The sequence below is a fragment of the Carya illinoinensis genome, chromosome 7, assembly GCF_018687715.1.
Source record: "Carya illinoinensis cultivar Pawnee chromosome 7, C.illinoinensisPawnee_v1, whole genome shotgun sequence".
NCBI classification, from domain to species: Eukaryota; Viridiplantae; Streptophyta; class Magnoliopsida; order Fagales; family Juglandaceae; genus Carya; species Carya illinoinensis.
Genome location: NC_056758.1, coordinates 44,040,076 through 44,101,023, shown reverse-complemented (window position 1 = coordinate 44,101,023; position 60,948 = coordinate 44,040,076). Strand labels below are relative to the sequence as shown.

General features: G+C 35.6%; 3 protein-coding genes and 1 long non-coding RNA gene across 6 annotated transcripts; 1 reads left to right on the top strand and 3 right to left on the bottom strand.

Moving 5' to 3' along the window:
* Positions 1-9,037: 9,037 nt before the first annotated feature.
* Positions 9,038-29,568, top strand: LOC122316995 (5'-nucleotidase domain-containing protein DDB_G0275467). Its single transcript, XM_043133870.1, has 14 exons — positions 9,038-9,296; positions 9,384-9,417; positions 9,759-9,962; positions 10,054-10,190; positions 10,279-10,428; positions 10,681-10,782; positions 11,890-12,054; positions 12,320-12,430; positions 15,112-15,209; positions 15,874-15,997; positions 16,195-16,284; positions 26,450-26,494; positions 28,088-28,408; positions 29,221-29,568. Exons 1-14 carry the CDS (start codon positions 9,246-9,248, stop codon positions 29,248-29,250), a joined length of 1,662 nt encoding a protein of 553 aa, XP_042989804.1. The 5' UTR covers positions 9,038-9,245; the 3' UTR covers positions 29,251-29,568.
* A 142-nt stretch (positions 29,569-29,710) lies between these two features.
* Positions 29,711-30,419, bottom strand: LOC122316997. Its single transcript, XR_006244348.1, has 3 exons — positions 30,163-30,419; positions 29,965-30,097; positions 29,711-29,870 (listed from the first exon to the last, which is right to left on the bottom strand). It is a non-coding gene; the product is annotated as an uncharacterized LOC122316997 (long non-coding RNA).
* A 2,310-nt stretch (positions 30,420-32,729) lies between these two features.
* On the bottom strand, positions 32,730-40,405 carry LOC122316996 (5'-deoxynucleotidase HDDC2). Of its 3 annotated transcripts, none has more exons than XM_043133872.1 (8): positions 40,082-40,402; positions 35,738-35,862; positions 35,568-35,605; positions 34,678-34,788; positions 34,449-34,528; positions 33,887-33,923; positions 33,352-33,393; positions 32,730-32,941 (listed from the first exon to the last, which is right to left on the bottom strand). In XM_043133872.1, the coding sequence occupies exons 1-8, from the start codon at positions 40,352-40,354 to the stop codon at positions 32,871-32,873; spliced, it is 777 nt and encodes a 258-aa protein (XP_042989806.1). In that variant the 5' UTR covers positions 40,355-40,402; the 3' UTR covers positions 32,730-32,870. The 3 variants fall into 3 exon arrangements, with proteins under 3 accessions (XP_042989806.1, XP_042989808.1, XP_042989807.1); XM_043133873.1 differs by having other exon boundaries at positions 32,859-33,022; positions 40,082-40,403; XM_043133874.1 differs by lacking the exon at positions 35,738-35,862 and having other exon boundaries at positions 40,082-40,405.
* An 18,230-nt stretch (positions 40,406-58,635) lies between these two features.
* Positions 58,636-60,542, bottom strand: LOC122316920 (UDP-glucuronate 4-epimerase 1). The gene has a single exon (XM_043133768.1). The coding sequence runs from the start codon at positions 60,289-60,291 to the stop codon at positions 58,996-58,998; it is 1,296 nt and encodes a 431-aa protein (XP_042989702.1). The 5' UTR covers positions 60,292-60,542; the 3' UTR covers positions 58,636-58,995.
* Positions 60,543-60,948: the final 406 nt, after the last annotated feature.

Sequence of the window (60,948 nt, the reverse complement as noted above, 5' to 3'; positions counted from 1 at the left end):
GATGCTTATAACCATTTGTCAAAACTCAACAATAAAGTATGTCAGTGGAAATATTGCTTACAATAGTTTTTGTTATGTCTTGGATAATTGTTGTGTTAATGCCAAAAATAGCTTAACAATTCGAAATGGGAGAAGGATCCATTCTCAGCTTCATTGAGATTGTTCTGGGTCTAAATTTGTGTTGTGTGGAGCCCCCGGTGGATGAATAGTAAATAAATACAAGAAAAAATAAATAGAGGGAGTCACATAAATTTATGTGGTTTAGCACTGGACCTACGTCCATATGGGTTCAAGGAGAGAATGATCCATTATAATAAATTTGTTTTATAGTCTCTCATGGTCTCTCATCCTCACTGTATAATAGATCTCAAAGGTCTGTATTTTGATGGAGATCCCATTGTTGGAACCTCTGTCGTGAGGTTGCAAAAGCCTTTCTGGAGAAGTCTGGTCAAAATTCTCTAAAGTCGTAGGTGTCCCTATCTTTTATCTACTGCCCCTTACTTTATGTCCCTTCGCCCCTTCTTTATATCACATTACCATTTTTGCCTCCTGACACCCTGCATTCTCTCATCCCTTTGTCCCCTCCTTTCCTCTCTCTTTCTTCTTTCCTGATGAGTTCCTCCCCCATTGAGCTAGGCCTAGGAAATATCATGGGCCTGTTATATTTTATCCTTTCAAGTTGTCCGCGATTCTTAAGGGCAATTTACTTCAAAAAGAAGATCTTGAGAATCTTTAAAGATAAAATATGCAATCGAACTAGTTCACCCAAGTACATAGAAAAATAAATTCTGGAGTCAGTCCCTGGTTATCTATTCCTCTTCCATTAAGTAGTAAAGATTTCTAAACGTGTGGTGTGCATGTGAGTAGCATGTTGGATGCATGACAAAGATATCGCACAGACAACACCAATTATTTTGGACATGACTCACAGCTTCGCACACACAATCACCTGCAACCAAATATGAATGAGGCTTGGGGGTTCAAGAAAATGTCTTTGATGCCTAAGTCAGTAAAGATAATAGAGATCTCTCTAGAAATTCATTATGATGGATCTCATAATCATACCTGGATAAAATAAATAGAGTTTTATTATGTTTCTTGTTGTTACGCGATAACTATCTCACCCATTATTTGAAATTCAAGACTCCAGATATTGGAGCTTAGCTTATCTTGATTAAGCTGATGGCCATTTTCTCTAAGTTCTCAGGTAGTTGTTCCTTTGATGCTAGCTAGTATATGCTTCAATTTGACTAGGCTCTAGATTAACTAGGTTATCGAGCTATGCTACGACCCAAGCCCATGATACGACCCAACAGGTTCTCGAAAGAAAATTAGACCCCTTGTAGTTACCTCGCGAAATCTCATCACGCACAGGATGATGAGACTTGTAATAAGTTCCATCGGTGTTAGCTATTACATTCTTAGGGTGGACTAGGCCTTTGACTAACTAAGTTATGTGGCGGTGCTACGGCCCAAGCCCATAATATGACCTATTAGGTTCTCGAAAGAGGATTAAACTCCTTCCAAATAGAGGTGTAACCGGTCCGGTCTGGTTAGATTTTGGACAAAATTTATGACCGAACAGGTATGCACCGGTTTTATTTTTTTTTAAACCGATTACGCACCAGTTACCCTCCTAAACTGATACTCCGGTTTTACCAATTCTTAGTTCAATTTTAATGTACTATATTATATATTATATAATATAGAGTAATGCTACATACAGCTGTGGAATGTGCAAACGCTGCGCAATAACTTTAAAAAAGAGTGGGGTCCACGATTAAAAAGTTAGTTTTTTTTTCATGTGGGTCCCGTATTAAATCACGTTTTCAAAAAAAAATTGCGCGGCGCTTACACAACCACGACTGCAAATATCATTTCTCTATAATATAATATATTGTAGTATATAATACTATAGTGATAATATATTGTAGTATATTATAATATATATTATAATTGTATTATAGACTATAATTATATATTATAATATATAATATAGTGATATATTATAATATATAGTGATATAATATTAATATAACTATTAGTACAATAAATAAAATGATATAAAATTTTAAAATTTAATTTTATATTAATTAGTAATTTATCATATAACACAAAACTATTTTATATATAATTATATATTATATATAAAAATTATATACAATAGAAAAAATTAAAAAATTAAAAAATATATAAAACGGTCCAGTCCAATTTTAAAAAAAGAAAAATCGGAATGGAACCGATTTTGATAGGTTTTAAGAAAAATAAAACCGATACTTGACCGATCCTACTGGATGGGTCTGGTCCGGTTTACCGGTTCATCAATTTTTTTTACACCCTTATTTCCAAATCCCATCCTAATAGAAGACCTAGAATCGATGGGTTCAACAACTACGAGCTTCGAATATAACAAATTGCAACGAATTATACCTCGATCGAGAGGGATTGGTCACGCGATTCTTGTTGAAATAAAAGATAGATATTGACTGTGACGTCCCCAAATCCCACGTATGGACACGTGGAAATCGAGACGTCGGGATGATGACAACACGGGTCACTACCCTATCGCCAAGTGCCAAGTGTGTGTACATGCAACAAGTGTACAAATAAAAACACGTAGCGGATAACAAAAAGTCTTATAACTAAGTACTAGAATTTTTTCTTTGTTTAATACGAACCCGATTAAAACATACATAATAAAATATTACAAATCTCAAATATCGTTTCAAACCAAACTACAAGACATAAACTCCAAATCAAAACTCCAGCAGAGCTGCCTCCTCGACCTCTGCATCAAAATCTACGGTACCAAAATGGTGCCACAGGTAAGTAAAGATCCAAACGTCATAAGATAAAGACATATTAAGCTCAAACAATATGCATGAAATAATGTCAAATGCACATGTCCCATAAAACCTCAGTTTCCACGCACGCCAAAATCTCATTTTGGCCCAAAAGATATCTGTTAAACAAATCATTGCCAATATCTCAGATAATGGTCCAAATCAAGAACACCACCATTTTTCCAGAAAATGGATCACAAAGCCTCAAACATAACCTCGACATTTTCTCAGAAAATGGCTCGTATCCAATATCTCAAATCCGTTCCAATTTATTGCATGCATCATGATCTCCCCTAGGGATCATCCGCACGCTCTGGCTCCTGTGCCACACCGCAGATAACGACCACGCATGTGACACCCAAATGAGCGATGCCCAGTTCTCGCGCCCAACGCGTACCTAGACCAGGCCATCCTCTAGTACCCCCCACCCTAGGGACCACGAAGTCGACACGACAGCGTTACTGTATCATGCGATCCGGTCGTCGCCCAGCGACAACCCAGGGGATGTCACTCAGTATTATCCACTCCCAAGTGACCAAAGGAGCTCCACCGGGATAATACCCCATCCCGACTTGGGGTCGTGATACACACGCACCCGAAAATCCATTTACACAAATAAAACCAGATTTTCTCAATTTAAAACATGCACATGAATGCACCATGCAATGCACACCTCAAGACACAAATCATCCAACCAATCACAATATCAACAAAACCAAACAACTCTGTCCTCAATCCATCCGACCCCCGACTCCTAGGACTCAGTCCGGAATTAACCAACCAGTCAAATAAATACTTGTAAGAGCAATAATATATTTAAATCTAAAGTAGAGTTTGGAAAATACTTACAACGCTATAAGGTAATTTTTGAAGAATCACGACGTTGCAAACGGCGGAGGAAAAGCAACGTAACAGTGAAAAATACACTGTAGCCGTGGGTTGTAAAATACCCACTTTCGAACGGGGACAAACCAAGACTTAAAATTGATAGGGAATGGTCTAGAGATATTTATGAAACTAATGGAAATAAGTTTTGCCGTGGGTGGCGATGGAAATGGAGGTGGAAGCGGAAAAAAGGCAAATCGGAGTTGAGCTCGTGGGAGCTGCTCCGGCAACGGATCGGGGCTAGAAAAGGATGGGTTAGGACGCCAATAGGTAGGTGATGAAGTGGTGAAAAGATGGTGGCCGAAGGTGGAGCGACTGCGGCTGAAATGGCCAAAAACCGTGCGGTTTAGATGAGTTCTCAGCTGCAAACGACGGCTCGGATGGAGGTGAGATTTGGTGGGGAGGTACGCCGGCCGGAGGGGGAAGTTTTTGGGTGGGTGGTGTCGGCCACGTTGCCGGCGAGCGGCGGTGCTGGGCGGCACAAGCTGGACGGCGTTAGTGAGGAGAGAGAGAGATGACATAGCACATGGGGGAGAAGCGGAAAAAGAAGAAGAAAGAAAAGAAAGAAAGAAGAAAATCAAAGAAAAGAGAAATAAAAATAAAAAAAAAAAAAAAAAAAAGGGAAAAAGAAAAAGAGAAAAGAAAAGATGGAGAAAAAAAATGATGTCTAATTTTCACCTCCGGAGTCCAAAATCTAATCCGACGAAAACAAATATAAAAACTATAAAACGACTAAAATAAATTAAATACCACATCAAACTAAAATAAATTCAATTAAAATACAATAATTTAAAATAAAAGAATTAATATATTAATTAAATTAAAATACTCATTCAGTGAAAATACACGTAAAAAGGAGATATCACATCGACGGAGATCAGGATGGAACCGAATGGTAGAAAATCAAAGAAACCCGTGGCTAACTGACTTGGTCTTTCTTCTTCTACCAATTCTTTTGGTTTTCAATGTCTCCTTATTTTCTCTTAATTTCCTTTATAGTTTTGAGTGGCTAAGCTTTGGGAGTGATTGCTCTCACACTTCCATATATGTATCAATGTATATCACAGTTGTGCACATGACTTTAAGGTACTATCCTCTAGGGGTGGGCAATTTAGATCTAAACATATATTTTTTATCACTTTTAGATCTAAAAATAATTTTTTAAAATAATAAAATATAGTTAATATTTAAAGTGAAAATAAAGCGGGGCGGATTGGGTATCCGCCCCGCACCCCGCCCCGGGGATGCGGGGGCGGGTGGCGGGGAGGAAAATCCCACCCCCGCATGGTGCGGGGCGGGGTGTGGGGAGGGGGCTACCCCGCACTGTATGGTGCGGGTAGCACCCCTACTAGTATCCTCTAGTTCCGCCTATCTTTTTTTAAAGAAAAATGATGGATGCAAAATACTTGGCGCATGGATTGTTCACGAAAAGCAAATAGATCCACATGTGAAAAATGATGTGGTGCATTTCGGTTTCACTCTTCCAGCCTTTCGTTCTCCCTCTTTCATCTCCCACCTCCATTTTATTCCATCTTCCATTTTCGGACTCACTCTTCCATTTTAGGCAAATTCCCTCCTCCATTCTCTCTGTCAATCCAACCAGTTGTAGTGCATTAATTTGTTTGGTCAAGTCCTCCAAAGCCCATAAAGAAAGGGGAAAATATGAAATGATTCTCTACCTAGCTTTATGGTTTTTAACAGATATCATCAACCAAATGGCCATAAGCAAGCTAAGTGCTAAATGGCATGATAGACATGAATAAGAAGAAGAGAGAAAATTCATCAAAGGTTTGGTGTGCAAATATATAATAGCAGAGCCAAAAGGAGGTTTCTTGGGCTGTGGAATGGCTCCTAATCTCTTTCCCTGTAGAACTCTGTCATCTTCTTCTAGAGAAGATCAAGAGTAACACTTTGACCTTTTGGAGCCGTAGTCATCTCCTACGATGATATGATTTCTTCTCAGTTCTCGCTGAGAACAAGCAAAAACTAATTAAAACAATAAAGAACAAAGGAAATGGAGAACAAAACGTGGGGCAAGACACAAGAAGGAAAAAAAAAAAAAAAAAAAAAAAAAAAGACCTTATTTTCAAACTCTCTTGGGGGCTTTGACGGTGGGGTGGGTGATGGAGGATTGCAGCGCAACCCAACCGAGGAAAGGGTTGCGGAGGAACAACAAACGTGAATGGGTCTCAGAAATGGGTTGTGAAAATCTATATTTTGGAGGTGAAGGAAAGATGAATGTGAACGAGAGGGACGAACTTCGCCAAGATTAGTCTTTTTCTTTTTATTTTTTTATTTTTATTTCTTTACTTATAGTTGACGTGACAATCACATCTCGTTCGTGCGCATCCCTACACCAAGTCTCCTTCCTGTAGAAGAATTGTTTTTTAAATCACTCATTTCTTTTTTTATTTTTTGTCTTATAAAAGAGTAGGTCGATAATTAAAAAATTAAAATTTTTATATAAATTTTATATTTATTTATTGTTAAATACATGATGCTTACTTTCTCTTCTAAAATTGAGATACCTGCAGTTACTCAACGGAAGGATGCATAGATATAATATAGATGACTCGCACGTAGGTAGTTATTTAAAAATGTTTTTTTTTTTTTTAATTTTTAGAGAAATAGGCATATAAAATAATTTATTGTCGTTACTTAGATCACCTTTCTCCGATTGCTTTCATTATTTTATTTGTATTTTTTATTTTTTAAATAGTAATATTAAGTACAAATTTCCAATAGTTAAGTTTAATATAAATTCTTTATAAAAGACAGATTTTACTTTTTTATAAAGATTTATATAAAAATTTATCTATTTAAAGGTTGTACAAAATTTCTCTTTTTAATAACTTTAATTTTTGATTATGCATGAATCTGTTTTACTTACCATGAAAATACTAATGTGGCAAATACCCATTGAATGAGTTCGTACTGTTTAGCATAAGAAGCCAATAAGATCTCACATCGTTTGAACATGAGTTATTTTAATATTTTATAATAATCAAATGGCATTAATTGAAATCTTAATTTTAAAAAATTAAAAATTTATAAATAATAATGAAATATTTAAGTTTAATTAAAAAAAAATTGATAAAAGAATGCCCATTCATTATTGAAAAATGCTTTCAATGATGGGATCCCAGTTATGAATATATTTCACAAAAACTTAAATCAAAATCTTAACTATGAATTAAAATCAGGAAAATTCTAAACATCCCCGGGGTGCGTCCCCGTTGCCTACGTGGCTTGATAATGTAAACGACGCCGTTTACATTTTAGAATCCCATCGGTCAAACTAAAGCTTTCCCTTCCTGTGGTCTGTGTTTTCTCTCATCTCTCTCTTCTCTCTCGTCCCTCTCACCCATCTCTTCTCTCAACCCTCTCATCTCACACGAACCACGCAGAAGGAGCTACTCTGTGGAAACCGTGGCCTCAACGTTGAGCAGGAGCACAATGCAGAGGAAATCAACACAGATGCAAGGGGCAGTTTTATTTTTGGGCATGGGATTTTATTCTGCACTTTTTTTTTCGTTTTTACCTGGGTGCCAAACGGCGTGGGGTGCTGCCCTCTCTCTGGGTCGGTTTCATTTTATTATTTTTCTCTGTTTTTCCATTTTTGGGACGGCACGGAAGCACTCTCTCATTTTTATTTTTTTTGCTGTGTGGGTTTCCAAGGATTGATTCATTCGGCACTTTTATTTTGTTGCTTATTATTTTTTTACTTGGTGGGTTGACTCGGCGTGAGGCTCTCTATCTCTCTCTCTCTCTCTCTCTCTCTCTCTCTCTCTTTCTGTGGGTTTTTATTTATTTTTTTGTTTCTTTTCAGTTTTCTTGTTCATTCTTAGTGGGGTATCAGATATTGGTTCTTGCGGTTATTTTTATTTTTCTAGCTTTACGTTTTCATTTTCCAAACGTTACAGTGAATTGCGATTTGGCACTTTAGTTGGAAGTTTTCGTTTCAGTACTAAGCAATAGAAAATACCCAAAAAAAAAAAAGGTAAAACAAAGAAAGAAACGAGAAAATATGTAACAACAACCCAGATCAAATGTTTAAAGAAAAACTCAGTTAAAACCATTGTCTTACCCACAAATGCAGATGAAAGAACAAGCTAAAAGCCAGTTAAAGCTCCTCGGCAACGTCTCTATTTCCGATTTTAATTTTTTGCACAATTTTCCTCACTACTCTTCAAAATCAACAGTTCTCTTACTCACGGGAGAAGATTAAAGCACAGAAAAACCAACCTCAAGCTCGTCGGCTATGGGAGGCTCTGTTTTCGGCTCTGCGAGGTCAAAATCACGTCAAACACTACTCCCGTATTTTTTTTTCTTAGCAAGTAGAACCTTTATAGATAAACTATAGGAAACAAGATACAAGTTTGATGGGGTGGGAGTCCCCTACAATCTTCCCAAAGCCAACACACAATACAACACAAAAAGAAAAAACAAAGGGAGTGATCGGAACCAAATAAATGGCTCCCACCCAATTCCCACAAGGGGAATACCGCTTGACGACGGTTTTAAAATAGTCTGATAAACAGACTATAAAACTGCAGCTGGAAGCCGCAGTGAAGGGGGTTGTGCTGCAACGTGTTGGTCTGGACTGACTGGAAGAAACTATCACATCCACTTTTACTTGATCTTTAGTTAGGAAAAGCTGAAACATAGTGGAGCATCCGAAAACTGTGTTGAAACTCCGGCGAGCTGGCGGAATCAGCGATGGCGGCGCGTGCAGGCCACTCGCCACAATTGGAGAGACAAGACATGAAGGATCTGAAAGATCAGATGCCGCAGACCCCGAAACTGCCGCGCGTGAAGGCGGAAAGCTCCCCGAGGCACGGCAGCTCGTGAAAACCACGCGCTGCTTAAGCCGCGCGTGTGACAAACGCGGCACTTGGATGGGCAGATACCTTCCGCCAGAAAGACGATCGGCACTAGGAGAAGTTAAAAAGGGGGCGCGTGTCCGCCCTAGGCCGACGGAAAGCAGTAGATCGGCAGAGTTGAACGGAGCAACCGGAAAAAAGCTAAAAAAGTCAGAAAAAAACAAAAAAAAAAATGGAAAAGAAGGTCTTGACCAGCGAGGAGGGGAGGTGGGTGGTAGAGCCGAAGCACCAAACCCCCTCTCCCTGGTGAACAAAAAAATTTTCTGGATTGTGCGGACGCTAGAGAGAAAGAGAGGGAGACAGTCGGTAAGTAGCTTCCCTCCCCATGACCAAAAAGTTCACTACTCCCGCGTTTAACTATGCTTCTTTCTGGCTTTTTTTTTTTTTTAATAATTTTTTATTACCGGCTGACGTGGCAACTGCAGTCATGGGACGCGGCGAGGTTACTTCCCGGAGTATGTAGCAGTTCTATTAAAATCAAACACACCAAGCACTATTCAGTATCGTCTCCGACTTTCGCACACAAGTCGTTCATTCGCTGAGCTTTCAGTAGTCAAGAGCCCCCGCAAGAAAGGCCCTAACGTGAATGAATTGCGCGACTTTAAACGGCTGAACCAACCTCATTTTTACTCCCATGGCCTCCTCCTTTCGCAGGCTTGTCTCCATCTGTTCTTCCTCCATTAAAGTACATCTCTCGCTCTCGCTCTGGCCTCATCTCTCATGTGATTTTGTGTGGCAGTCTTACAATTACCTTCCTTTTTCTTTGTCGCAGAGGACCGCATGCTCGGCTTCTGGAGTTGGAGAAGGTTCTCTCTTTCTCTGTCTCTCTCCGACCACATATAAATATAAGCATATCGTAAATTTTGGAAAAAAAAAAGAGGAACAAGTTTTAAATGGCATAGATTCGTTTGTCTATGTTACAAATGGATAGGTGATCGCTCTTCATTTGCTATTCGACTTGGGGTTTTAACGCGAACGATTAACAAGTTCACGCGCTTGTTTCGCTTCGTTCAAGTCTCATTGCTTCAATGAGATTCCTACAACACCACGATATGACTTTAACTTGAAAAAGTTTCATTTCACTGTAGACACGCTTTTTATTTCTTCAATTAAGCCTGACTGGAGTTGTATAATAAAAAAAATTAAGGGCTTGGAGGAAGCAAGCTTCGAGGTTATAGTGCGATTGCTTCGTCCCGGCAAATTGAATTGAAGTCGAATGATGAAGCTCAGTCGAATACCGCGGTAGTTGATGATGAAATTGCGAAGATCCAGCACGCCTTTGATGCTGCGAGACAGGGCTTTCACAAGATTCCTGAGGCGCTGAAGGAAACGCCTAAGATGAATCCGAAGGGTCTGTTATGCTTACCTTTGTTTCAGCTGAATTTGATTAGATCCAGGATCAATATGGTATTGATCGCTACTGTTGTTTATTTTGGAACTAGGCATTTATGTAAATAAGAACTTAAGGTTGGACAACATACAAGTTTATGGCTTCGACTATGATTACACTTTAGCACATTACTCTGCCGATTTGCAGAGTTTGATTTATGATCTTGCAAAGGAGCATATGGTTAACGAGGTTAGCTTTACTCTGTCAAGATGATGCAATTAGGGCATGCTGTATATGCGACTGTTATTTTATTGCTTGTGTATTTTGATCCTTTCAGCTTAGGTATCCTGACATATGCATGGACTTTGAATATGATCCGACTTTTCCTATTAGAGGCCTATACTATGATAGGCTAAAAGGGTGTCTTTTGAAGTTGGATTTCTTTGGGTCTATTGAGCCAGATGGGTGCTACTTTGGTCGTAACAAGGTATTTCTCATTTAATAATGATGAGACTCTTTTTTCATCTTTTTATAGTGACAAATGCACTTCACATCTCCGTCTGACCTATTCATCTCTACTTCATTGGGTCATAACTCCTACACTTGACATATTGTTCGAGCCTTTTTCCTGGCTCTATTTGACTAGATTGTTATTGCTGAGTTTGGTCAGTTAAAAGGCTTAGATATATTGAATAGATAAACGTTTCTTACATATCTTTGTTTCAATATGAATATACAGCTCAGCAGGAAGGAAATAAAAGAGATATACGGGACGCGGCACATTGGCCGTGATCAAGCCCGTGGGCTTGTGGGTTTGATGGATTTCTTCTGCTTTAGTGAGGTTAGTTTCATACATTACATTATTTGGCTAGAGCCAGATGAGATGTGGTAGTTTCTGGCACATGTTGGGCTGGGAGACAGAAACGATAACTGTAGACAATGAGCTTGTAACAGATTCATTCTATTCATGTTCGTATTTTTCTTTCCTGCTGTGGACATGTATGAAACATGCCAGTAAACATTGTACATCATATGTGTAGGTTTTGAGGAAGAAATTGTGCTTGCATGTGCGCATAGAGAGAGAGAGAGAGAGAGAGAGAGAGAGAGAGAGAGAGAGAGAGAGAGAGAGAGAGAGAGAGAGAGAGAGAGATTACATCGATTGTCTAGATATATTTCGTCTGTGTTTGTGTCTTATCCATTTTTGCGTTCGTGCTACATAGGTTATGCATATAACTCTATTCATGGGTTTCATTAGGAATTGGGAGGCAGTCCTTCATATTGATTGATTAGTGAAGCAAACTCTCAGAACTGAAGCATTTTGATTTGTTTAGTGCCCAGAGAGAGAGAGAGAAAGAGATTAAATCTCTTGTTTAATTTTCTTTCCGGCTGTGTTTGTGTCGTATCAATTTTTGTGTTCGTGCTACATAGGTTATTCATTAACTCTTTTCAAAAGATACATTAGGAATTGGGAGACAGCCTTTCCTATTGAGATATTGATTAGCGAAGTGAACTCTCAGAACCTGAAATATTTTGATTTGTTTAGTGCCCAAATTGATATACCATGATTGTAGAAAAAATTGTTTCTTTCATTCATTTCTTCTTCATCCTATATATCGTTCATGTCCGTGTCAAAGACCGAAACTGGAATGGATTTCAGCCTTTTCCATACATCCTATATATTTAAGATTTGTGACTTTTTGTAGCAAACAGACACTTCAGTGGAAATTAATGGTATACCCACAGATTTAGATTCTGTGAAACTTTCAGTGAACTGTATGATAATTAATTAATCAGGCCTTGATGTAAGTGGAGTAATTTTTCTCTTTCTTCTTTGTGGTTTATGCAGAGGAGTTATATTGGACATGTGTCCTGCTTACATATTGAATTACAGGGTATCTTTTGTTCTCTTTAACCCCCTAAATGTCTTGTTTTCACTGTGGCTTTGTAGGCCTGCCTTATTGCAGATATCGTGCAACATTTTGTTGATGCAAAGCTGGAATTTGATGCTTGCTACATCTATGAAGACGTAAATCATGCAATTCAGCATGTCCACCATAGTGGCTTGGTTCACAGGGGAATTCTTGCTGATCCTTCTAGATACCTAGTTAAAAATGTAGGTCTAAACATTTTTACTTTTTAAATTTCATGTTTTCTGATTTATGTTCCATGCTTAATTCATGATGATATTAGTGGTTTCATGATATAAGTTAAAACCTATCCATCTGATATTTGTGATTTCATGATACAAGTAAAAGGCTAGCCGTGTACCTGGTCTTAATCACATTTAATTTTTTGTCTTCCTTTTCATTTTACTCATAAAAAAGGATTTTTTGTCTTTCTGTTGAGATTTTGTACTTGTATTTATGTGGATAATTTAGGGGGAACTGCTGCGGTTTCTCAGGATGCTAAAGAACAAGGGAAAGAAACTTTTCTTGCTGACAAATTCTCCATTTTATTTCGTGGATGGAGGAATGAATTTTATGTTGGAGGTAATTCTTTCACAAGAATATAACATTATAACGCTTTTTGCATTAGAAAATTGAGGATTTTATGCTTGTTCAAGTGGGTTTACTGGAGATGAAGAGCTTATTAAACTTTATAAATTTTCTACATTTTGCTGGTGAAAAAAAAAAAATTTAATATCAACTTGGTCTTTAGTTTCAGCATTCAAACAGGCATATACATAGTTATTTGCATTCTCATATAATGTTTCTGTTCTGAATTCAGTTATGAAGTTTTTTTCCTTCTTGTCTTTCAATAGATCATGTGTAAACTACTCAAAGAATGCTTTTTTTTGTATAAGTAAAAGTATATTAATATCAATAGGCGTAACCAAGTACACTAGGTGTATACAAGAGAGAACACCTAGCCCATAATAGAGAGCCCCAAGCCCAATTGGGACAAACACGCCTCCCCAAAGCAAAGCAAGTCAATGTAACTACTCCAACCCTTTGTTTCCCACACAATTAATAATCAACCCGAATGATCCTACTAGGATTGAGAAAGCCTTTATGCCTTCCCTCGAGTCCTCCCTCGTCTTGTACTACCTCCCTTTGCGTCGTAGTTGATTGCCCAAGTAAGACACTTCAACTCCCTATTCTTCTTAAATCTTGATTTTGTTTCAAGCGAGTGACTTGCCTCAATTGTAGTGAGTAGTGCTGTGAATTGGTCATCAAATCCTCCACATGTAATCCCCACACACTGCTATATCTCATTAACTTTTTGCAAAACCCAATCTGATGATGATCCAGCTATATCGTTTAACAGAGGAAGAGATAACAAGGGGACAACATCTTCCCCAAACACAGTTCCCAACTGAACACCAAACCCTAAACAATCATCCTCGCAAGGCACCAACGACAAATCCATATTCCTCCCCCCCCCCCAAAAAAAAAAAAAAAAAAAAAACCATCTCCTGCATTCATATCCCATACCTCCTCAACAACTTCATTGGTTCTCTCCAAATGTGGGGTCATGGTCACCATTGGAGGTTTTGGGTTGGCAGCAAGTCTCGGCAATACATCAAGTTCCTTCACCTCTGGCGACCCTTTATGTGCAACTTTGACGGACCCTACATCTCTTTCAGACCTTGGCGTTACACCATTTTCCTTCAACTCTGATGTGGAAGCGATAGTTTCTTCGGGAACACTGACCAAGGGTGTAACACCGACTATCTGCCTTTCTTGTGTCACCTGTGGCGAAGGGCATTCCATTACAGACGTCTCTATGTCGATACCTGACATAGAACCCACTTCAAATGACCCGGTTTTCCTTTTGACCCGCCACACTCTCCTGGATCTGGTTATAGGGACAAGACCAAATCCAATTTTCCATTTTCCTTTATCTATTTTTAAAGGATTCAGGCCTATCTTGGGCTTGTTTCTTACAACCCTGTTGCCTCCAGCTGAAAGTAAGTCTATTTTCGTAGACAAGAAAGCAATCACTGCCTTCAACTTGACAAGCTGGGTTTCCATCTCCTTTAATGTATTGTGCATCTATTTTTCAGCCATACTGCCATACTCCTCTTTTTCAGAGAAGTTGTAATCCTTCTGCTAGTTTTGAGCTTACGTGATGTGCAGACCACTTTCACATTTCCCCTCACTCTGAGTCACCGAAGCATGACCCGTCTTCAGAGCTACTGCATTTGATCGCCTAGCCACCATGGTAGTGCTTGGGTCTTTTTGTTTCAACTCTAAGTTGATGTTCTCATGATCTGGTGTCCTCTTCTGGCTTTCCTGCCTTGACCCATCAACATGAATGGAAAAAAACATATCAGTGGCTCTGTGTACTTCAACAGTAAACTTCTCCCAACCTAGACCTTCATACCCTTCATGAACGACTACAATGCTCCTCCGGTCTCCTCCACCATATTCGGTGACAGTTAGATACCTACCATGCACATTGGAGCATTGTTAAGCCACGAAGGCTTTGTTTCCTTTGCGCAAATGTTTTGTGATGGAGCTACGGGGCCCAACTGCAACTCGATGATGGAGCCCAACAAATCGACGATTTTTGGCCTGATTTCTGTCAACATAGAGAGAATAGAGCCTTCTCTCCTCCGTCGCTAGAGAAGACCTTAGCACCGAAGTACTCCCAGAAGATCCACCAGCCACTGTCAACTCTTTTTGTGTTGACAACACAGTCAATGAAGCCGTCGGTGTTAGGGCTGCGCCACCTCTCACAGAGGGCTCTCTCTCTCTCTCTCTCTCTCTCTCTCTCTCTCTCTCTCTCTCTCTCTCTCTCACAGATACAAAACGGGGAAGAAGGAAATGGAAAGAAAGAAGAAAAAGAAGAAAGCGGAAGGGAACAGAAGAAAATGTTAGTGAGAAGCGCTGGAAATGAAGAGACAATGGGGGGACATGCAAGGGATTTGAAAGTCCTCACCTAGCTTATGACATACTCAGAGAATGCTAAAGTAGTTATATCATTTATTAGTTGAATAAAGTTGGGTAAATGAGCTAAAAGTACAAATTTTACAGATGGCATTAAATTTACCTTATCCACTGACAAATATGAGTTCAAAGGAAGGTGATTGATATTGTTTGAGAGGACAGGAAGTTAAAGCATAATCTGTGTGTTGTGCATGTGTTGGCTGTTTGCTTTTTTGGATGGGTAAACAACGTGTTGCCTATTTCTTTAAGTATAATTAGTGTTATTTTTATTTAATTAGGATTCTACGGGTTACAGAGACTCCTGGAGGGAGATTTTTGATGTTGTGATTGCTAAGGCCAACAAGCCAGAGTTCTACACCTCTGAGCATCCATTCCGGTTTGTATCTTCAATCTGCGAAACCATTTTTTAGTCTGTTTATGGATTCTTGCGCATAAGTTATAAAATCTGTGCTTGTCGTAATTGTTTTTGCTTCTTTTTCTTCTTCTACCATTTCCTTTTTTAAACTTAAAATTAATGCCTTGACATAAAATCAACATGATTAATGAGGGCATTTGGATATCCCTTTCATTTTGAATGTGTGGAGATTGAACAGTCACAATGAACCTTTATTGTTGAGGTTTCTGCTTCGCTGTTGTTCTGAAGAGAGCATGGATTACAAAAAAAAGAATAAAAAAGTGCCTTTTCCATTAAAAAAAAAAACTGGAGTTTTGTACCTGACAAGTGTGAGGAGTTGATGTGTCGTTTCTGCTAGAGTTTGAATTCATTTACTTTATGTTCTCAGCTATGGTTTTTGTTTCCAGACTCGACATTGACATAGATATAAACAAACTGACTGGTTTTTCTTTTTCTTCTTTTTTATGATTTCTTAGGTTATCTGAACCATTTTCTTTTCCCATGTCTGCCATTAGTTACTTTCCTCTCACGTTCTCTCTGACTTGACTACTTGAGTGTTATTTTCAGCTTTCTAAGAAGGCACTGATTACCATTCTAATATTTTGTCTGGTGCCCATGCACTTTGTCCTTTGGATTTTCAATGTAGTTGTTATGACACAGAGAAGGACACTTTAGCTTTCACCAAGGTGGATTCTTTTCTCCCAAATAAAATATACTACCATGGATGCCTCAAATCTTTTCTCCAAATAACCAAGTGGAACGGCCCAGAGGTAAATGAACTATCATGATCTATATTTCATGCCAATACACCTTTTTTTTTTTTTTTTCGAAATTCTCATTGCTTGTTCAAAAAAATAAGTTGAAGAGCTCTAATTACTTATCTATGATCTAGAAATTATTATGCATTTATGTGGAACTGATTTGTCACTAAATCCCCAACCTTTGCTTTTTTTGTTCCCTTTGTTAGGTAATCTATTTTGGAGATCATCTATTTAGTGACTTGAGAGGACCCTCAAAGGCTGGTTGGCGCACTGCTGCCATCATCCATGAACTTGAAGTATGTATTTTTGCTAGGTTTTCCAACTTGTTTCTGAATTGCTTGTGGCAGGCTTTTCCATAAGTTCAATTTTATGTATAATCAAGGACATCAACATAATTTAGAAAACATACAGACTTGATCTCTTAACATGGAAGTGTTAGGGGTTTGTTGAAATTGACTGGAATCTACAGGGTAGTGGTGTACTTTGGCCTTTATTTTAATCACGTTCTAAATATTCCATGCCTTTTTTGTTTCATGCCTGTTTGTTCCATCCAACACTTCATTAGCAATTAAGACCAAATCCAGAATTTGTCTGCCTTTGACAAATGCATTTTGCAGTGTCGTGATTAACTTTTCCATCACCGTACTCAATCGGTTTGCTAGAACCTTGGATAGAATCTTGTAAACCTCATTCACGAGGCTGATGGAATGATAGTCTCAAATATCCACTGATCTTGCCTTTTTGAGAATAAGTGCTAAAAAGATAGCATTCAGACTTTTTGCAAAACTAGCATTACAATGGAATTCTTGAAATACCTACATAAGGTTACCCTTTAACACTTCCTAACAAGTTTGGAAAATGTCCATTGTGAAACCATTAGGGCCTGGGGTCTTGTCACTAGCCATACCTCGAATGACTTTGCGTACTTCTTCTTCGAAGGGCCTCTCAAGCCACCCTAAACACTATGGATCTAGTACATAAAAAGTCAAACCACCTATTGTCGATCTCCACGGCTAGTAGATGTTCATAATATTGTGCAATGCAGTTCTTGAGGATTGACTAATTTGAAGATACTGCTCCATCTATCATCAACATATCAATAGCATTATTCCTCTGGTGCGAATTAGCCACCCTATGGAAGATCTTTGCACACTTATCTCCCTCCTTGAGTTATAGTACCCTTGATTTCTGTCTCCAAGAGATCTCTTCCATTGATATGATTCTTTCAAGTTTTGTAACTATCTGATTTTTGCTAGTTGTTTCAGATTCAGAAAGAGTTCTAGCCTCCTCCTCACCCTCCAAACCTTGTATCTCCTCTAGAAGGGAACGTCGCTGTAGAACTGCATTGCCAAAGACTTGTTCATTCCATTGCTTCAAATCTTGTTTAAGCGCTTTTAGCTTTTTTGCCATTATGAAGCTTGGAGAATCTTGGAAATCATAAGAAGACCACCATTGTCGTACCCTGTCTACAAAACCGTCAGATTTAAGCCACATATTTTCGAATTTAAAATATCTTATGCCTCCTTGGATGCCTACATGGTCTAAAAGGATGGCAACATATCTGAGCATCCCTAGGTAGTCTTCTTTGAGTTCCTATTCTGGAGTTAGCAAAAATCTATCAACAAGTGTTAGACGAAGTGTACGAACCTCACGTTAACGGAAATTACGAAATATCCATAAGTGCTTACTCTGAAATGAAGTCAGAAAAATCCTTCATAGTGGGTGTGATGTGAGACATACCTAATCTCTCACTTGGGAAACGAGAGACATTGAAGTCACCTATGCAACTTGGTAACTCCCACCAACTAAGAAGTCCCGCCAGTTCTTCCCCCAAAGATCTTCTTTCCACATCAATATTAGGGTCGTAGACTCCTGAGAAAGCCCATTGGAAACCTTGGATGGACGACTCAAATCTTGAGAACCGGGGTTACTTTGCAAACTAAATATGAAAAAAGCCTATGATCATGTAAATTGGAAGTTCTTATTGTCAGTTTTTGGTCTGAATACCTCTTTCCTTTTGTTTCCTTCATTTATATAAAGAGTTATAGAGGGCGCTCAATGTTCAGCATGATTCCAGTGCCTAATTGCTGCTGGTGTTACTGTACACAAACATATTTACACGTTAAGTCTATTTACATCTAACCTATTTATCTGCTATACTATCTAGGTATAGAAAGTTACTAAAAATAACTTTGCAACAAAAAAGTATCTCTGTAACATCCCCCCTCAAATTGATGCTGGTGGATCAAGAAGCATCAATTTGTCAACCAAGAATTGATGCCAGTGTCGAGAAAGAGTTTTAGTGAATATGTCGGCAGTTTGACTTTCAATGGATATGTGAAGGAAAGTAATCATATGTTTGTCAAAAGTTTCACGAATGGAATGACAATCGACTTCAATATGTTTCGTACGCTCATGGAAGACAGGATTAGCGGTGATCTGAATAGCACAAGTATTATCAGCATGAAGAGGAGTGGGATGCAGCTGAAGAAAACCAAGTTCCCCCAATAACCCACGAAGCCATGTAATCTCAGAGCATGCGGAAGACATAGCACGATACTCAGGCTTGATAGAGGACTTGGAAACTCTGTCTTGCTTCTTACTCTTCCAAGAAATGAGTGCATTGCCTAAAAACATGCACCAACCAGTAACAAAGCGACGAGTATCTGCACATCCGGCCCATCAGCATCACTATACCCCACCAACTGTAAGGAGGATTCTTTGAGAAAGAACAACCCGCGTGTAGTGGTGCCTTTCAGATATTGGATAATGTGGCGGATAGCAGCTAAATGAAAATGTTGAGAAGCCTGCATAAATTGATTGACTGGCTGCACGGCAAATGAAATTTCAGGACGAGTAATTGTCAAATAGTTCAAACTCCCAACAAGCTGCCGATAAAAGGATGGATCTGATAGAAGCTCCCCTTCTTCCTGACGAAGCTTAAGATTTATCTTCAATGGAGTAAAAACAGAGTTACCCGATTGGAGACCACCTAATGAAATAACATCCTGCGTGTATTTGTGTTGGTGTAACAACGTACCAGTTGGAGTAAGTTGCACCTCAAGTCCAAGAAAGTACTGCAAGGGACCGAGATCTTTCATGTCAAAATAGGCCTTGAGATACTGTTGTAATTGCTTAATTAACTCAGTATCGGAGCCAGTAATCACAATGTCATCAATATATACGAGAAGCAATACGATTCCTGCAAAGTCTTGCGAAGAAAAAAAGAGGAATCAAACTGACTCTGAGTAAAATAAAAAGCAAGCAGGTTAGAGCAAAATTTGTCAAACCATGGACACGGAGCCTGTTTCAATCTATACAAGGATTGGTGTAGCCGACAAACCTCTGAGGAAAGTGTAGCAAACATGCCAGGAGCTGGGGACATATAGATTTCTTCCTTTAAATCCTTATGTAGAAAAACATTCTTTACATCCATCTGCCGGAGAGACCACCCTTGCGACGCAGCCAGTGCTAAGATAGTCCGCAGAGTGGTCATTTTGGAAACAGGTGCAAATGTCTTTTCATAATCAATATCATATTCTTGTTAGTTCCCAAGAACCATGAGACAGGTCTTATATCTGTCCAATGAGCCACCAGCTCGAAACTTGACTGAATATACCCATTTACAACCAATAGGTTTGACATTAGAGGGACAAATTACAATGTCCAAGTGTGATTGTCTTGAAGAGCTTGGATTTCCTCTTGCATGGCCTGCTGCGAACATGCTTGGGTGGATGCCTGGGTATAAGAGTGAGGAACATAAATAGTGTCGAGAGTGGTAGTAAGCGAGATGTGAGAAAAACCATACCTATTTGGTGGATGTGTAACCCGATTAGAGCGTTGAGGTATAGGAACCGCAAAATCATATGACGGATCAGTGTCTAGAAGGGGTGTTGAAGAAAGGGAAAGACGTCAATGATACACCAATCCTGGTTGAAATTGCTTAATAGAAGAATACACATCATCAAAAGCGGGAAGAAGAGTAATAGGAGGATCAGAAATAACCTGAGACTGAAAGAAATATTGATTTTCAAAGAAAATCACATTCCGTGAGATTCGGAATTTATTTGCATGAGCATCATAGCAAACAAATCCTTTCCGAGTAGGACTATATCCCATAAAGGCACATGTAACAGACTGTGTAGCAAGCTTGTGACGCTCAACAGGTGGCAGATGGACGAAACAAATACAGCCAAAGGTATGAAAGGATTGATATTCAGGAGAAATACCAAATAATCGAAAATAGGGAGAATCATAATCTAGTGTGGTAGTAGGTAAACGATTGATCAAATAGACAGCAGTAGATAAAGCTTCTATCCAAAACTTAGAAGGTATAGAAGAATCAATCAATAACGTACGGACAACATCTAAGAGATGACGATTCTTACGCTCATTGACTCCATTTTGTTGAGTACAAGGACAAGAACCCTGAGAAATGATGCCCTTTTGCCGAAAAATAGTTTGGAAAGAATGAGACATGTACTCCCCCTGAGTCAGAGCGTAAAGTTTTGATACAAGTACTGAACTGTGTCTCAACAAGCGCAACAAATTTTTGAAAGACAGAAAATACATTAGCTTTAGAACGGAGAAAATATATCCAGGTGAATCGACTATAATCATCGATAAACATCACAAAATAAGGATATTGACCATGAGAAATAACATGACTCGCACCCCAAACGTCAGTATGCACAATCTCAAAACAGTTAGAAGCATGACTACCATGCGCAGGAAAAAGGTAAAGTTTTACTTCTACCAAGACGACAGGTAACAATCAAAAGATACAGGAGAAGAAGAAAATGAGTCTTTATTGTCCAAAAAACCATGTTTCATTATATGAGTCAAGTTAATAGAATTAGGATGACCTAATTTCTTATGCCAAACTTTATTAGTATTGGCAATAGCCGTACAAGCAAGAGAAACAACATTAGGAATAGGAAACTGTAAGGGAAATAAACGTCCTACTTTAGGCCCTTTGCGATCATTGTCCCCGACACCTGATCCTCCACAAGACAACGACCACGAGAAAAGTGAACATTACGACTATTATCTACCAATTGTCCAACAGAAATCAAATTGGTAGACAATCTAGGAGAGACAAAAAAATCATGAAATGAATGACCCAAATTACCAATAGCAGTAATATGAAGAGTACTGCCATCAGCGATCTAAATATTTTGCGTGCCTCTATACTTACGAACATCATGAAGACCCATCGTATTACCAATCATATGATTAGAAGCGCCTGAATCAACAATCCAAGAAGTTGAGTTAGTACCTGTACCTTGCAGGCCTAAGGCCGTGAAAGCAGACACAATCATCTGTTGGACTATTGCTGGTGTGAGAACCGATGAATCAGAGCTTATAGTAGGCGGCTCAGAAGAAGAAGCAGAAAGACTGAACAATAGCTTGAAAAGCTTGGGATTGGCGATTCTGAGGCCGTATTCGACAGTCCTTGATGATATGGCCCTCTTTCTTGCAGTAGTTACAAACTTTCTTAGAACAGTTGCGAGCAATATGACCAAATTCCTTGCAACTGAAACATTGCAACTTGTTCCTCCCTCTCGCTTTTGCTGCATGGGCTACATTCAGTCTCAGAAAAGTCATTCTCATCTGAGTGGATAACTGCTGTTCTTCAAGCAACAAATCTCCCAAACAAATGTCCAAAGAAGGAATCGGATCACGGTTCAATAAACCAGATCGAACGGGCTCAAATTCGGGTCGAAGTTTCATTAAAAACTGATCGCGTTGACTCTCAGCATGAACTGCTTGAAGAGCCGCGAGGGCCACAGTGGGAACCTTAGCATGAGCAATGGCAGAATACTCGCTTCAAAGGTTAATAAAACCAGAATAAAATTGTGTGATAGGTAAATTGCCTTGACTATAAAACTAATTTCCAACTCTAATTGGAACTTCCGAGCACTATGATCTTGGTGGTAAATACGGTGAAGATAATCCCACATAGCCTGAGCCATAGCAAAACACCGAAAATTGGTAATAAGATGAGGCTCAATCGTTCCCAACAGCCAGGAGATCACCTTAGCATCCTTGACCTCCCATTGGGCAAATTCCTTATCATCAGTGGGAACTTGAACAGCACTATCAATATGATTTGATCATTCTTTCCCTTTCAAAAACATCTTAAACTAAAATTCCCATGTAGGAAAATTTTTGCCAGTAAATCGTACAATAGTATTTCCAATAGACATGATGAGAGTCTATTAAAAAAATCAGCCCAAGCAATCAAAAAAATAATAATAATAGCAAGCCTAAATCAAAACAGTGCCAATCACCAAGTGAAAGAAAAGCCCAAAGCCACGGCAAAATAAGATAAGCCCATGGAAACAAGAAGAAACCTGCCCACCAAAATAAGAAGAAGCTTGCCCACCAAAATAGCACCAAAATGAAGCCCACGGAAGCAAGAAGAAACCTGCCCATGGCAAAATAAGAGAAGTTGACAGCTGCAAGCAAATGACCCACGACAAAAAAAAAATGGCTTACGACAACCAAGAGCACTGAGAGAATCACCCAGGCACCACCAGAAAATGCCGACAGACAGAGATATGTGCAGCCACCAAAAGAAAACCACCGAGAAAATTAGCCCACAACCAGAACAAAGTTGCGCAACTCTGGAAAATTTTCGACAGCCACCAAATGATGGAGCCCAGAAACTAAGACAACCTAGATAGCTCCAACTCCAACAAAACTACCGAAAGCAAGAAGAAACCTTGCGGGAATAGTGAGGAAAAAAATTCCTCTTGTGTCGACTCACAAAAACTCAAGGATTAAGACCAACAAAGACTCAGGAAGCAGAGATGGGGCTCTGATACCATTTTAGTTTTTGGTCTGAATACCTCTTTCCTTTTGTTTCCTTCATTTATATAAAAAGAGTTACAAGGGGTGCTCAATGTTCAGCGTGATTCCAATGCCTAATTGCTACTGGTGTTACTATACACAGACATTTACATGTTAAGTCTATTTACATCCAATCTATTTATCTACTATACTATCTAGGTATAGAAAGTTACTAAAAATAACTTTGTAACATAAAAGTATCTCTGTAACACTTATTTTATTTATTTACAAGATGTGGTTTTGGTGAGAAATGGCTGAAATGGGTAGAATTTTGCATCTCAACAGTTCGCTTTTCTATATTGGTGAATAGTTCACCAATGGATTTTTTTGACTCCTCGTGTGGCTTGAGATAGGGGGATCTACTCTCTCCTTTACTCTTTTTATTTGTCATGGAATCCTAGCAAGATGATTGTGGACCTTGTGGTAGGTGGGTTCCTTTATGGTTTTTCGGTGGGGAATGGTAATTATGGCTCTATTGATGTTTCTCACCTCTTGTTTGCGGATAATACTCATCTTCTACAGAGCAAATCTCGGGCATATCCAATCTAGGAGGGCTCCACTTCTCTGCTTCAAAGCTGTCTCAAGTTTGAAAGTTAACTTCTCAAAGTCTAAACTGGTACTGGTGGGTACTATTCCCAAAGTGGCAGCTCTAGCCTCTGTCTTGGGACGTAAGGTATCTTCTTTGCCCCTAAAGTATCTTGGCTTACTTTTGGGTGCTCCCTTTAAATCATAGTAGATTTGGAATGTAGTGATTGAGAAAGTGGAACGCAGACTGGCATATTGGAAGAGGTTGTATTTATCTAAAAATGGTAGGCTCACCTTGATTAAAAGTACTCTTTCCAACTTACCCACCTATTTTTTGTCTTCCGCTACCAGCAATGGTTGCTAACTGTATTGAGAAGCTACAAAATGACTTTTTGTGGAGTAGTTTGGGGGATGAGTTCAAGTTCCATTTGGTTAACTGGTCAATGGTTTGTACTCCAATTTCTGGGGGTGGACTGGAGATTCGTAACTTGATGAAATTCAACCAAGCTCTATTGGGTAAATGGTTGTGGCGGTATCAACACGAAAGCGGGGCCTTGTGGAAGACTGTTATAGATGCACAGGTTGGGGAGGCATGGGGTGTTTGGTGTTTTAATGAGGTACATGACCCATATGGGGTTGGTCTATAGAAATACGTAAGGGTTGGGTGTTCTTCCAAAGACATACACACTTTGTAGTGGCTGACGACTCTCGTGTCAGATTTTGGTATAACAACTAGCGTGGTGAACGAAGTATCCAAGACACTTTCCTTGCCATATTTGGGCTTGCACGAGTGAAGGATGCAGCGATAGTGGACCACTTGCTTTTTTCTAGTAGCTCCCCTAAATGGAATGTTAATTTCATTAGGGCAGCTCAAAACTGGGAGTTGGAGGAGATCATAGAGTTCTATGTGGCACTGTTTTCGTACATATGATTAGGGGTGTACAAGAAACCGTGAAACCGGTCGTGACCGACTCAGACTGGCCATCGGAACCAGCCGAAACTGCCAAGGAACCGGTCGGCGGGCGGCAAAGTTTTAGCAAAACCGACTATCGTCGGTTCGGTCGGGGTTTGAGGCCGGCTCAAACCGCTGAACCGGCCGATGTAATAATACTCTTTTTTTTTTTTTTTTAAATTTTATCAATATGAAACGACGCCGTTCCCCTTGTCGTTTTACTCCTAAGTTTGTGTTTTAGACACAGAGTAAACGACGCCGTTTGTTATTAAACCAAACGGCATCGTTTTGTCTATAAGGTGAGAAAAAAAAGCAGAACGGCGTTGTCTGGTATTAAACCAAACGGTGTCGTTTAGATATTACATAATCGTCTTCTTCCTTCTTCTTCCCCGTTTCTGCGTCTCTCTCCCTCTCTCTACTCTCTACTCTCTCAGACGAACGATGCCACCGGGGGGGAACCGAGAACTGACCGTGAGCCGCCAGAGAACCGCCGGAGTCGATACGGCCGGTTGTTCCCCTCCCCGTCGACCGGTTACGGTCGGTCCATCCACCGTTTTCCCTCTCATCGGTCGGCGGCTGTTTTGCCCAAAAACCGCGCCGAATGGGTCAGTTTTCACCCCTACATATGACCAAGGGCACCATGGATTGGATGATTTGGAGCCCTTCCACGAAAGATAAACTCAATGTTAGATCACTCCACAGAGTTTTAATAAGTCCAAGCATGCACACATTTCCATGGAAGATCATTTGGCAGACGAAAACTCCTTCCAAAGCAGCATTTTTTTGTTTGGACGCCAGCATTGGACAAAATTCTCACCATAGATAACTGAAGGAAACGTCAGATAATGGTGTTGGGCTAGTGTTACATGTATAAGAAAGAGGGTCAATTAGTAAACCATCTGTTTCTACACTGCGAGGTGGCGAGGACCTTGTGGGATTATTTTTTTACAAGACTTGGTGTATTGTGGGTCATGCCTTTTACATTGGTGGATTTTCTAGCTAGCTGGAGAGGTCTCCGAGGGAATTTACAAGTCACAGCTATCTGGAAAATGGTCCCTATTTGCATGTGTTGGTGTATATGGTGGGAACAAAATGATAGAAGTTTCGAAAACTACGAGAAGACAATGGAGGAGCTGATGGGAGGGGGCCATTGTTTTTAATGGACTAAGTGTCCATGACTTTTTTCTATCAGTTGTAAACTATAGTTTGGTATTTCTCATGTATACTTTGGCTTTGCATATTTTTATGAATAAAACACTTTAATTACCGATAATAAAAAAATGTTATTAAGGATTTGGTCATAAAGGCCAGCTATATTTCAAGAAGTTATTCTCCCCTTTAGTTTGTCTCGAGTGAGGAGGTAGGTCCTTTGAATGGTCCATTATATGAATTCATCCCTCAATTTGATTACAAGTGTAAGGTGTACACTGATATGAGGTGCCTAGATGAGAAAAATGGAAACCAAAATATATATATATATATACATACATACAAAAGGAGTGTCTTTCTTACACTGCTTGCATTCAGCATTTTGATTGTGGAAGATATTCTCTTTTTTTTTGGATGTCGGGGATCCTCTCCAAGGCAGGGCCCTTTGGACCCACCCCTGCAAAGTAAACTCCAGTCCCATGCACCGCACCGTTGGAAGTTTCCCTACACAGAACTTTTGAAAGATATTCTTTGAAGAAGCTCCATCCAGAATTCAACAAATTTTGAAGGTGAATGAGATTGCATGAATTAGGAAAAACAATACAGCAAATATAGATTGGTTATGTATCTGACTCCTGCAGTGACATTGTAATACAAACTCTTAAATGCCAAAATATATAGGATTAGCCAATTCTGAATGCATTTTTGTGAGAGAAAAAGGAAAGGACTACTACCATGTTTGGGTAATGTCTAATGATTTTCAGAGTGGTCATTTGGAAATGCAGCTATATATATCCTATTATACTGATGGAATATTGGTAGAACTGAGATCAGAACATTGGCAGCTTGTAGTTACCACTGGCTATCATGTTATTCTCCCTACTCGTAACTGCTCCCCCCCCCCCCCTCTTTCTCTCTCCTCCTTTTTTCTCCCATCCATCCTCCTTCCTCTCTAAAGGGTGTGTTGCTAATTAATGCAGAGCGAAATACATACACAAAATGAGGATAGCTACCGTTTTGAACAGGTATTCTGCACTTTATTTCGTATTTCTTGAAATCTTTTTGGTAATCTTATACTTTTGTTTTCTCTTCACATTGTTGATTAGTGCATGTAAGTGAATATAATTTGGCTGGTTGAATATTTGTTTTGTTGAACAGAGTTTCCTGTAGAGGGATAACATCTGTTCTGTTGAGGTTTTCTGAGGCAAGATTCAGTGAAGACTTGTTATTAAGCCATATCTTCTTACCCCGACTCCAAAAAATAAATCAAATTTTTCATTGTACTTGTGAAAAGTGTTCTATCATGTGGCTAAATTGGTAGAAACTATATATATTACATTTTATTAATTTTGCACGGATTATGGATAAATCATCTAAATATTTTTTTGAGATTGGCCAATTTCAAAGCACCCAGGATAGTTTACAAAAATTGCAACTGGGGATAAGCTTATGGGGGGAAATTTAGTGATAGGAAAAAGTATCAACAGATCCAAATCAATGAGGTCCAAGAATTTTTTTAAAGAGAAAGGAGGAAAATTAAATGCAATAATTAAGTTGGGTTTTAGTAAATGTTATTAATGGAATGAAAGAAGTTTTGAAGATCAAGAGTGGTCAATGGATGAGCTTAGAAATTTATTTTTCAATACTTTACTCCATTGATCAATTGTAATTGATTTTCATGGTATAACTTTTCGTGAATTCCTTCTATCACTAAACTGGCATGCTTAGGCATTGCTCTTGTACATGTCCCGTTTACTTGGGCTCTTGCCTAGCCTTATGGTCAATAAAATCTTGTTTACCGATAAAAAATTAATGACAATGATTTACCTTGGTTCTCTATGAGTCGGCCCAGAATGTTTACTTGGTTCAGCCTTGTATTTGAATTATATCAGTAAGTAGACAATTAAATCTCATGATGCCACCAATTGGTTGACATGGATGCCATGAGAGGATTTAATTTGCTTTATAGCTCAATCAAATATTCCAACAAGTAACTGTCAGATGGATATTTTAAATGACATATGACATTTAGCCTCAATTCTAACGAGCAAATTAAATGAATTGATGAGTAGGCTAAAATCACTTACAAGCAACATGATTTGCAATAATTTGACTAGAACATAACTAATTATATAATTTTCTTGTCTGGAGTGATTCGCTTTTGGACATCTATCCCTTTTTTTTTTTTTTTTTTTTTTTTTTTTTTTTTTTTTTCCTAGTTATTAAACTAACATTTTGTTAACGAGGACTGTTGGACCCCTTGATCTGCCCCCACTATTTTTGGAGGGAAACCCACAGGCCACCTTGTTTGGTTGTTGACACGCCACTTAGAGAATTTGGAGTGCTTTTGCCAGATTTGGCTCACTTCATGCTGTCAACTAGTTTTTTTCTCATAGGAGTTTGTTGGCATTGGTTTTTAGCTTGCCAACTAGTGAATCAATGGAAATTCTTGATATTATATGGTTGTTGATTAGGTTGGTGTAACTTTGATATAGCATTTTCTTTTAAATTGGTTAAATGAATTCTCTTGGTTGATGATGAGCTGTAGCACCTTTTTTTCCTCTGCTTTACAAAGCTTTAAAATATTATGTTTAATTCTGTGCCTTCGCTATGGACAGGCAAAATTTCACATCATACAGGAACTGCTGGGTAAATTGCATTCAACTTTACGTACCAGTCAGAGAAATGCAAAGTACAAGTCACTAATGGAGGAGCTTAATGAAGAACGGCAGAAGGCATGCAGCATGATGAAGAGAATGTTCAATAGATCTTTTGGAGCTACATTCCTCACTGACACGGGTCAAGAATCTGCTTTTGCCTATCACATTCATCAATATGCAGATGTGTACACCAGCAAGCCAGAGAACTTCTTATTCTATCCTCCTGAAGCATGGCTTCATGTACCCTTTGATATCAAGATCATGCCGCATCATGTGAAAGTATGTCTTGACATTTATTTATACAAGTTATATTTTAATCATTATAACACTGAAGTACATTACGTATTCATGTTTTATGCTTCATGTTGTTGGTTGCCTTTAGTTAGAATGAGTAGATCTGGTTCTTATCAGCAGCCTTTGTAGTCAATTATTCATGGGGATTAATCGACCCAAAATAACAATGGGAGATCATCTTATCAAGTTTATTAAATAATGGATGGGTAGTCTTTATTTACACCTCATGTTTGAGCTCCTTATTCTCACTATTATAGTGCATAGTTATGCTGGAATCGTTCACGGGGTTGTTGCATTTTAAGCTTCTTTAGTAAGCATCTGATGATTTGTGAGTTCACTAAAGCCCAAGTTTCCAACTTATTGACATGGATTAGTCATATCCTACAGTCAGCAAATTCATGCCCACGTTTATGTATATCAATTCTAGATATAGGGCTCTGTAATCTGTGATTTTTAACGTGGGGTTTACAGATTGGTCCTTAAGTTGCTCTATAGTCTTGTTACAGAATGTGATCTGGCTGCACTATTTACTACACAAACTTGCAAGTCCCAGTTTCAGGTAATCCAAGAGACGTAATTAGCGGGTGGTTTTAAATATGCCAAAGGATGCCTTTGATTATACTTCCATCCTCTCCTTACCTGGCTTATCTGGTATTGGTCCATGTGCTGGGTTTTAGTTATGTTTTCCATGGAGCGTCATATCTGGACTCTGGAGATTGTAGTAGTTGTTACAATGGTCAATGTCATGTTTCCTCCTGCTTTCTGTCAATGCATCTCTTACACGTTCCTTATTTCAGGTTCCATCAACCTTGTTCAAAAATCAATAGATAGCATTCCTCAAGACAAATGTGGATGGGCTCGTTCACTGATACTTGGGATAGCGTTTGTCACCAGACATGGCAGATGATGGTTGGTCGTTTATTGAGGATTTGCCAGCAGTAAAAAGGGGGATTGGTATGTTAATTTTTCCATCATTTGGATGGGATCCAAAGGGCACCAAAAATAGTCATGTTAATCTTGTATCACATTCATGTCTTCTAGCGTTTCAATCATTTTTGTCGTCACAAACAATATTACTTGTGTACCAGCATTAGTATTTTTTGGAGTGGAAAAAGAGAACAAATAAAATTTCCATATTAGCGTCATGGCTAGTTTGATGAGCTGCTGGTTCTTCTCGATGTGGCAATAGGTTTATAATGAACTGATATCTCCCTCCTGAACTCTCGTGCACGTTGCCGATAAGTAATGAGCAAGCTGAAGAATGGGTTAAGTTTCATTGTCCAAACCTGAGATATAGCTGATCGCTATGACTTGTTTACCGAAAGAAACAATTAAGATCGGTTGACTTTAATTGACGATGGCTTGACTGGTCATATGGGGGTTCGATCACAAAGGTCATCTCATTGTACCATGAATTGCTAGAAGCTGAGCAGAGTGCGGACAACGCCTAAGCAGGTAAATACATTGAATGAAAAAGAAATTTCTACAGCCAATATGGAGTCTTTTGAGTTGCAAACGAATTGTTAAATTGACAAACTTACTTGGAGTGCACGTTTGTTGCGGTCAATATCGGCCTAATATGCCACCAACCCTTAATCCGGGTTACATGTACACTTGAATCTTTATTCCCTCAAATGTGAAGGGAAACGTAATGCTTGCTGTTTGGTAAGTAACCTGTTGAGAGTCATGGTAAGGGCCGAATGTCTTTTTAAATTCATCAAATGGTAAGTAGACTCTACCTTCTTTTGTAACAAATACGTATGATAAAGAACTTCCACAAAGTCCATAGAGTGCTCCCCTTAAGCCGTTTGGTTTCTGGGTAAGCAGGACACCCCAGAGAATCGTTTTCCGGCAAACTTTGAAACTCGTGTTAAGCAAGCAACCCCGTTCTTCATTAGTTTATCCTCTTCTTTTGGGTTTTCCAACTAATAATAATTTCTTTTCTCAAATAAATAAATATTGTCCACGGTAGAAAACCTTCCACTCTAAATGAAAATGTTAGCAAGAAATCCCTATTAATGAAGCGCACCGCACAACCTCCATGTCATCATAAGTGAAATGCCAATTTTACTCTAACTAAAAACTATTTTCTTTCTTTTCATTTCTTTCTTCACCTTCTCTCTCGAGCTGCTTAGAGAGTTAGAGGCTTCGAAGACCAAAGGGTTAGGGTTTGTTAATCACGTTTCAGCACTAGGGCTCTTGCTCTCCAATTTGAGCTGCTTAGAGTTTCGAATCTTCATTAGGGCTCTCGACGGAAACCAGCTCTCTCTCGAGCTGCTCATAGGCTTTCAAAACTACACATATATTCTCCTTGGTTCGTGAAAAAATTATCTGGTTTTGTGGTTGATAAATTCTCTAATTTATACGGGACTTTGCATCCCGAAATGTGAATTTTGTGGTGATGCTGAAATTTCTTAATCTATACTCAGACTTATAGTAAGCCGAAGTGCCACATGGCAGAGTAGGCTTACCCCCATCCATGATTAAATCCAGGAGGTGCGGTGCTAGGTTGATGAGAAAATCGGGACCTTTTAAAAAAAGAGGGGCGGTGCCTCATAATCTCAGAGTAACAGAGCTCATCAATACTTTAGTTACAGGTCTTTGTTACTTTTGTTTATTTCCCACATTTATTATTCTTCCGGCCGCATCTGTGAACAAAATGGGTTGGCTACACTAGAGTAAACAATCAACGGAATCCCAAAGGAACACAATAAATTCCCTACCAAATGAAGATTAATGGTTTCTTTACTAGTTCCTTCTTTTAGGGAAAGCTTATATGAGGTTCTGCTTATGGGCTTTCCTTTGTTCCAGTTACTTGAAGATTCAAACTCAATGCCAGTCACCTTATATTCTCTCTTTTTAAATTTTTATAAAGTTGTCATATATCCTGAGACACTATTGATAAATTATAAAAAGAATAAACTTGGATAAGGTTATATGAGAAAAGGTAACAAATTTTCAAACAGGAGCGGCTCAAACGTATGAAAATGGAGTTCATTCGTTGACGTGAAGTTTTTGTCGACGTTCATATTCGAGCTTTTAACTCTTTGAGGATCGTTCCACATGCGGTCGGTATTTCTACTTCAGTGGGATAACTAACTCGGAGATTGAAGCTATTAAACTCGCCCAAAGCTTAAGCCCTTTAATATCCTTGCCACCTAGGTGAAACATTTAATTACAGGTTCTTGTGGTGTATGTACTATGTAGTTGTGAGATAATGAATGATTAGCTGATTTAGTGCCTTTTTTTTTTCTTTTTTTTAATCATTTTCCTTGTGTGCGTGTGTACAGGTATGAATGCCAAGGACGAGAGGTTTATGCTAAGAGGTTGAGGACCAAGAAGTTAAACAAACTAATTGAGAGTAGGGCTGTAAAGAAACCAATGGGACCGAATATTGCTGATGTGGACCGGCCACCTGAGTCCTAAATTGGCCTAAATCAGTAGAGAATGAGTCGGCCGGTGGTATAAAATTAAGGATACTAATGCCAATCAGTTTGGTTTCAGTTTGAACCAAACTCAAACCATCGAACTAGCCAACTATATATATAAACAACGGTATTAAGTGTATTTCGATCTGAGATTAATAAACATTCATTCTTATTCTTCCTCATTCTTCTCTCTAGTTCTTCCCTCTATAGGTGTATTTCTTCCCACCAACGACACAATCCGCCACTCCCCTTCTCCTTCATAGAGACACCTACGAACCACACCGACACATGCCGAGATCCATATTGCAAATTTTCTCCTCCCTAATTGACCGGTTGAGCTAGTTTAGAGCCTCTCCAAAAGTCGTCAGTGTGGCATCAAGTTTGGACTGAAACCGCACCGACAACATCAATTTTCAACCGTAATTGAGAGTACCACCACCTGCTAGTAAAACCAGGATTATTTGTAGCCATTAGCAATTAGAAAATGCATTATTTTTTCCATTTCTTTTTCTTGTCATCAGTGGATTGTAGATAATTATTGTGATTCCATTGGGAATTGGATTTGAATGAAGTTTTATCAGGTTTATGAGTTTAGTGGAAATTAATTTGTTCAAAATTTGTGAATGGCTCGAGCACATTATTTCCCGATGACAATGTTTATCAAACGCGGAGCTATACACCATTTTGGTCCTACTGTTTTGAACAATTGAATTAATCCAAGTATCTTATTCATACACCCTTGATGGGTTCATTATTTTTCTTTCTTCTCTTTTGTTGCCTTTTCATTTATCATTTGAACTGTTCTCTCTCTCTCTCTCTCTCTCTCTCTCTCTCTCTCTCTCTAAGCAGATAACAGATGATATTGAAAATACAAAATCTGTAATTGAGTTCGAAGGTTTTATTGAAAGTAGTCAGAAAATCAGGATAATAGTCATGAGATTTCAAAACCAACCCTGTGAAGTCTGGTAAAGCTTGGACATGACAAGTTACAAGATCATATTCAAGACTTCAGATTGAAATCAACCTTGTTTAATCCTTCTCGATGTTATTTCCAACGCCCAGGCTTTGCCCATTTCAGTCTGAAACTTTCCTACGGATAGGTTAACCAGCAACCGTTATGCTTGGTATTAGAGCAATATAGAAGAACGTTTTGAAATTTAGCTTCCACTGCCTAGAAAGCATAAGAAAATATATACACACAAGTGAAAAAATATAAAAATCACACATTCTTCAATCAAGGGTGCATTAGCTATCCTCCCTCTCTCTCTCTCTACACAGGGCCCTCACTTTTTACAGAGTAATCACATGTGCCTGGCATTTTGTTTCATTTAGCGAAGAAAGACAATGAGTGCAATAAAATTTAAAAGACACCTGGAAAGCTGGTTTCCTAGTATCTTCTCGGTGGGTTTGAGTAACAATTAACCAATTCTATGCAATTCTAGATATTTTTTGCTCCAGTTAGGAACAGAGAAAAGGAAATTATGTAATAGAGATTTGTACCAGAGGTAGACTGGAAAAACTCCTCCAAATCCTTCCCTTGCTCTGCATAAAGCCCAAAAAGTTTCAGTTTCCATGTTAAGTTTCAAACTGTTATACGTTTAAAATCTTGTCTGCTAAGTTAGAAAGAAAAACACAATGACCAAACAAACCCACACTATGTATTTTGAAAGGAGCACTTGAAGAGACTGGCATGATAACTAATATTTTTCAAAGATAGGCATTAGCTGAAAAATAGGCCCAAAATGGATGGTAGTATTACTAATGTGAAGGACATAAAATTCTTTCATAGGATCAAAGAATAAAAGCACATTTAATTTGATCATCATCCACATAGGATGACTATTAAATTTCCTAAATGTACCCTCCTTAAGAGGAAGCGGCCAGCAGCCTATTTTTCAGGCCAACTCCCTAAACATCATTTAAAATAGTGATTTTCCATACTTAAGATGCTTTAACTAAACAAGAAAATTAATAATACCGCAAGCATGCAATTGTAAAAATTTGTAAAGAGAACATAAACGTGAGAAATTCCTACCATTTTCATATTCTAAGGCTTGAAGTATCATCTCCACCTGGATGGAACAATGAATTTACATAATCAGTTTATCTGGTGTATGGATTAACCAATCAGAACGAAAAACATTTTCAAGTAAAAATATGATTCATCATTTGTCAGTGCATACTTCAATCAACACCAATTTCAAAGCTACCCTTAAAGTGTGCTGTCATTGCTATATGGGCTTATTGGCTGCTTTCTTTTCTCTCTCTCGTCTACTTTTGGCAAGTCCAAGAACACATCTCCATTTAGTTTATATCTTACTATAGTACCACTATTCCAAAACGAAATATCATTAATTGCATTTATAATGAGCTTCAACTGAAACCTAGAATGAAGTACAGGGAAAAAAATGGTCTGACTACTATATTATGGAAGCAACTTCTCATAGTGGAGCACAGTATTTCCCAATTCCACAAACCAGTTTAATAGAAAACAAAACAAACTGAAACTGTATATCTTAAAGAAAAAGGGTATTAGAACTAAAAGTCAAAACAAAAGTAGTTCCGAAGATAAACTATTAGATAAAATACACATATACCTTGTCAAGGTCCTTAACAACTTTAGCTTCTGGTGAAGAATTCTCCTCATATTCCGACCACAACTCACCTATTTCCTGGGCTGCAGTTTATAGAATATATTAAGCAAGCAAGATTTGTCAAACCTTTAATCGTTTGATGTGGAGGAATACCAAATTCAATTTTGGAGCATTTACAACGACACGGTCAAACCAACAGAAACACGGTAAATTACTGTGTAAAGTTAAGTACCTCTTGATCCTCCACCAAGTAATTTGCACATGTGGTCTAATGCTTCCCGTTCTCGTTGACTCTTCTCTGCCTTCGAAATCCCGTCTGAAGGGGTAATGTCCCCAACAATGGCTATTCACACAATTTGTACAAGGCAGAAACAACTTTTGTTTTTAGAAATACAAGGTAAAAACAACTGGTAGCTATTAACTGAGATAATGTATTAAAGAACAGCACAGAGTCTATATTGTGAGCTACAAAGCCTTAAAATTCACTTTGCATTCAAGCTAATTGAATTTTGAACAAGCTTGGAGTTTGAAACATACATGGTGAGCTTAACTCAAGCTCAAGCAAAGTTCATTCAATACTCAACTCTACCAGGAGTCTGAAATTTTTAAGCTACCCAAACTGCATCTTCCACTAAACTATTTCTAGTTTACATTATTTCTCCAAGAGTTGGGTCTGTGTTCCAAGCAGCTAAAGAAGAATATTTATAACACTTCGAAATCATCCGCTTTCTGATCCTTTTTTTTTGGTGGGGGGTGGGGGGGAGCCTTCTTGTAGTTGTAATTTTGTTTTTGTTTTCTGGAAACAACAAAACAGTAATATTCATCACTTTTATTTCTAAGCGACAAATTGACAGAGGTGTCTAATTGCGAGTTTCTTAAAGGGTATCAATTTTGCGAAAGTTGAAAACCAAGGCCTCAAATTGCAAAAACGCGAAAACACAGGTTATGAATTGCAATTAACCCTTACTTGTAACACGTTCCCTTTTAAAATCATCGCCAATTTCCATTCAATCAATTGCATTGCCACATGTGAATATATATTTCTATTGAAGAGAAACTATAACTTTTCTGTGACAAAATACTTACGATAGAACATGAAATTGATTAAGAAAAATAGCTAACCTTCTGCAATATCATGAACAATTGCCATTTTTATACACCTGGAAATTAAGATTGAAGCACTCTCAGAAAAAGGGAAAAATCAAATAAAAGGCGGTCACCACATTACAATGACAAAAATGAACGACATATACATGAAAAGCTCAACAGGTTAAAGTAGGAGAGAGCGTAACTTGTTGCGATCAACACCAGGAATATCTGAGGCAATGAGAGCCATCAATCCCATTCGATACATGTGATCAGCTATGGACTCTGGATCCTTAATTTCCTTCCGTACCCATCCAGTTCTTTTAGTTGTCTAATTCAGATTTTAAAGACGTCATATAGCAAACAATTCCCGCGGGGGGGGGGGGGGGGGGGGGGGGGAAAATCAACCATCTGTTTCATCGCTGGTAATATGAGAAAAGAAGAATAAATTTTCGACAGATGTGAAATATGAAAGATCTATGATCTCTATTGTAAGGGATATTCTAAGAAGAGAGAGGTCTAGGTTGATGTTATGAAAAAGAGAAGAATAACGGCATTAACAGAAGAAGGTGAAATGGTGTGTTACGCCTTTAATGAAGCGGTGCATTTTGCAGAGGAATGAAGGATAGTAACAGCAGGATAAAATGGTACGTTGCGGCTTTAGTGAAGTGGTGCATTTTCATAAGGCTAAGAAGCAATGGTTTGGTTTAATGAAATGTTGCGTATTGATTAGTTGTAATAAAACGTTACATTTTACTGATGGTGGTCTGCAATGTGTATAAAGCTTGAAATCCATGTAAATGAGATTCATTCTAGTGGATGATGAACTAAATGGAGTTTGAAGATTACTCGAAAATCTCTTCCAAGAAATGAAAAATACATTTTTGGTTTCTCTTTCTTAAGTTTTCTTTCTTGCATTACTTTAAAACAAAAAAGCAAAAAAGTTTTATTTCTTGCATTTTCTTGTTTCAATCTTGTTCAATCAAGTGGAAGGAAGTAAACACAAGACGGTATCAGAGAGGCCGATTCTCTCATGGCAGAAGGCACGCGTGCAGCAGCTTTGAAGCTACACCAAGAAGGATGACAAAGGCAGCAAGAAGCAGTTCAAAAGCAATTGGATGGGCATCATCATGGAATTCATGGAATTACCAACATGTTAGATCAACTCACTGATATGATTAGAACATTAGTTGAAAGTCAGCAAATTTCTCCTTCTGAGGAGGGGTCTCTAATAGGCCTAGAGTAATAAATAACGAGGAGAGGGGATTCTTGCCAAGGGGAGTTAGGCTTGAATTTCCCCACTTTGATGGAAAAGGCCCTGCAGATGAGGTTTGGGCCCACAGTTTGTGGTATCAAGATGCTGCAGGTTCGCTTACAAGGTACCACATTGGATTTCAGTTCAGCATATCGCCCTCAATCTGATGGCTAAACTGAAGCATTGAACAAGTATCTTGAGTAGGCATGTGCATGAAAGGCCTTGGGCCCGATTCGTCCATAATATAAGACATGGCCCACCCGAATAAAGTCGGGTTCATCGGGTCTAACTCTAATACCGGGTTTAAACACCCTATTATCGGTCGAAACAGATCACTGAAAACATTGAGTTAAATCTGCACCCACTCCATTCCTCCTCTCCATTAGTCGTTGCCGTTCTTTGTCAACCTTCCGTTGCTGCTCCACCTTGCATCCAGATCTGCACGCTCTCACTGGTACTTCTCCATCTGTGTTGCGAGTAGTGAAATTCTTCAAAAATTCTTCATCATCCATATCAGCACACTCTCACAGCTCTATCATTTCTTGCTTCTTGTCCCCAACTTTGAACGCATTTCTGATCATCTCTAGAAAAGAAAGAAGTTTTGGGGCCAATATTTTAGTTTCTTCCGCTTCTTGTTTCTTTGCCAATACGTACTTGTAAATTAAGGCAATGGGTTCTAAAGCATTAATTTCCAAGATGAAATGTAGAAGATCTTCAAAGCAGAGGCGGGATGGTACTCGACGTTGGGCGGTGGAAATGAAGATGAAGAAGTTGCAGAGGCTGATTCTAGGAGGGCAACGTTTGAAGCCGGATCGACATTTTCTTCGGACTGCAGATTACATCCTGCATTTGAGGCTGTAAGATATGAAGGCATTTGGAATGGCTTGGGTCTGCAAATGAAGGTGAAAGATCGAAAGCAGGGTAAGAAGAGCGGGCTCGACCTGATCCAAAATATACGGGTCAGGCCAGGTCGAGTTGGTGTTGCCTTCCCTGCGGGTCAGGCCCCAAATCTGGTTTGGGCAGGTTGCTATGCAGGCCTAATCTTGAGGGCTATTTGAGGTGCTACAACAATGATAAACCAAATGAGTGGAGTATGTAGATTCCTATGGCAAAATAGTATTATAACACCACATGTCACACTTCCATAGCGACATAGGACTCTCGCCCTTTGAGGCACTTTATGGGTACACCCTCCACCCAAGCTACTAACTTACATCCCAAGGGAAACTGCTAGTGTTGTAGTGGATCAGCAGCTGAGGTCAAGGGAGCAACTTCTGTCACCATTAAAAGAGAATTTGCATAAGGCCCAGCAGAGAATGAAAATGTTTGCGGAGAGAGATAATAGAACGAAGTTTTAAGGTGGGAGAGTGGATCTTTTTTAGGCTTCAACCTTACAGGCAGAAAACAGTTTCCATGCACCATAACATGAAGATAGCCCCAAGATTCTTTGGTCCCTTCCAAGTAGTGGCAAGAATAGGGTTAGTGATCTATAAACTGAATTTACCAACCAACTCCAAAATACAACCAGTTTTTCATGTGTCTTGTTTGAAGAAGAAATTAGGACAGAACATTACTCCATTACCAACATTACCTCCACTTGATGCACAAAGACAAATTCAACCTAAGCCAGAATCAATTTTTGAAAGAAAGATGAGAAAGGTTGGAGATCATGCATCTAGTGAGGTGTTGATCAAATAGGTGGGCGCACCAGTAGAGGATAGCTCTAGGGAGTCTTTGTGGAAGCTGAGGAATCTTTACCCACACCTTACGGGCAAGATCCTTTAAAGGGAGGGAATTGTAAGGACCTTGAGGTCAAGGGCCTTAAGGGGAAGGGAATGTAAAGGGTATTCTGAGAAGGGAGAGGTCTAGGTTGATGTTATGAAAGAGAGAAGACTGAGGATAAGGGAAAAACCGTGTGTTACGTCTTTAATGAAGTGGTGCATTTTGCGGGGGGATAAAATGGCGTGTTGTGACTTTAGTGAAGTGGCGCGTTTTGATAAGGTTGAGAAGCAGTAGTTTGGATTAGTTGCAATAAAACGTTAGGGGGTGTAACCGGTCCGGTTCGATCTGTTTTAGACATGTTTTAGAACCCAACCGATATATACTGATTTTGAAATTTGAAAAACCGATACCGCACCGGTTACATTTTTTTTTTTTATAAGTAGCACCTGTTACACCCTTGAACCGGTACTTCTAGTTGTACTGGTATTTTTTTTTTTTTTTAAATATCCGTGAGTGTCTGATCCAGCTTGCACGCACCATGACTAATCACACAGGACCCTGAAGTTAACGGCCAGGTAAACATCCAGTGGCCCTAAGGGTACTCAAACTGGTGACCATTGAGGAGCAAACTCAAGGCATGACCAATTGAGCTACCCCTCAGAGTTCTAGTTGTACTGGTATATTATATAATATATAACATAGTATATTATAATATATAATAATCTAATGATATTGTAATATATTATAATATATATTATAATTATATTATAGACTATAGTGATATATTATAATATATAGTGATATAGGATTTTAAAATTTAATATTATATTATTTAGTAATTTATCATATAATACAAAATTATTTTATATATGTTATACATAAAAATTATATATAATTATAAAAATCATATAAAAAATATTTTATTAAATATAAAAAATTAAAATATATATATAAATCGGTCCAATCCGATATTAGAAAAAGAAAAATCAGAATCAGACTAATTTTGATCAGTTTTGAGAAAAATGAAACCGTTATCAAACCGAACCAAATCCAGTCCGGTTTACCCGTTCTCTGTTTTTTTTTCATCCCTATAAAACATTGCATTTTTCTGATAGTAGTCTCTGATGTGTATAAAGCTCAAAATCCATGTAAATGAGATTCATTCTGGTGGATGATGAACTAAATAGTGTCTGGAGATTACTCAAAAATCTTTTCCAATAAATGACAATTACGTTCTTGGTTTCTCTTTCTTGAAGTTTATTTCTTGCATTTTCTTGTTTCAATCAAGTGGAAGGAAGTAAACCCGTGACACCTATCCGCTGTTTCGCTGCCAGTAAAATGCAAGAAAACATACGAATCTCTTAGTAAGGTGAGTTTCTCGGAGACGAGATTCAAAGTTAATATTCCCTTCTGTCCTTTGGTTAGGTGTTTTTCAGAGCCCAAACAGAGCGTAACTTTGTTTGAATCGCTTTCTCCAACATGTTCTCAGCGCTACCAAACAGTCCGATTAAAAAATAGAGGAATAACTAAACAGAAAAGAAAAAATACTAATTTTTACAATCGCAGGATTTACCTTGAGGCAGTGGCAGAGAGAGAGAAAATCGATGGCAGAGGAAGGATCTGTGACGCCAGTCGAGGGAGGGTTGACACCATCACCGGCGGGGACGGAACAAGATGAGGAAGAGGAGGAGAAGGAATCCCTGGTAGTGGCCATGCGATAAAGCGTAAAAGAGGTAGAAGGTGAGGGAGAGTAGTGAGGTGTGAGGGACTTGAATCTAACTAGCAAAGAGAGAGAGAGGAAGGCGGCATCAGGAAGAGAAGCAATGACCCTCCCTCCGCTTAACATTCTGCTTTCTTTTTTTCTTTTTTCTTGTGTTGGGCCGTTGAAGTCAAAGGTCCGATTCGGCATACCCAGCTATATAAAAAAATTTTAAAGTTAAATGTAAAGTCATTAGGGGTGACGCTACGACGGTTCGGTTTTTTTTTTTTTTTTAATTAAGGAAAATGAATTTTAATAATAACCCAAAAATGCTTGAATGTAATGAGGTGACGGTTCGGTTTGCTCTAGACATATTTTGGACTTAAATTGATCTTGATAATTTGAAACTTCCGATTTTTTTTATTTGATTTGAGCTTTTCCGTTTGGGTAGTTTATTTTTCTAACCCAAATCAAATGAACAAATTATATCAAAATGTGTAAAAATATCCTTATAAAAAATATAGTTATCCTTTATATATATATACTAGTGGAGGACAAACGTACTGTGCACGTTTGTTTGGTTGTTTTTTTTAATTGCCTCTTACAAAAAAGTCTTCAGTATAGATTTGAACAAAAAAACAAAAATATAAACAAAATTTTGTTTTTTTTTCAATGATCATTGCAATTCTGGGCAATATTGAACAGGGCCAACAGAGAAAACATTAAAATTTTTGTGTTTTTGTTGATTGAATATTTCTGGATCTGCACCAAGTTGAATCATCCATTATTTTTCTGAAACTTGTGCTGCAACCGTTTCTATAAATGGTAGATGTTCCTATATGTTAAAAATTTTATAGGATTAAAGAGTGAATAAATGTGTATATAATTAATTTAGAAAAAGTTAATATAAAGAAATAATTAGTATTTTATTGTAATAAATTTTTTTTTGTTAAATATAAAAATTGTAGGAATGAAAAATTTACCTCTCCATTGTGATTCATGAAATCGATTGCAGAGTAGCCCAATACTTTTTCAGCAATTTCGCCAAATATCACTGCAGCCAATTTTCCTGTCCCATCATCAACTTCAATGTATGCTCAACAGCTACATATAATTAGACCATTATTTTTTGTTAATATTAACAAAAAGATATACATGAGAAATTTTTAGAAAGAATTATTAAATAATATTATTTAAAAATATATACCGTGGTTGAGCAACAGTTTGGGGTTTGCAGTGATAGCAGAAGAAACTTTCATTATGGTTATATCCAGTTCCTTTATTACAATTTTATACAAGACATGTAAAAAAATATCTGGCAAAAATTGATAATGTTTATATTTGCTTTGATCCAGAATTTTGCTTTCTGTAGCATGTAATAAACAATATGTTAGATAATATATATGAATAAGAATTTGAATGATAAAGCTAAAAAAAATGTTTTACCTCCATTGGCTGTAAACTTTTTATCAATGCAGCAACATCACAATTTTTTGTTATTTCTCGCAAACCAATTGACGATAATGGTACAAGTGGATATGTTAATGATCTTGCAATAATTTTATCAAGTATTACATCATTGATTGTTGCCCTTAAAATTTAAAAAGAAAATGTAAATTAGTAAGAGGATGAAAAAAAATAATTTAAATATTTAACATGTATGTATTGAAAATATCTAACAAAAATAAATATAAATTTGATTATTTGTTTTTTAAATTATGGATGAAAAGCAAATATAAGTAAGAAAATGATAAATAAATAAAATTATTTAAATATTAATTACCATTTTTATAATTGTTCTGCTTCAGGGAGAAGAGGATTGATTGTAAAGATGCTTGTTGGCCGCGGTGACAAGGACAAACCTGTATCATAAATATTAATTATTATTATTTCATAAATATATTATTTATAAAAAAAGATAATAATAAAAATTATTTAAGATACCATTGTATGAACGAACTTTCAGTTTTGTTGCAAGTATGATTGGTTTTGTCTGAATTATTTCAGAAATTTTTTGACATTCATCTTTGACGAATCGGCTCCACATAGTTAAGCTGACTGGATTTAAGCTATAATGCATAAAATATAAGAATTAATAGAAAATTTATTAAAGTCAAAATAAAAAAGAATGTTTGAAACATAAAATTAAGAGATTGTTTTACCTTTGATCTATGACATAAATTTTTTAAATATCAATTGGTCCATTTGTTAATGTTATTTCTTTGGATGCTTTCATATGAATGGCAACTGTTAATAGATCTGATAAAAAAGATTTAAACTGTTAATTAATTTGTACTAAAAAATTTAAAACAAATAATAAATTACTTATTTCTGTAACTGAGTCTTTGTAGGGATCCAACTGATTAATAGAGGTGAAATTTTACTTTGACAACTCTAAATGGATTTCATCATTTGGTACTTCTTCAATGATTGTCTTAGAATTTAGAATCCATTGAAATTCGTATGATTCTGTTCTGAATTTTGGATCTAACGGCTTAACAAATGCATCTATGATGTAATATGACTGGAAGATATGCAAAGAGTTTTTTCTTGAATCGATATTGTTACCAAACATAGTTGCTTGAACACGATTCCCCTGTGTTGTTTGAAAAAATTTAAATGAGAATATTTTATAATATATTTTTTTTAAAATAATTTTGAAAGAATTGGTTTTTTTAAGAAAATGAAATAATTTTGAAAATAAAATGGAACTAAATATAAGGAAAATATAAATAACAAGAAATATAAATATTTTAAGATTTAATCTAATTTTTTTAATGAAATAGAAATTGTAAAAATAGATATTATACCTCTTGATCAATTAATGTCAAATTTTGATATTTGACTGATGAGTGTTGTCCAGTTCTCTTAGGAGATTTTTCTGCGACAATCATTTTGATTTTTCATTTTTTTATGGCTAGAGTGATATCTTTGATTGATGTAAAAATTGGCCGCATCTTCAAAGGCTGCAAGTTAAAAAAATAAAGTGTAAGTAATGCAATAAAAATGTAGTATATAAAAAATGAAGTTAACAAAAATATAAAATAAAAACAAGGAATTAATAAAATGTCAAAAAAAATTGTAGTAAATTTATAATTTCTTTTAGAGATAAAAATATATTATCAAATTTATATTTAATTACCTGTATGATTTCAAGTAGTAGCAGCAATTGTTAATAATTCTGTATATACAATATTTTTTGTAGAATTATTCTCTGGTTCTTCTATTGAGATTGGTTGTATTAAAATTTTGACTGCAGAAATAGTCTTTGCTCTTGATAAAGCCACATATAATTGTCTATGTGAAAGAACTGGTTGAGGCAAGTATATCCCAACAAGATCTAACATTTGTCCTTATGATTTGTTTATACTCATTGCAAAGCTTAATCTGATAGGAAATTGAGTTTTTTTGAATGGAAAACCACTGTTCTCATCTGGTCTTGGCAAAAATGGGATTCTAGGAATAAAAACTTTTTTGCCACTCTGATGGCCAATTGCAATTTCTGCATGAATGACATTATGATCAAAATTACGACAAATCAGTCGTGTTTCATTGCATAATCCTTCTGAAAGATTAATATTTCTAAGCAACATGATGGGATAATTTTGTTTGAGCAACAATTGATGTGGAGGGAATCCATTTGGACTTAATGTATTTAAGAAATCTTCCATAACTGCTTGTTCAGATGCATCTATTGTTTCATCAAAATTGTAATACTATTTCATCTCTCCTGGAAATCTTTGTATCAATAAATTGTTTATCTCATCTACATAATTGTTATTTGGTGCTAATATGGCACGATTCATCATGTTTGAAATATTCATTGAATATTCTAAAATATCATCAAAAATAGCATCCAATAGTTAATCCAAAGAAGTACTATCGTCTTGATATGGGATTAACATTGTTGTAGGAATCTTGACATATTCATCAATTGTAACTGGTGGCATTCCATTGCCCAATTCTAATATGTAGTTTGAAAAATCTGGATCTAATCTAGCACGCATATTTTCAGTCAAATGAATCTTTGTTAATATGGGACATAGATAAGAAGAAACCAATCTAGCATCAATCTGTTGTTGTCTTGTGCCTTTAGGAACAACAGGTAAAATTTGGCGAAAATCTCCTCCAAATATAACAACTTTTCCACCAAAAGGTAGTTCTGAATCGTTGACATCTTTTAACATTCTATCTAATGCCTCTATAGCTTCCTTTCTTGACATAGGAGTTTCATCCCATATAATCAATTTTGTTACTCGTAGCAGTTTTGCAATTCCACTTTGTTTGCTGATGTTGCATATAGAATTTTTGTTACCATCTAGAGGTATTTTAAATCGTGAATGTGATGTTCGACCTCCAGGTAAAATTGATGCTGCAATAGCAATTAAACGTTTTGATCTTATTTCTACAAGAAGTGCTTTATACAAAAAAGTCTTTCCCGTTCCGTCAGGTCCATTTATAAAGAATGCAACATTTTGATATGAGAAAACCTTTTTCAGAACAATATTGTAAACAACTTGTGTTCTGTATGGAGCAATGTTGATGCAAGAATATCTTCTTCTGGAACTGAAATAGCTAATTCATCATCAATTTCTCTAGATAAAAATTCATCTTCATCAAAATGAATGTTTTGATCAAGAAGTTGGAATGAATTAAGATCTCTACCCATTGATTCAAGTGTTGTGGAGATGGAGTGTAAAACCTGCATTTTCACATTTGATAGAGAATGTTCAGTTGTTTGAAAATCAGCTGACATGTCTTGTTCAAAAAGTTCCCAAAGATATCTTGGATTTGCTGGATTACAATAGACCAAAATGGTTGCAAATAGTCACCGCAAATTAGAAGACATTTGATAAAGAGATGCTTCTTGTAAACATTCTTCGATGCTGTTATCTCTTTGTAATAAACTGTGCATTGTAGCTGCTTACGAAATGTGGGAGCTAAAACACCGTTAACTGTTTTGAAATCATCAAATGATAAAGGACCTTTTATATGATTCAATAAAATTCACAAATAATATTTTTCACCTTCAGAAGGATTTGCTGTCACGATTCGGCCTATAACAACTTGCTTCTTTCGAACAGTCCACATTTTATATTGTTGACTCCAAACATAAAATTCTGTAAATTCTTTATATAACAGTTTTATGGCATTTCGGTCAACTTGATTTGTAGAGAAAAATTCTGTCAACATTGACTTTGCAGAAAGATCAGAATTAATAATGTTTGTCAAGTTTTCATGTGCTCAGAAAGTTACTTGGTTCTGATTTTCAAGATGTAAATGTAAGTTGTAAACTACTGGATGCACTTCATTGATAATAAATCCATATATTCTTCACATTGCCTCTGGCGGAGTAATCCATCGGGCTGATTGAAATTGTTGAATTTCATCAATTTGTTAATTGATTTGTTCAGAAACCAAATTAAAGGCAACATGGTCATGACCTTTGTAAATATACTTATAAAGGTATTTAACTGCCTTTATTGTATAACATATTTCGACATTGATATGACAGTCAACCATTGCAAGCAAGTAAGGATTGTATGGAACAACTCATCGATTATCCAAATCATGACCTCTGATTTTGACTACTTTTTTGTCATCGGCTCGTCTGTATATTGGAAAATAATCATTTCCAATAGTTGTATTTGTGACAAACTGTCTTGGGTAACTATTTGTGCAATCTTTTTCGTGCAGACATTTGTTGGATTCAAGATTCCACACGGTCCATGCATCATATGCTTTGTAACAGCTGCATAAAGATGTAAGTTCTTGTTTTTGTCAGGTAATTCTGCAGAAACAATTTGATCAAAAGATTCTGGTGCATATAATTTCCAATCTCTATGTAGGATGATCAAAAAATGTGTATGGGGGAGTCCTCTTTTTTGATGTTCAATAACATAAACATATGCTGAAACTTTTCCAAATATTTTTCGATTGAATAATTGATGTTTCAATTATTCTAACTTTGCTCTGAAGACTCGGGCAATTAAATCAGGACGATTTTGAGTTTCTTCATGTGGTTTCAATTCAGCAGAGATTTCTTTCCAATTTGGGTTACATGTAATTGTCAAAAAGATATTTGGTTTGTCATACCTCTGAACTAAATTCATTGCCTCCATGTATCTTTTTTGCATATCCCTTGGACCTCCAATAAAAGATGATGGTAAAATTATTTGCTTTTCAATTCTAAAAGCATTTGTTTCTCCAACGTTGATACTATATACAATGCCTTGATATAATTCAGATCGAATGTGTTGTTGATTGCTACGAAAATAATCTAATCTTGATGTTTCAATTTTAATATACATATCAACAACAAATTGTTGAAGCAGTCGGCCAGAGAGCAGAAGAATAGAATTGATATTTTTCCTGATTTGTAATTTATAACAATAGTATTCGCAGCATGAAACAAATAAATCTTTCCTCTTTCTTCTGAACACTACAAAAAATTATGGCTAAAAATTTAGCAATTGTAAATTGTAAATAAAGTGTATAAATCATTTGGAATCGTATATATAACCTTGATCTTCTTGTCTAAGTAATTCTTCTGCAGATATTGAGATATTGATTGATGTGGATCAATTGATTGTGCAGTATGACTATGATTAGACATAAATGCACTTCGTCTGTTGATTCTTTGTATACCTTGATGCCATCCAATATCACCAAAAGGAAACAATAATGGATATTGAAGTGGATCGTAACATCCATAATAATATTGAACAATGTGACTTCCACCAACATGGTTGTAAACAAAGATGTCTCGAGGTGTTATTCGTTCTAGAGTATCATATTCAACCCAAATTGCTGCAACTTTTGATGATGTAGGAGCATTATATACACGTTGATCTAAACCAGGATCTGATTTAATGCATATTTTTTGACATTTCAGACTTGGTAAATTTCCAAGAGAGCGAAAAAATGTAGAATATGGATTGACACGAAGAATATCCATGAGCTGTGCAATAACTGATGGATCCATTCTAGTTGAATCAAGAATTCGATTTTCAAATTCATGTTCGGCATCATAGAAATATAACTGTAAATTTGAAGGCCAACCATTTGAAGGAAGTAAATCAGAAAGATAACGATAGATCTGTCATTGAACTCGAAATGTGTAAATACCTCTATTTCTTTGACTTAAGTTTCTATCAAATTTAACCCCAAAAAATGTAAAAGCAAACTTGTTGTTGTATGTTCGAACATACGTTCAAAATCGTATAGATTCAGGATTATTGGAGACAAACAAACTATAAAGTTGTTCAGGAACAACATTTGTTGCCAAAGAAATTGATCCATCAGCACAGGAAAAATTGTTAGTTTCATGGAAGAATTTCTGTACTTTGCAATGTCTGCAAGATGGCATGTTTGGTAAACAAGAAGCTTCAAGAAGAATGTTTTGTAGTATTTGCATGTGTAAAAGAGCGACGATATCTTGTACCTATTAAATTGAAATAAAAAGAGCGACAATATCTTGTACCTATTAAATTGAAATAAGAATATAATACAATAAAATTATTTAGAGTTAATAAAATAATAATGAATTTACCAATATATTAGAAGTGAGAAAAAAATACTATAATATAACTTACCTAAAGATATTGTTGCAGAGGTCGTCTGAAGAGTTGACTGTGCTTCCAAAACATAAGGATCCTATTTGAGCAAGAATATCATTCTTTGATAAAAAGAATCTGATGTTAACATAAAGAAAAAAAAATAGTAAACATGTTGGTTTGTTAGATGTTCAGATATTTGTGTTATTTCTATCCGTGTAAATGCAGAACTTTTGCTCAGTAAATCCATAGATGAATTTGGAAACATTGAAGAATCTGATATAGTATTAAAAACTATAGATTCATCTGAATCTGCTGTAGAGAGATCAACAGTTCTAGAAATAGATGCTCCTTGTGAGGAAGAAATTTCATGAATGTTGTTGACATCAGAAAGACGACATCTTTTGGATTGTGATTGTTCAAAATTACTGTTTTGCACATTCCTGATATGTGGCAGATAATCATTGGATGTACTATCAATAGATGTATTGACTTGATCCACATATGATAGTTCTAAATGTATTGGCTCAATTGAATTAATCTTCACAGCTTTTTTCTGAGTATATCTTTCTCTAGCTTTTCGACGAATCTCAACTTTTTTGTCTTCAGACAAATCTTTATATAACATCTTTTTTGTTAATTGTTTTTGAGAAGCTTCAATAACAATATTTTAATTGTTACATTACAATAAAAAAAAATTAAACTTATGAATTTAATAAAAATTCTATAATTTGTTCAACAAAAATTAAAAACTAAATATATTAATGAAATAAATTAAAGCCTAACAACAATTAATATTAAACCCATGTATGATAGAGAATTCTAAGATGAGTATATTAAATAATAAAGATATTTCAATATATATTACAATATAACATGACAAGTAAAAGATGTAAAATTTAAGAGAAAAAATTTTTAAATGCAAAAATTAAAAAAATACATCATGAATTTTTTTAACAGTAAAACGAAACACTTACCAGTTTTTTGATCAAAGATTGATCTTCCTTGTACTTTTCAGCTTTAGATAACAATGTAATTCTTATTTTTGACACAAAAAATCATCAAAAGATTTAGAATTTAGTTTTTATTTTCAAATTTAATAAATTTTAAACATTTCATTAAATTTATTATAAAAATGTTAATAAAAAATGAAATTTCTATTTCTTTTGTACAGACATTAGTACTAAAATTTTATAAATAGGTGATTTTTTTTTCTTTTTATTAAAAATATGTTTTATTCTCAATTTATTGCAAACATTTTAATTTAAACAGACTTTTTTTTCCTAGACAAAATAAATTTTTTAGCTAAAAGTTTTTAATTGTAATTAATTGAATCAGAAATTTAAATATATATTATTTTTTATTTAGAATTTTCGTTGAAAAATTAAATAACTTCACCCAATTTTAAACAATACGAAATATTATTACTATATTTTAGTTTAAACAATTTATTTTTTTGTTCTGAAAAAAACTTATCACAAAAGTTAATTCCAAAATATATAAATATTATATTTGAATTGATATATATAGAAAAAATATTTTGTGAAATAGATATAAATTAAACCTTTTTAAAGAAAATTGATTCATCAAAAAATTAATACAAATTATCAAAACAATATTTAAAATACACGAAAAATAAATAATTTATCAAGATATATTTAATTTTTTTTTTTATTGATTTACGGATTCTTAAATAAATTACTGTACACATAAAAATTTTATTAGCTATATAAAAAAATTATTATTTATTTCGCCTAAAATTATTAAAATTGCAAAATTCCTAATTTATGAAATTTTTGTAACTTTTAGTATTTATTTTAAAAATATGTTAGCGATGATAACTCCTTAATTTTCATATTTAAACAAATAATGAACAAAAACAATTATAAAATATTATTTAAAAAATTTGATGTGGGTGGCCTAAAATTAAATTTGTCAATTTTTTGTTAAAAATTTTAATCATTATAATTTAACTATCATAATTTAACTTGTTATGAATTTTAAAATTTTACAATATTATCTCTTTCTTTTTTCCTATATGATATACTCATAATTTTACTACAACTTTTAAATTTGAACATTTCAGATAATTATGTTTTTTTTATCAATCAATATGGTATGACTTTTTAAAAAGCTAAACGATTTTAGACAAAATAATACTATTTACATATTTTACTTTAACAAGTAATTTTAAATTTTAAATAATATTTATAAATATATTGAGTCTATCTATTTTCTCAGAAAAATATTGATCAACAAAAACAACCGTTTGTTTTTTATATATATAATGTATCATTTAGATATGGTTAAAATTTAACTTTCTAGGTATATTTTGAAAATTAAAAATTTTGAAACATAAACAACGAATAAAATAAAAGTTAACAGTTAAATTAATTGATTCAATTCTTTTTAGATTTTAAATATTTATTTATGTTATTTCCTTTCTAAAAAAACGATATGGCCCAAACTATATGCTGAATATATGAATTTGATATTATGTTCAATAGACACAAATAATACAACTACAAAAAATACTTAATTTAAATTATCTGACAAAAGAATTAACCCACCGTCGAAAGTGACGAAAAAACAAAACTTACTATAAAAAAATTTTAAAAAAGAACAAATGTGAACTTTCGTTCATTTTTAAAATTCTATTAGTTATTGAGAATTCCACATTTTAGTCATCCAAAATTTGTTATCCTTGAATTTAATGCGCACTATTACTTCTTTTTTTTTTAAGCTTTCTTGGCAATACTTAGTTAGTTAAAGGTTTTTTATGTTTACGATCCATACAAACTACAGTTATATTTTGTCCAAAAATTTGTGTTTTTATACCTTCATCCAAAATTAATCGAGATTTCAAATGAATATCTACCACCATAATTAAGGTTAAATAATAAATTTTGATTTAAGCCCCGTTTGGGCTATTGCCTTACGTGATAAACCTTACGTGAGCAACAAATTTCAAAAATACAACGATTTTTATTTTTACATTTTCATAACACAATAATGTTAACATGTAAAAAAGGTTTACTAAATATAACAATTTCAAGAAAAAACACTGAGAATATTCCTCCTTTATATAATTACAAATAAATCTATTGATCAGATTATATAGCAAATATTATGTAGGGATCTAAATAAATTTTGCAAATGAATTTTCATTTAACAATTTAATTTAATTAAATCCCCAACATTTACATATATATATATATATATATATAAACATTACAGTAAATTTATTTATTTTTTCTTGCAAGGAAGAATATTCTAAATGTTTTGAGTTTAATTGTTATGCCGCAAAAATTTGGTACATATTACAAAACAGATATAAAACAATTTCGAGAGGTTATTGATGCAAATAAATTATATAAATATTTACATCAAAGTAAAAATGTAAAAATTTACATCAAAGTATCAATTATTACAGCGCTTTTGTAACGAATACATAGTCCAATTGTCCGGTAACATACACAAAGATGGTTTTCAAAGAAATAGTCCCGATAACAATAGAAAGAAGAGCACGTTCGTCGTGAATGATAAGAAGGTTTATTTTTTTTGTCTTTCACCAGGCATTACAATTTTTTGGACCGGTTTGAAAAAAATTAAACTTCATGATAACTACAAAAAATTTAAAGCAGACACAGAAAAGAGGCTTTTGGCGTCCCTAATAAAACCATACTTCCGTTCCAAAATAAACAAATTTGCTTCTCTTTTGAGGAAACATAAAAGAAAATTAATAGTAGATGTGAAATAACTCTAAATTTCGTTGAAAATCACTTTAGTTAACATACAATTTTTGAATATTAAAAAAACGAGTACACATTTTCAGCTTCAATTTTCGTGTACAATATTGATTAAAACCAGAACTGATAATATTGACTGGTGGCTTAATAGAAACCATGTTAATGTTCACGATAAGATGAATTATATTCTCTCCTCAGATAAAAATATTGTGTGCAAACGAATGCTTTATAATGTTTTTTTAGAACATTTGTTTTAGTACGCAACAAAATATACAACCCTAAAGTCCTTTTTAAAAGATACTCTTAGGATTACTTCTTTTAAAGTTCAAGAAAACAATCAGTCAATTATATAATAAACGCGGATCAAGAAATGTGGAATTAGAGATAACAATTACGTAATGAACAGGAAAATTAGATATAGCAATTATATAATAAAGACGTATCAACAAATATGGAATTAAAAGATTAAACAACAGTGGAAAAACAAAAAGTTTTCAAAACTTCAAAGTAGCGAAAACAATAAAGGAATTAAATTAAATATCTATTCATAGTTCCAAAATATAATATAACTAAAAAAGAAGAGTAAAGATATATAAGTCCATGTTTGAATAAGTCTATAAATTTGATACTTGATGTTATCAACAAAACCAAACATATAAGAACATGAATAGTTATAGAATTTACTAAAAACAAATTAAAATTATATTTAATCTAATATGCACTACAATATCTAAACCAAAAAGAATAAAAACAAAACAAAACTTTGAATATCTGTATATCTAAGATATTGTCCAATTCATAACTTTGAATGAATGACAAAAATATACCATAACAAAATTGAGCAGCCAGCCAAGTTAAGTTTTAAATCTTATTGTTTAAAAAATACACGTACTAAAAATGAGGATTCCACAAAATTAAAGTTTAAAAAATTATAAAATCTACAAACCCTAACAAATCAAAACAACAAGCTATCTAACAATATATACACTTTATTATAATTTGGTCAATCATGAATTAAGATAAAAGATGTAATGCAATATCTTACTTTGAAATATATGAACAAAAAATAGTACACAATAAAACTGCCATCAAGATAACAGCTAAAACTATAACAATTAAATAGCAAATCAAAACAATAAAAACACATATAACACAAAACTATAAGACACAAACCTTAAAGAAACTGAACTGTAAAACAAGAAATCCCGATTGCTTGCAACAAATATAAACAAATTAGAACTATTAAATGCACAACATAGGCAAACAAAATCCCAAAAAAAAAAATTCGAATCAACCGTGACAATACAAATCGGTAGTAAACAAAATACAGGGTCCAAAATTCCAACCACCAAAAAGTCAACAAATCTATACATAATTTTGAAATCAGAAATGAAGAAGTCAGTAAAGCAAACAAAAAAATGCATCATAAAATATAACAAAAAAAAAATCATGGTCTCAGAGAAATTGTTAAAGAACAACATCCAGAAAATCCCGTGGTCTCAGATAGATAGACTCAAATCTAAAACAGCACGTACAATAGACTGTAATGTATTAACCATATCATGGTTAAAAAAACAGGTCCACAACGAGCAAAAACGGTGATCTCATAACATTTCAGAAAACAACAAAACCCAAAAAATTTCGCGATCTCAGATAGATACAATAACATGTAAAATAACATAAAAAATGAACTTTACATCAATAAAGCCGCCAGAAGGATCAAAAGATACTTCAGGACCAAAAATGGAAATTATTCAACATAAATATTACGTTGTTGGCCAACTTTTTGGCTGACGAATGACACATATCTCGGAATGCATACATTAACATCGACCAGAAATTCATCAAAGATGAACTCACACCTATGTTTAAATATGTGGTGAGTATACAAGGATATAAATAGCGACATTCGAAGAATGTGTCCTCCATGTGACAACTCAAAAACTGCCAAAATTAAAAATACAATGACAAAAAAATGAAACAGAAAAGAGAAAGAAAGAGAGAACCGAAGAACCCAGAAGAACCGAATGGACAAAGCAGATAGACGGACACTCGAAATGACCGAAAGGCAAGAGCCAAAACAATTAAACTCATGCAGCCAAATGACCAAAAAGGCCCAATCGCAAATGACAATAAAACCCCAACCACATGGACACACACAAGACCAACGAAAAGGACAAAAAAGATAAATACTATAAAACACATAATTTAAAAAGGGAAAGCAGAAGTTAGTGTAGTTTAGTGTAGCTAAAAATGAAGTAAATTCACGCACAGAACTTAAAAGGCAACACTTCAACATAATATAAAAAGAAGATAAAAAACATTACAGCAAAAATATAAACAAGATAATTTCCAACATATGAACAGCATAAAAATTGATGAAAACAACATATAAGAACCTGAACCATTAAAGAAATAATAGAAACTGAATGATAAATAACCTTCGACGGAAAAAGTGGAACTTCTGAGGTCAACATAAGATTTGCTTATAAAACCAAAAGAAGCTCGGCAAACATTTGAGGAGAGATGGAAGCATGATAGAAACGAATGATACAAATGAAATTAAGAAATGAACTTTTATAGGCAGCTTAAAGATGTAAACAAAAAAAGTAAAAAAAAGGACGAGCAATAAAATAACAATTGACGTCTGGACAGAGAGCTAAGAGGGTTTTATAAAAGAAGAATGCTACATATCATCCCACACCACACACTTTATATATTAAAATATTATTTTTTATTTTTATATTTTTTATTTCATTTTATTCTTATTAAATTAATTAAATTATTCTATTTGTCATCCACATACTACATATTTATTATAGAAAAAATGAAAAAAAAATTAAAATAAATATAGTGTATGAAGTGTGAGGATGATAAGAAGAATTTTCCTTTATAAAATAAGTCACTGTTTTGCAATTACCAATAAAGTAGCAAAGTAACAAGACAAATCCGGCAAAAAAATCTCTGAAAAAGAGAAATCTTGGAAAAGGCAAAAACAAATCTCTAACATGCCGACAAATCATCAAAAAGTAAATACAGCTATATTAATTTGAGGTCAGATTCAAAGTATCTAAATATCTTTAAATATTTATACTAAATTGACCACAGAAAGATCACCAACAAAACTTCATTACATTCACATCAGATTGAAAAAATAATATAGTTAGAAACCGACTAAATTAACCAAACGAAACATGAATAGGACAAGACAGGACAGGACAACAGTTAAACTAAAGCATAACTGCGACGAAACAATAAAAACACTACAGTTTCTATCGCATCAACATTACAGAAGCATTAAGTTGCCATCCCATCAAAATAAATATTGAAATAAAATTAATGAATTAAGAATCCAAAACAGACAAAGGAAATTGATTACAGAAAAGACAAATACTAAAAATCGAATAAAACCAAAATAAATTAATCAGCCAACCGAAATGACCATAAAGGCCCAACCGACAATACCAATAAAATCCCAAACACAAACACACACAAGGACAATATAAAGGGCAAAAAAGACAAATGCTATAAAACAAAGGATTTAAAAACGGAAAGGAAAAGTTACTGTAGACTGTTGTAGCTAATCGATAAAGGCCCAACTGACAATACCAATAAAATCCCAAACACAAACACACACATGGACAATATAAAGGGCAAAAAAGACAAATACTATAAAACAAAGGATTTAAAAACAGAAAGGAAAAGTTATTGTAGACTGCTGTAGCTAATCGATTCTCGCTTATAATATAAGTACACATATACATTATGTACATATCTATAAGTACATACAAAGATATCTCTTAATTTTTAAAAATATGAAATGCATCATTGACTGCGGGTTAAAAATCAGAAAAGAGATATAAACTATAATCTAACTTTAAAATACAACAACGAAAATAAATCCAAAATATCAAATGCATCATTGACCACCGCATAAAAACCGCAAAAAAAAGGCAAATAACATGATTGACCACAAGTAAAAATCCAAAGAATAAACAATGCATCATCGACCACGGCATGAAAAACACGTCTATGCAAACCGAGATGGTAGGAAAAAATTTTTGGCATAAAAACCCAAAAAACAAGTGCAAACTTTAATACAATACCAAAAACAAAACACGATTATTGATAGCGCCACAAATAGAAAATGAAAGAGCAGCAAATTTTTTTTTTTCCTTTTCCAACGTTCAGGAAAAACACAAACAATGACAACGGAAAAAGCACAATGAACACCGGAATAAACACACCAAACATAACAAATAAAAAATGCAAAAATGAACATTCAAAAAAACCCACAAACAAACGATCGGAGAAGATGAAACAGAACACACCTACAATAAAAAAATAATCAAAAATCCAAAAGAACGGAACCAAAAGGAACACCACAACAAACAGACACAAACACATTGTAAAAAAAAATCATCTTTTTTCGTTTCCAAAAGAACCGAACCCAACAGAACACCAAAATAAACAAACAAAAACAGGTAGCCTAGAAAAACATCATTTTTCTTCCTTTTCGAACTCTCCCTAAAACCACAAACAATAAGAAGCACAAATAAGCAACCAACATCGAAAAAAGGAACAAGCTTTCTCCCTCTTCGAAGGCACCAACAACCAAACAGTAGGAAAAAAAATTCCATTTTTCTTCCTTTTTGAAGTCTCCGAAAAATCACAAACAATGAGAACTACAAATCAACAACCAACACCAACAAAAGGCACAATTTTTCTCCCCTTTCGAACCCACCCGCAACCAAAAACAAAGGGAGAACCGAAAAGACCCACAAAAACCCAAAAAACGCAAGAACGAACGGAAAAGATGCAAAAAAAAAAACCCACAAAACTCGAAAAGCAAGATCAAAAAAACCACCGGAGAAGGTGAAACAGATCAAAGAAACAAAAAAAGAACCAAAAAACCTAAACTAAGCAAACGGAAACAACACCAAAATAACACACCCAAAATGAAATCCGAAAACCCAGAAAACCCAAAACAACCGAAACCAAATCCACACCAAACTAAACACACTCAAAAACAACAAAACGCAAGAACCAACATCAAACAAATGGCCGGAGAAGATGAAACAGAGGAGAGAAGAAAAGAGAAAACCAAAGAACCCAGAAAAACCAAACGGACGAAGGACACTCGTAATGATTGAAACAAAAAAGGCAAAATAATTAAACCCATGGACCGAAATGATAAAAAAGCCCCAACCCCAAATGACAATAAAACCCCAACCACACGGACATACATGGACACACACAAGACCAACGAAAAGGGCAAAAAAGACAAATACTATAAAATACATAATATTAAAATGGAAAAGAAAAGTTACTGTATATTACTGTAGCATTACTGTAGATAATCGATTCTTGCTTATAATATAAGTATAGATATAGATATATCAAAAATGAACTTTTATACTCGTACCATTTTGGCATTTTATGTATCTAAATATATAATTTAATATATAAAGATAAATAATATTATTAAGGGATTTTTCCTGGTCAAAACCTAAGCCCAATATTGTGAGAGCCCAGGCCAATCGAGCGATCTATCAGCGCAATTAAAGCCTAATAGATTATTATCTGAATAGCGTGGGAATACCACCCTCGTGTAAAAAATGATGGAACAAGCCACTTCAACGAAATTGAATCCTAGATAGTCTTGAGTGGATAGGAAAATGCAAATGGCAAAAAATCTTCTAGCTAGAGAAGAACAAAGAACTAGATAGCGCAAATCTCCTGACAAAACAAGATAAAAAGTCACACCACATTAAATATATTTTTTCGAAAATCACGTCCCATTAAATAAGTATAACAGAAAGAACTATGGTATGAATACCTCCTGTTGCAAAGTATGGACGTCTAATTCGTATAAAAACAATTTCCAGAGAGAAGAGGGAAACTCTTTCTACTCACTCTCACGTCTTGCTAAGTTAAGAGCATCTCATCCAGTTCTCTAAAGCACCATATTCTTTATAATTTAAAATTTATTTTGAAATTTTGATCAAAATACACCCCACATTCAGATCCCTATTTTAGAAAAAATCTTTAGAGAATAAATAGTAAATTCCCATATTTGAAGACTCACTATTCATTCTCTAAATCATTTTTATCAATATTTTATTCTAATATATAAAATAAATAATTTTTCAATCATCTACACTTTCTCTCATACTCATATTTATTATAGTTTTAAAAATAATTTAATTAATTAAGAAAATATAAAAAAATTAATTTTAAAAATATTATCATATTCATAAAAAAATAATTTAAATTTTTGTTTAAAATATTCACTAGAGTAATAGTTTAAAAAATAAGAAAAAATATTAAATAATTAAATTTGTAAATAGAAGTGAAAAAAAATAATAAAAAAAGAATAAAAAAATATTATTTAATATAATAGAGATAGAGATGAAAAATAAGATGCAGAGAATTTTTAAAAGATAAATAAAATCTAAAAAAATTTTTAAAAAAATATAATTTTAAATTAAATTATAAAGATAAAAATGAAAAATAAGATAAAAATACTCTAAGACAATCCTAACTTTAATTTCTTCACCACTACCACAGCAACCGTCTCTTTCTTTTCTTTGATTTCTATTTTTTTTTTTAGACAAATCCACCCCAGATTATGTCGGTAGAACAATATGCGTTATAATTCATTGGATTCTTGTCCCACTTTACTAATTTTCTTGCTGCAATTGGAAAGCTGCCAAATTTAATAGTTGTTTGTTAGCTGAAACGAAGTAAATAAAAGACAGCTGCGGCTTAAAGCATTGTTAATAGATTTATCGTATTATTATTTTTTAAGTGAAAAATCTCCATTCATTGTCGGCCAGCAACTTATAAAAACACGTGTTACAGTGACTTTTACAGCTGGATCTATAGAGGATCTGATGGGAATCTGACCCCAAGATTTAGCCGGATTCAATGCCTGCCGTAACTACATGCATTGGGTCCATCCCCTCACCAAAATATCTCGGGAAGCTCTCCTGATTCAATTGAGATTTTTTACTTTTTTTTATTTATTGATTAAAATAATATTTTTTTATAATATTATAAATTTTTTTATTTTAAAAAAATTAAAAATATACATATTAAAAACATTTAAAACACGTTAGCGAGAACAGAATTCAGACTGTAGAGCCACCCTATTTATTTCATATATTATAAAGATAGAAATAACCAAAAAAGAGAAGCAATAAATAATTTTTTTATACAAACCTCTCTTTTAAAGAAAAAATACAACTCCTACTAAAACAGTGAGACTAGGAGCGGGGAAGACGAGAGGAAGTCCTTTTCCTGGCCAGACCCCAACCACATAGTTAAAAAAGAAAAGTAAATTATGTATTTTTTTTTTTTTTTGCCCTTTACCGGATATGCTCTTCTATTTTCCTTTTTTTTTTATCTTTTTCTTTTTCTCTGTCAAGGAAAAGAAGATTCTATAAACCGACCAACACAAAAAATAAAAGAAAACAAAATTTCAATTTACAGGTTTTCCGTGATTGTACCCGTAATACGAAAGGTACCACCGAACGAACTTCTTCAACCCCGTTTGCAAATCGGTTGTGGGCTTGTACCCGATCTCACTTCGAGCCGAGCTTATGTTCGCGTGCGTGTACGGTACGTCTCCGTTACCGGGCATGTCCACTACGTTCCTCTTCGCCTTCCTCTTCAAATGCCTCTCCAGGATGCTCACCAGTGTCGGCACAGTCACCGGCGATGTGTTCCCCAGATTGTAAATCCGGTAAGGAGCAGCCCCCCTCTTCTTCCCGCCCGACCCGGTGCTCTTCCCGGCCGTGTCCAACGATCCCAAACAACCCTTCACGATATCGTCAATGTAAGTGAAGTCTCGGGCCAAGTCCACCCTGTTCTTGCCACGGTATATAGTTATCGGTTTTCCCTGAAGAATATTCCGCGTAAACGAGAAGTAAGCCATATCGGGTCTCCCCCATGGTCCGTACACCGTGAAAAACCTCAATCCGGTGATGGAGAGGCCGTAAATGTGGTTGTAAGTATGGGTGATTTCCTCGCCCGCTTTCTTCGTGGCAGCGTAGAGACTCGCTGGTTGGTCTGTCCGATCCGACTCCGAGAACGGCACCTTCTCGTTGAGTCCGTACACGGAACTCGAGGAGGCCCAGACGATCGCTGGCTGGGGATTCGCGGACTTGCACGTCTCGAGAAGGGTAACGAGCCCCGCGATGTTGCTATGGACGTAGGATTGAGGGTTCTCCATGGCGTACCTTACACCGGCCTGAGCCGCTAAATGCATCACGTGCGTGAAAGCCACCACATCCAAGAGCTTGTCCAGGAGTCTGGCGTCGTTCACGTCACCGTCGACTACGAAGATACCGTGGGTGTTGAGGAGGGACTTGCGGGCCTTCTTTAACGAGGGGTCGTAGTAGTTGTTGAAATTATCGAGTCCAACGATGCCGTCTCCGCGTCTCTTTAAGGCGAGGGAGACGTGGGAACCGACGAAACCGGCAGCGCCGGTAACGAGGACGGACATGCCGCCAGATCGGTGGATCTGGGCGGAATTACGGACCTGCTTCTCCCACTGGATACCGCCCCAGGAGGCGGACAAGTATCGACTACCAGAATCGACGAAACTCTGGAAACTCAAATAGGAGGCGGTGAGGGCAATCAAGAAGAGGGCCCACAAGAACATAGTGCTGGTGGAAGCGAAACACCGGTGGAACTGACGGTTCATGGTGTGGGCGCGCTCGATCTTGAACTTTCCCGGCGTTGAGGGGAACAGTTCGTCCTCCAAGGAACGCATTTTAATCCTATGAAGGAAGAATTATATATTTTCTACTAAAAGAATAGTAGAAGTTGTTTTATTTTAAAAGAAAAAGAAAATACAAGATTCGGATTGGAGAGGAAGGAAGGTAGAGATGCAGAGAAAGAAGAATGGGAGGGAAGGAGTGAGAATTTGCTGAGACTTTCCTGCATCTGCCATTTGAGGGGAGGTGAGAGGTGTTTATATATATGGGAACCCCTGCAGAGGAACGACAAAGTATACGCGTGAGTGAACGCGTTAAAGGACGGCCAGATAGATTGGAACTGGAAAGAGAGAGAAAGGAGGCCCGAGGGAAGTTCAGGGGTGTTATGGTCCTTCTGGATTTCTAGGACGAGACAGCAAACGCTGTATGAATATATGTATGTATATAGAGGATATTTTATTTTTTTTTAAATTTTTTTATAGTATAAATTAAGAATTTTATTACTTATAAATAAAGTTGCGTATTAATTTACATATTAATATTAATTTTTTTATATTTAAAATTTAAATTAATATTATTTTTAATAAAATTTATTTTTTAATTAATTACAATAAATTAATATAAATATTAGTGTATGTATTTGTAATTATATTTTTTTATAAATTAAATGATTATCGAACAAATAAGAGTTATTATATAGGAAAAAAATATGA

What these genes read in the sequence shown, in the direction of transcription:
- LOC122316996 (XM_043133872.1), bottom strand. Translation starts at nt 40,354, where the DNA reads ATGTTAAGCGGAGGGAGGGTCATTGCTTCTCTTCCTGATGCCGCCTTC. An exon ending in CCTGGTGTTGATCGCAACAA is followed by an intron (nt 35,606 to 35,737) that starts GTTACGCTCTCT and finishes CTTAATTTCCAG; the next exon opens with GTGTATAAAAATGGCAATTG. An exon ending in GTTTTTCCAGTCTACCTCTG is followed by an intron (nt 32,942 to 33,351) that starts GTACAAATCTCT and finishes ACCTATCCGTAG; the next exon opens with GAAAGTTTCAGACTGAAATG.
- LOC122316995 (XM_043133870.1), top strand. Translation starts at nt 9,246, where the DNA reads ATGGCCTCCTCCTTTCGCAGGCTTGTCTCCATCTGTTCTTCCTCCATT. An exon ending in CCAAGTGGAACGGCCCAGAG is followed by an intron (nt 15,998 to 16,194) that starts GTAAATGAACTA and finishes TCCCTTTGTTAG; the next exon opens with GTAATCTATTTTGGAGATCA. An exon ending in ATAGCTACCGTTTTGAACAG is followed by an intron (nt 26,495 to 28,087) that starts GTATTCTGCACT and finishes CGCTATGGACAG; the next exon opens with GCAAAATTTCACATCATACA.
- LOC122316920 (XM_043133768.1), bottom strand. Translation starts at nt 60,291, where the DNA reads ATGCGTTCCTTGGAGGACGAACTGTTCCCCTCAACGCCGGGAAAGTTC.